This window comes from Aotus nancymaae, unplaced genomic scaffold, assembly GCF_030222135.1.
Source record: "Aotus nancymaae isolate 86718 unplaced genomic scaffold, 86718_ANA_hifiasm-v0.15.2.pri h1tg000020l, whole genome shotgun sequence".
In the NCBI taxonomy this organism is placed as follows: domain Eukaryota; kingdom Metazoa; phylum Chordata; class Mammalia; order Primates; family Aotidae; genus Aotus; species Aotus nancymaae.
In genome coordinates this window covers 26,207,794-26,268,741 of record NW_026988432.1, presented here as the reverse complement: position 1 = coordinate 26,268,741, position 60,948 = coordinate 26,207,794, and the positions used below count along the sequence as shown (strand labels likewise).

General features: G+C 41.9%; 1 protein-coding gene and 1 pseudogene across 1 annotated transcript; both read right to left on the bottom strand.

Moving 5' to 3' along the window:
- Positions 1 to 2,889: 2,889 nt before the first annotated feature.
- Positions 2,890 to 3,547, bottom strand: LOC105725275 (serine/arginine-rich splicing factor 10-like; annotated as a pseudogene).
- A 10,676-nt stretch (positions 3,548 to 14,223) lies between these two features.
- MEX3C (mex-3 RNA binding family member C) lies at positions 14,224 to 35,755 on the bottom strand. Its single transcript, XM_012464275.3, has 2 exons — positions 34,639 to 35,755; positions 14,224 to 17,255 (listed from the first exon to the last, which is right to left on the bottom strand). The coding sequence occupies exons 1-2, from the start codon at positions 35,384 to 35,386 to the stop codon at positions 16,030 to 16,032; spliced, it is 1,974 nt and encodes a 657-aa protein (XP_012319698.3). The 5' UTR covers positions 35,387 to 35,755; the 3' UTR covers positions 14,224 to 16,029.
- Between the last annotated feature and the right edge of the window lie 25,193 nt (positions 35,756 to 60,948).

Here is a 60,948-nt window from a genome sequence, read left to right as displayed (position 1 = left end):
GAAAGCTGATTCTGTCATTTCATCACACTCATTCTCCGTCCAGTCTTGTTCCCTTGCTGGTGGGGAGTTGTGATCCCTTGTAGGAGGAGAAGTGTTCTGGTTTTGGGTGTTTTCATCCTTTTTGCGCTGGTTTCTTCCCATCTTTGTGGATTTTTCCACCTGCTGACTTTGTAGTTGTTGTCTTTCTGATTTTGGTAATTTTAAGTCTGCTGTGGCAGAACTCATAAACCCCCTGCTCTTCCCCCGAGGTGTTCTGTCCCAGGGAGTTACTGTTTTCTGATGTTCCCCTGTGCGGTTGCTGTTTTCCCTGCCCACAAGGTGGCAGCCTAGTCACACTCAGGTTGCAGAGGCTTCGCTAAGCTGCTGTGGGCTCCACCCAGCTTCCGTGTGAACTTCTGGGTGTAGTTAGAACTGCTTCCGCTATGTTGGCCCGCCCCTGTAGTGACGGAGTCTCTGTAGTGGCGGATTGCCTTGGTACAGAACAGCAGGGTGCCTATGGAGAACGCCCCTCCTCCACAGAGCTGGACCGTCCCGGTTTCAGTTGTGTTTCAGGTCTTCTTGCTGGGTAAGAGGGGACACCGTCTCATCCGATCTGCCTCCGGAGCCGCTGCGTTGGCTAAAGCCGCGGCTCTGAGATTCGTGGCGCTGGCCTGGCTCCCCGTTTCAGCTCCCCTTGCTGGCTTATAGGGGACTCAGACTCTCTCACTTTATACAGTGAGCCGTTGCCTCAGGGTGCCGGCCCAGCGGCTGCGCCGTTCAAGCCAGCGGCGCCAGTGGCGCTGGCGACCCGTGTGGCTTCTCTGCGTGTGAATCTCCTGTTCTGTGGGCAGTAAAAATCAGTCTGGAAATACGGCGTCCACTCACCCTCTGTGCTTTCTCTCGGAGCTGCATTCCCGAGTTCCTCCTAAGTGGCCATCTTGGATCTCCCAATCAAGATGCTAGCTTTCTATTCTGAAACAAGATTGGACATGTCAAGTTGCTCTTGCCCCCGAAACAATCTTTCAGAGAAATACTAGAAATTATAAATGATACATTTGAATGAAGGGTATAATCAATGGGGGTTTTACTCCATTTTTAGTAGGTACTACATTAATTATCAAAAACTCAGAGATGTGACTATTGCTGAAAGTTGACTAATTTTTCCAAAATTACTTTGAATTTCATGGCACCGAAAGTGCTTTCATCCTGCCTCACATTAAATAAACTGAGGTGTGAAGAGCAAGCCTCCCTCATAAAAAAGTAGGCCAATTTTTATACAAATGCACACGCCACATACTGCAAGTATCAAAATTTAGTACATTTTATTTTTTACTTTTTTTTAAGAGGAATTCTCACTCTGTCACCTAGGCTGGAGTGCAGTGGTGTGATCAAGCAGTCCTTCTGCCTCAGCCTCCTAACTAGCTGAGACTACAGGTGAGTGCCACCATGCTTGCTAATTTTTGTATTTTTAGTAGAGACAGGGTTTCACCATGTTGGCCAGGCTGGTCTTGAACTCCTGACCTCAGGTGATCCACCCACCTTGGCCTCCCAAAGTGCTGGAATTACAGCTGTGAGCCACTGTGCCCGGCCTAAAATTCAATACTTTTACATATGCATGCAAAACCTACTTTGAAACAATATACTTGCTTCTAACAGCAGTATGAAAACAAAGCAATATTATGGTCAGTAGTGCTCCTTAAATTTTAGAATAACTGCATAGGAACATTCTTTTCCTCTTAAAATTATTTCTGCCATCACTGACCTGCTCAAATTTTAAGGTAACATTTTCTCATGTTTTCTATGTCTGAATCTTCATAGAAACCAAAAGAAGCAGTGAAGACTCCACGTTTCAGTCAAAACTCAATCTTCCTGAAAATATTGCATAATTCAGTTGGCTTCATTCCCTAAAACAGTGGGGTTACCAAAAGAACTATTCCCCATTGCATGATAAACAATTATCACACACCTAGGCACCTTGTCAAGACATACAGGCCCACCCTGAACCTAAATGTGTCTGAGCAGTAGTGTTTTGCTGTGGCTACAACTTCAATTTTGTATCATTCTATCTTATTAGCAAGCTATATTTCTAAGTTCACAGTTCTACCAAATAAGAATATGAAAGTTTATTTTTAATAAGACAATGTTAGGCTGGGCATGGCGGCTCCCACCTGTAATCCCAACACTTTGGAAAGCCAAAGCAGGAGATTTGCCTGAGCCCAGGATTTTGAGACCAGCGTGGGCAACATGGTGAGACCCTATCTCTACAAAAAATTTTAAAATGAGCCAAGAATGGTGGTGTGCACCTGCAGTCAAGCTACTTGAGAGGTTGTGGTGGGAGGATCACTTGAGCCCAAGAATTAGAGGTTGCAATGCCCTGTGATTGCATCACTGTACTCCAGCCTGGGTGACAGAGCAAGACCCTGTCTTAAAAAAAAAGAGAATGTTGCAAATTATGGTCAACCAACATCTTTTAACCACAAACTTCAAACACGAAAGAAAGAATCTTTACAAAAATATACAGAGATACCACAAATTGGTGGCTACCAATAATGTTAAACAAACCGGACTCTTAAAAGCGGCTTCTCCACAGCATATCATTAGAATTATAACCATTGCCTGGTACTGTGTTTTTAAAGCGTCGTTACAACATTGTATTCCTGATTTTTTTTTTCCTTTGTGAGACAGTGTCTAACTTTGTCACCCAGGCTGGAGTGCAATGGTGTGATCTCGGCTCACTGTAGCCTTGATCTCCTGGGTTCAAGCAATACTCCCACCTCAGCCCCCCAATTAGCTGGGACTACAGGTGTGCACCACCATGCCTGGCTAATTTTTATATTTTTTGTAGAGATGGTGTTTTGCCACGTTGCCTAGGCTGGTCTCAAACTCCGGAGCTCAAGTGATCCTCCAGCCTCAGCCTCCCAAACTGCTGGGATTAAAGGTGTGAGTCACTGCACCCAGCCTGGAATCTGTTTTAGAAGTGCCTCTAGTTTTGGTGTGAGATGCAGACCTAGCCTTCATTTCTTCCTTGGGCCACCTTGAATTAGATGTAGATCTTGAAAAAGATGGATTTTGGTGTTTGAATCCACCACTGTTGGAATGGCTTCTGCTATTCCGTGGTTTTCCAGTTGGTCGATTTCTAGGACTGTAAGATCTTCTATAATTGTAATCAAAATACTGACTACTTGATCTCCTTTCATAACTTTGGCTTCTAGACCTGTATCTGTTATAACCATCATGGCGTGAAGAACTGTACGCATTCCTCTGTTCCTTGGCTTTCATCTGATTTGGTGTCTTCTGATCCCCCTGTGCAAACTGTATTTCAACTTGATGTCCACAAATCTATTTCCTGTCCAGATTATGTAAAGCAGCTTCAGCATCACCAACTTCCTCAAACTGAATATAAGCAAATCCTCTTGGACGGCGAGTGTGGAAATCAAGTAGAACATAAACATCTCCTGTAGGACCATCATGACCAAATCCATCCTGTCCATTTGCAGACCTGGTGTCATTGGCCAGACTCCTGATGGACGGAGACATGTTTTGGAGGGGTGTGCAGGTAGTGGGACATGATGGTGGCGTGAGTCCAGGCCTGAGGCCCTAACAGACCAGGCAAACTGTCTAACGGCTCTGCTGTTAGAAATTTGTATTTCTAACAAGTTCTAACAAGTTCTTAGGTAACACTGATGCTGATGGTCTGGGTACCACTGGTCTACAGAAATGACCACAGCCTGAATGAAGGCAAGCTGAAGGCAGTGAGGCCACCGCTGCCCTTGTCAACCTTCCTCACAGGTGGAGACAAGGCTCTCACCTGAAGACCGATGATATCTCCCCACAGCCTGCCACATGCCTGAAATTCACCCTCAGTGCTGGACTCCTTAAACATGGCTTTGCAACTGCCTCTAGAAACCAGAAGCAGTGTTAGCGAATGGCGAGCAGGGATGCGGAAGAGCAAGGGTTTGTGATCCCACCTACCAGCCTCACTGCCAAGGGCACAGGCTTGGAAGCCTCAGGCTCTGATGTCAGGGAGAGCTGAGCTGGATTCCCTGTGCAACCACTTGCTAGCTTTTGATCTCAAATCTCAAGAAAAAAGACTGTTATTTCTAATTCTCTTGGTGCCTTCTAAGAAGGGTGGGTCTTGGTAGCAGAAGGCTCTTGTCTGCTGGGCTCAGCGCTGGTCGTGGGTGTGTAAGTGTGGAGGAGCCGGTAGCAGGATCTGGGGAGGGGGAGGCTGCTGCGGAAAGGAAGGAGGAGGAAGCTGTGGCCAGTGAGAAAGCACTGGGGAGACCTACGAGAAGGAAGCTGTGAGCTGTGCGGGGTGCAGCCCATGCTGTTCCTCTGGCCCCGCATGCTGCCATCATCCTTTATAGGGCAGGTCTCGGGAGGCTGAGTCCACATCCTGGTGGGTGTGAGGAAGGCCTGGTACAGAGGCCATGTGCCTGGTAGGGCAAAGTTGCCAAGTAGATATCAGGACCTTCTCCATCCCCTGCTGTCCCAGGACTCCTTCCCCCTACATGCATCCATTTTCCTTTATTTTTTTGAGATGGAGTCTCATTCTGTTGCTTGACTCACTGCAACCTCTGCCTCCTGGGTTCAAACGATTCTCCTGCCTCAGCCTCCTGAGTAGCTGGGATTACTGTGCCACCATGCCTGCCTGACTAATTTTTATATTTTCAGTAGAGATGGGGTTTTACCGTGTTGGCCAGGCTGGTCTTGAACTCCTGACCTCAAGTGATCCACCTGCCTTAGCCTCCCAAAATGCTGGGATTACAGGCATAAGCCACCACATCTGGCCTCTTTATTTTTTAAATATGCATTTTTATAAGGGATTCCTGAAAACCAGAAGCAGTGACACACCAAGGGATGTGACGTTAATGACAGGATTTCCCGCACAGCACAGGCCACGAGAGTCAGTGTCCTTCAGATTGGGCCAAGTCATATCCATGCACATCTAGGCCACTCACTTCTGCAGAAAGGCCTGTCGTGATACCAGGTTTCAGGACCTGCCCATGTTGGCCTTTGAATTCCAGCCTCTAGCTTGCAGGCTGCAGGGAGAAGGGAGCAAGCTCTGTGCAGCTCTGCAAAGTTCCAGCATAGCCTGCCTGTGCCTGGTGCTACTGGCTGGGGCTGGCACGGGGGAGCCTCTGAGCTCCCTCCTTTTTAGCACGTCTCATGGACCATTTGCCTTTAGGGATAATTCTGGAGCCTCCTTTACCTGCGTGAGTTAGTGCCTATAAAGGGCTGTTAAGAACTGTAAGAACTGTGTGGAGACCACAGACCTCAGAGGGTCCAACCCTCACCCCATCACTGGCCACTTGGGTGACCTTGAGCTAGTTCCTCAATGTCACTGAGCCCCAGTCCCTTGCTCTGTAAAATAGGGTGATGAGGGTGCTGACTGCAGATGACCATGAGGATGGAGTGAGTGTGTGTGAAGAGCAAGGCCCAGTGGATGCTCCCTTGCGTCCTTACTATAGGTTCATCCAATTGGACTCAGTTCTAAATTCTAAAAAACCCTGTGGGTTATGCCATTGAGCTAAGCTCAGGGAATCTTACCGTGGGATTTCTGAGGCACCTGAAGATTAATTCATTCATTCATCCAAGCAGCGAATGTATACTGAGTGCTGACAGCATGTCAGACAATAAACTAGTAAATACCTAAGAACAGAAGCTTCTCTGGGAGAGCTATTCATGCAGTAGGATCTTGAGGCTCTGGCAGACCTCCCTAGAGACTGAGCTGCTGGGTGAGGTGAGAATGAGGCAAGCAGTGGGCACTGCCAGTGGGTGGAAGCCCTTTTCCACCCCAGGCAAAGTGGCAGAAGACCATGGAGAAACTGCCAGGTTGAAGGGCCCATAGTGAGAACAGGGGGAGTCTGAGGCTGCAGGGAGTGGTCAGCCTCTTGGGGACATGAGTGCTCAGCCACTCTTCATCCAGGTGGGAGGGTGGGAGTATGCTGGGCTCTACAGGAGCTGTTCTCTGCACACCTGACCTGCTGGAGTCATCCCAGTGCACTGCAAGCTTTGGAAATCAGGGCTTTGGAGTCAGGCCTGGATGCAAACCCTGTTACCCTGCTCGCCTCAGGAAAGTCACTTTAGCTTCTGAATCTTAGTTTCTCCATATGTAAAATGGTGGTAATTGCATCTTTTTATTTACTCTGCCCAGGAGAACCAAATGAGATAGTAAGAGAAAGTGCTTTCAAGATGATAGCACCTTATGCCCAGTGTCTACCACGTGGCAGTCTCTAGCAACAGCCTCCTCCTCGAATGGTTTTTATACTTTAAAACAGAAACAAAATCCTCACATGTAACAGCAACATGGAACAATGACCTTTCAGCCTCTTTATGATGAGGCAAAGATCCTAACAGACAGATGGGGGAGTTGGGGGAAAGGAGCTGAAGATTGGAGCAGCTGGGCTGCAATGTGTAGGAACATCTGGCTTATATCCTCAGCTGGACATTGGGTCCGAATGGTTCCAATGAGTGCCCCAAATGCAGTGGCTGCACAGATGGTCCAGTGGGCAGCTGCTGCCTTATAGATGGGCTCAAGGTACAGCTTCAAGACAGCATTGAGACACTGCAGACGGTGGTGACCTGTCTGCTCTTTCCACCTCCTGCTTAGGGTGCTTGGTGCCTTCCTGTTCACTCAGTTTCCTCACCCTATCTTTTCAATAGAACTTTTACCCACAAAGCACAGCCAATGATCAAGAACACCTTAGAGCAAGGGTTAGTAAGCCACAGCCTTTGTACCAACACGCCCCACAGCCCATGAACAAGGAATGGTTTTTGCGTTTTTAAATGGTTGAAAAAACTCAGTAGAAGAATATTTTGTGACATATGGAAATCATATGAAACTCAAACGTCAGTGTCCATCAGTAATGTTTCATTCACTTGTATGGTCTATGGCAGCTTTCGTGCTACAGAGGCAGGTCGCATACTTGCGACAGACTGTATGGCCTGCAAAACCTAAAATATTATCTGGTCCTTCGCAGAAAAGGTTGGCTGATCCCTGAGTTGATACTTTCCTTCTAGGAGTTGCAATTTAATTCACATTCATGCCGTAAGCAAAACAGATGAAGCTCTAATGGTGGAATTTCAGGCGTTTATCTATGACAGGCTGACCTTCTAGGGGAGAGTATGAGGAAAATTAGAGCCAAGTAACAGAGAGGCAGCAGGATGTAAAACAAATTTAACTAGGCAGTAGGAATCCTGCTTTCCAATTCCACTTTCAACTAATGAATGTGATTTTGAGCAAAAAGGCTTTGCATGTCCCAGCCACTTTCCTTACCCAAAATCTCCCCTTAAAAAGGAAGACAATTACCAGTAGTTAAGGCACTAAAAAGAAAAGAAAAAAAAGAAGACAATAGCTGTGAAATGCTTTGAGACCTAAAAAAAGTCATTCAAATCAAAGATTAGGAGGGAAAAAAAAAAGATTAGGCAATTCTAGAGCATTCTGGTAAGGTGGTATCTGATATTTCTTTCCTTTTTTGATATCTGAAATATCTGACATTTATTCCCTTTTTAAAAAAATTTTTTTTGAGATAGGGTCTTCCTTTGTCACCCAGGCTGGAGTGCAGTGGCACGAACCTCTACCTCTACCTCCCAAGCTCAAGCGATCCTCTTGCCTCAGCCCCACAAGTAGCTGAGACTACAGGCATGCGCCACCATGTCCGGCTAATTTTTGTATGTTTTGTAGAGATGGGGTTTGCCATGTTGCCCAGGCTGGTCTCAAACACCTGGGCTCAAGACATCCACCCGCCTCAGCCTCCCAAACTGTTGGGATCACAGGTGTGGGCCACCACGCCCGGCCTTTCTTCCTTCCTTTCAAAGAAGGGAAACAAAATGTCTATAGGTGTCATGACCCTACGCTCCTCAAAACCTTTGGCTTGACCCCAAGTCTATTGTAGACCCTTGGCATTTGTGCAACTGACACACAGTCGTTCCCAGAATGTCCCTGACCTGTATATTTGTTATTTTGCCTAGGCACAAATCTGAGTTACTCAGCCGCTACTGAGTGAACCCAGTGGATGTAGTGGATGGCCCAGTACCGACGTCCCAGGACGGCTGGCTGTTCTTTCCTGTTTATGACAGACATAGTAACTAATAAGTGATGTAAAACATTCTTTGTAAATAAATGCTCTGTATTCATGACGCTGACCCTCTCAAATGTCTAAGGAGGGACTCTCCATGAGTGACATGTTTTATGTTAAAAGTATTTATTTGCAATCAGGGACTTTGGTCTGTGGTGGCCATTTCTAAAAGCTGTCTAACATGTCTTTAAATACCATGCCCGGAAGTGGCTTCCTTTTATGTAAGTCTCAGTTTCTGGTTCCTGGAAGTTGCTGATTCCAACAGCACCTGATGCCTACAAGTCATCTGAGGGATGTGTGGCCAAGAATGGATGACAACCACATTTTACTGGGACACCAAAGCAAGTTGCAGTCTGAACTGCAGCCACACCCTGCAATGGCCCCAAAGCATGCAACAGAAACAGAATTTGCACTTGGTATGTTTATTTCTGTTGTTCTTAAAAATGCAAACCCACACTACAGCCCATGCCAAAGACAGTTGGAACAAATTGCATCAACTGGATTTTTGGGTTTGTAATAGCTAGCCTATGTTGGTGTGCAAATTGGCCAGTTGTGTGTTATTTTAAACCCTTCCTGCTCCCTTTCCCATTTCTTGCCCCGGGCCACGCAAAGCTGCCCAGAAGGAAGGAATTCAATCAGCATCAGAAGAATGCATTGAAGTCCTGTTTCCTAAACCCCAGGGGAGAGCTGAGTGGGAGGGAAGGACCCAGCTAGCTGAGGACAGAGTCCTTTTTATGTGTCTGTTTCCCCAGGCCGAATGCTGCGCCCAGCTGATGAATGTTAGTGGGAGGGAACAATGGAGGAGGGTGGCTGGATGGCAACTGAGAGGCCTGGGAAGGGCCTGGGGATGAGGAGGGGGTGGAAGCACTTCCTGAGGATCCATCCGGGCCCAGAGTTTTCAGCTGCCACCTCCAGAGCTCCGCCTGCCTGCTTGGCCAGGTCCAGTTGGCCCTGGCAGAAGGTCATCACCCTGTCCTTGCCAGCACTCCATCCCTGTCCCTAAGTCTTATCTGGCCAAGCTGCTGTCTGTATTGAACCCTCCAGTCAAGTATCTAGACTGCTGAGCTGATAGTCACCTTTTTTCTCTGATGTTTCCCCCTAGTCAGTCTCAGAATTAATACATTTTTTCTCTGCTAGTTTCCTCTCTTCTGAAATAGCACGGAGGTTCTGTCTAGTCTAAACTCACCCAGGGAATGGGCTGGGCTGGGCCGGATGCCCTGCATGCTGACACCTCCATGTGGCCAGCCCACGCCCTGGGCTATTTGCCAGCCTGCCTCCCATTTTTGCACAGTGCCATACCTCAGGTCCCCTCTCATGTCAGCTAGTCAGAATGGAGTGTCCTCCTCTAGGACCCAGCGATAGTTTAGAGGTTGAAGTCCATCTTAAGGCCTCTAGGGTGTCAAAGCACAGGACATCGCATGGAAGCATTGGTGTAGGATCCAGTCCACCCTAAAAAAAGTCCTGTGCTGTATTACATCTGCTAAGGGGCAAGGCTGGCCCCCAAGTAACAGGATATCATATGTAAGCTCCTAGCACAGTGTCACCTGCATGTTCTAGCTGCTCAGTAATGTAGAATAACAAATACTTGAGTGGCCAGGGCAGTCCAATTACTATGAACAACACAGAAGGGGCAGGTAATTTTTTATGAATGAAATATTTCCCACCCAGGGGACTTCGTTTTATCATTGTTAATATAAACTGTGAATTTAGAGAGCTTCTTTTTTTTTTAGATGGAGTGACAAATCCATCGTGGAGCTTTGCTGGATCAAACCAGGTGACACCAAAGCCCTACAGGGGTCCACTGGGGTTAGCTCCAAACAGTCTTAGCACTGCCCTTAGCACACCCTTAGAGACTGAATCCAGATCTGGCAAAGAGGACCCAGGACTCATACTTTAGGTGTCTTTCTACCTTATTAATGGAGTAAACTAAGGATGTCCCTCTAAGCCCTTTCAGGACTAAGCCAAGAGGAGTCTCTCAAAGCCCTGCAAGACAGCATCCCCACAACCCTTTCTAAGGCCTGAAGGTGATGGTTCTGAAGTCCTCTGGTTCCTTCCTGGAACAAGAGTCAAATGGGAAAACCACAGAAAAATGGGACTTCCTAGAAAGGTGTAGGCATCCTAAGTTTTCAAATAAAATCTTACTCGAAGCCTAAGAAAATAATGGATTCAGGCAGCTTAATTCTTGTGTGTTCCACGCACAACCTATCTTTCACCAAATAGAGTCTGAGGCAACCTGATGGGGCATCCAGAAATGGGCAGACTGTGAGGTGGGAAGTGCAGCAGACCCGGGCCTGGGTGACTGTAAAGCAGGCCCTCAGGGCACACTGGTCTGGCTGCCCGGCAGCAAGATCTCTAGGGAGAATCTGGGAAGTGCAAGAGACAGCTTTGTAAAGCAGTCCTCAGGCTTAGGAACCCTGACTGTGGCATTTCAACTGCAATGTAAGCTGGTGGGGGTAAGGAAGCAGCACATCGCAGGGGTGAAGAACATGCACATCAGAATGCCACTCCCTGGCCGAATGTCATTGTGTGACCCTGGGCAAGTTCATTCATCTCTGAGATGGGGCTCTCATCTGTAGGAGGGGGTACTACTTAAACTACTCTATTTACTCCTTAGAGTTTAAGGATTAAATGTCATTGTAGATAAAACATTTAGGAGCATGCTTAACTCAAGTACTCAACCTAGAACTTGCTTAAGTGGACTGGCTAGTGAGGGTGTGGCTTTCAATATCAGAAGGCATTTCTGATGGTCACAACTGTATGCCTGTGTGTGTGTGTGTGTGTGTACTATTGACAGCTAGTGGGGAGGCCAGGGATGCTGGTAAACACCCCACAATGCACAGGACAGCCCCATACCCCCAACAAATTATCCAGCCCAAAATGTCAATAGTACTAAGGTTGAGAACCCCTGATCTAAAGGTCGAAGCTGAGGTTAGGCCACCCAGACAAGGGGAGGTGGGTAGGAAATAGGCTTACAAGTGTGGGATCTGGCAGCAACTTTAAACGCCTGCAACCATCCCTGGAAGTGGTACCAACCCTCTTCTCAATTGGTACACTTTTAGAAGCTGTAAGTTAGGGGTAAGAGATCCTGGGTTCAGAATGAAGACTCATAGGTCAGTGGACTGATTTAAATAGCTTTTTAGTAAGATGTGAAAAAGCAATAGAAAATGGAGGCCAGAATGGAAAAGAAGCTACAGGCTGAAATGTGGTTCAGGTCACTTGAGGTCAGGAGTTCCAAACCAGCCTGGCCAGCACGATGAAACCCTGTCTTTCTCTACTAAAAATACAAAATTAGCACCAATGCTGGGCATGGTGGTCCAGGAAGAAAAAAAAAAGCATCACATAGTAGTAAAATATGAGGTCCACCCCACATTGTTGATTGTTCTTTCTAGGACAAAGCGAACTACATAGTCAGAGACTACAAACACTTAAGTAAGTAAATGGCTTTGCATTAGTCTAGAAAAAGACCAGTCCTTCAAAAAGTCTAACAAAGTTATCTGGCTGGGCCACTATCTGCTCAGGCTATGGCGTCAAAGATGAAACAAACTAAGTAAAAATGAGTCCACCACAGCTTTGGCTGATTTTGACATTTCATTTGCTTGGCAGGGCAAGTGCCCATTGAGTCCACAAATCAATTCTGTAACAATTATCTGTGCCTTAACTAGCTCAAGCCCTTCATGGTCATGATAGTCTGAGGATATGAATTAATCCTATCATATTAAAAAGGGCTACTGAAATCTTTTGATTGGCATGCCCAGGAATTAGAGAACCAGAGTTAAATGAAAAATGCTCACATTTGCAAGCAACTGAGGCATTTTCCATGGAATCTTCTGAAAATGCCTTTAGACTTGGGAATTTTTACCTTAAGCCTGTTCATTCTTTTTCTTTTACTCTTTACTAATTTTTACTCTTAAGCCTCAGCTTTATTCTCTGCAAGATGGAGATAATACTTTCACCCCTAGGGCTATGGTAAAGATTAAGTAAAATTACGCACCCGAGTTCACTTTGCACTATCTGGGTAATACAAGTAAAGGTAGTGTTCTAAACCCCAAAGGCTTTTCACTTTCACTTTACACACTGCTCTTCAAGAGCACTTCAACAGTATTTTTCAGGGTCATGCTGGATTTTTAAAAGAATCCTAACAGGAGGATGCTACCTATGAAAGTAAATTAGGTACTGCACAGCAAGCGTTTCTATGCCTTAGTTTCAGACTTAGGTTTCATGCAGTTCTTAGAGGCAATGATTCCCATTTTACAAATAAGAAAAATGAGATTTAAAATACTAATCTGCAAAAAATGGGATTAAATGCCCTCTAACAAAGCCAAAAAATAAGGGAACGTGAAATGGAAGCCCAAGTTGGAGTCTTAAATGAAATTCTGCAACTCCCATGCCTTGACACCTTTGTAGGGCTAGCCCGTAAGTTTCTAGGTGAAATGACCTGGATTTATAAAGTGTAGGAAATGACTGAAAAATCAGATGTACTCTAAAAGGTGACACACTAAATTTCCTTCATTAGTCTACTTGGATTTTAAGATCCCAGGGAGAGAGCGCTGTGGAGTGAATTATAGAACACTACAATAACTGAGCAGCCTAGCTAACCCTAATGTTTTCAGCTTAGCATTTGTCTGTCCAGGTTGTGAAAATGGAAAAATGTAAAGGTCTTCCAATAGGTTTGCCTAATTCTTGGTTATTCACATTGCAGATTATCCAGTGTGGTGTGGCTATTTCCTGTAACACAGGTCCAGAGTTCCCAAATCCTCTCTTCCCCAATACTTCGGTAAGCAAGAAAATTAACACAGGGACACAGGGAAAGGCAGATCCAGACTTAGAACCAGAGTAAGTACTTATCAGTTTTGCTCACACTAGTTCCAGACAAGTTTTGGCTTACTCCGAGACAAGGAAAGCTTCTAAAAGAGAGATTATTTTCAAGGCCCCCTGAAAGATCTTGACCTTGCATTAGGTAAAAGTTAATTCATTTCACAAGTCATCCAATCTAAGCAGTAATTGTACAAATACTGTAACATACTTGAATAATTAGACTATTAATACTTCTGGAGGCTAATCCTAAAGTTGACAAAGTAATTCTGCCCAATTCTAGAATGATGATCTTGCCCATCATTGAATCTGTTTGCAAGTCTACCACAGTCTAAGAATTTGTCCAAAATCTGTAATGAAGCCTTGGTATAGATATATGATATCTCTTAAGTATTAAGAATAGAGGTGAGGCGAGGTGGCTCATGCCTGTAATCCCAGCACTTTGGAATGCCAAGGTGGGCAGATCACTTCAGGTCAGGAGTTCTGAGACCAGCTTGGCCAATATGGTGAAACCCCGTCTCTACTAAAAATACAGATTATTAGCTGGGCGTGGTGGCACGCTCCGGTAATCCCAGCTACTCGGGAGGCTAAGGGAGGAGAACTGCTTGAACCTCAAGGGTAGAGGTTGTAGTGAGCCGGGATAGTGCCACTGCACTCCAGCCTGAGTGACAGAGCAAGACTCTGTCTCAAAAAAAGAAAAAAAAAAAGAATAGAATTTTAGTTTCTTTAAAATGATCTTTCTTAGAAATGTCTTTATTCTTGCTTTAAAAAACATGGCAATTGTTTATTCCAATCTGTATCAAATGAATACCATAAATGGAGAAATATTTTTGTCAACCTTTCAGAGGTACTTTTACCTGAAAGGCAAAGTGGTGCTTTTGTATTAGAAAAGAATTTTATAGATTTGGTGATAAAAAGAAAAAAATCCATAAACAAAGGATGCAAACCAAGTAGAATTTAAGTTGAATTCAGGATTTCAAGTAACAATGTATAAAAAAAGTCATTTACTATTTACAATTAGATCAGTAGTAGTTTGTGGTCAACTACACAAACATGCAACTAAATCTATACAACCAGCCAAATCTCCAATTTACTATAATGTAACACTCATTTAAAGAAAAAAGTAAAAAAAAAAAAAAAAAAAAAAAAGGAAAGAGAAAAGTAAACTTGGACAGGAACATAAGCGACACATTCAAAACTAAGAGCACACACACACACAAAATAACTACAAGAGTCAGCACAGATAGCTGGCTGGGGAACGGAGAGTCTATAAAAGGAAATTTTAAATTCAGTTAAATAACTAATCTTCTAAACTGCTGAGGATTACATGAAAAACACCAAGGAGAAAACATTCAAGTTAATGGAAACAAGTCTTTATTAAGTAACTTTTAATATCAGAAAAATAAAACTCTTATAATTCTCTTTACAGCAAATATATAATATCAGTGCTTTGGCCATCTTAAGTTAAAGGCCCTTTATCATAAAATATATGGTTTTAAATTTTACTCAAATTGAATTTATAATCCCTATGACTTCCCTACATATACATAACAAAAGAGTGTAGTAAAATTAGCAAATACTAAACTATATTGATAATTTATCATTCTTAGTTTGTGGTTTTTAGAAACAGTACACGCACCTAATATATGTCGCTTCCTTGGCTTATTAGTTGCAGTGTACAATGCAACAAAATACAAAATACATGCTTGGTGAACATTCGTTCATATCTACAAGACGGCAGCTAGAGATTAAGTTTCAATACTGACATTTACTATTCTACAAGCAATTAGCATTACATCATAATATGCCATCAAGGCAACTTTTTTTATACTGAAAAAATCAAAATAAAAACCGTTATTTGTAAACTTTTATACGAAATGTAACTCTTCAAGTGGAAATAAAAAATAAAATTTGTCTATTTACTATTGAATACACATAGGATTTCAATTTTCATTATACTGAGAAAAAAAGCTCTTTTGTGTTGGGAAAATAATGCTTCAAAAAATAATTAGTAGAAAAATCCACCAGTATAATGTTTTGTCCTTTCAATGCCAGCACAGATTTGGGAACATACTGAGGATGAAGTTATAGACATCCACAGGTGAAATGTACAAGTTTATTTTAAAGAAATCTTTCCTTGTGATTGGAAATAGTTTTGAAATGAAGTAAATTGATTGGAGGTTGTCACAGCTGCTTTTGTGAATTATGCCAAGGGCATCATTATCCCTTTCTCCCTCCTCCCTCCCCTAAATTACTAAAAAATAAAAATATATTTATAATGTGCAAGACAAATATGGATTGAACATAAAATGTTTCACATTTTGATCTATAGTCTAAAAATTAACAGCTCGATCAGACTAATGAATGGAATGTTCGCATTCTCAATTATGAGCCAATATAGGTGCCATCCCAAAGCCCTTCCTGATATGGGAAAACCCAGGTGGCCATTTCCACATTCATCAAGAGAGGCAATGGGCAGGAATTCACAATTGCATTCCTGATCCACTGATCACACCAGCCTTGAGCACTCTGGGCGAGATGAAAGTCGATGTAGCAGTTTTCGTCCCAAATTATAACCAGTGATCTAGTAAACTGCCATCAGCCCTATTATTACCAATAAGTAATCACAATGCATTAAAAAGTTACTTGCAATCCTGCAGAATTAGGCATAAGTTGTTGTAAAATAAAAAACAAACAAACCTGTTTTGTCAAAACTGGCAGTGTAAAGAAGGCAGCACTGGAAGTGTATGAGTCATCTGTAATGCCAAGTACCCTCCATAAACTCTTAAAGTGGTTAGGCTTTGGGACCCATTATTTTGAAATCTTAAATGTATACACTTTTCTCATAGGCTCACACAACCTATGATTATCTTCACTCAGCCAAGTTGAACTTCAGTTTTAGCAATCTTATATAAGCTATGTCTCTGGGTCTACAGGATAGTATTAATAATTCAAACCAAACTAACAGACAAGAGACCACTTAGGTTTAGTGTTACCATAGCAGCCATTTATAAGTTTACTAACAACTTTAGCCTAATCCCAATAAAGCCTGATAACAGTCATAAGAATTCATTAGGAAGTTTACTGGGGGGTACCATTATACCCATGTCTTTACAAGTCCATATAGAGATATAGTATTTATGTAATATATCTATAGTTAAGAGTGAATTTGGATTGCCTGAGTAACAGCTGTCTGGCAAACTGGACATGATGGCGTTCTCTTTTCACAGATCTTGTTGGCACATTCCATGCAGAAGAGGTTGTGGCCACATGGAACTAGGGCAGCAATAACCTCATTCTCAAAGCATATCACACAGTCGTGCTTTCGTCTTGATTCTGGAGGTGAGCTAGAGGTGGAACCACCATTGGAAGAGGAGTAACTATTGGTACCATTAGAAAAAGCAGGGATGTATATTGGAAGGCCAACATGGTTGCCTGTACTAGGTGGGTCGCTCCTAACCCTCCGAGCAAGTGGGTGTTCTATGCTCTCAGGAAATGTAGGAGACAGACGAGGAGTTGATGGCTGACTTCCTCTGCGCTGAGTCTTCATGTTACCAGAAGGATCACTCCCAAAGCCAGAGAGTGGGTTAACTGGTTCAAACGGAGTCCAGATAGTTTGAGCAGATGTTGGTAAAGAGTCAAAGGCAGGAGAGTCAACTGCAAGATCTTCTGAGCCTACAGATGGTAGTGTATCTCCAAACCAGAAGTTTCCTGTGCTAAATGGGCTTGTTGGACTAAAGTCAGCCAGCCTATTGCTTCCAAAGTAGGAATCTGTGGAGCCACTTCCTAGAGAACTGGAACTATCATTTCTGTAATTGGATATCATTCTTGCACGGCTAGGGGGAACAGGATTGGAGGAGAGCCACGCAGAGCCAAGAGTGCCACCTTCAAAGCTTACATCGGTACCATTGTAATGGAAATCATTCTCTTCATTGAGCTCTATATAGTTTCCTGTACGCATGGCAATATGCATTTCTATTTCTTCCCGTGCTCGGTCAACATTTTCAGGCATCCCTGTCACTTCAAAGACAGGTTCCTTATCTCTGCTTGGAGTTACTATGTAGGTGTGGGTCTGCTGCTGAATTCTTTTAATAGTTGCTCCTTTGGGTCCAACCACTAATCCTACCACACGATAAGGGACCCTTACTTGGACGGTGGTTTGACCGGGCAGATTAGGACTACATGACAATCCTCCCAGGGCAGGCCCGTTTTTGTTTCGAGAAGCACGAATCATGGAGAAGTGTTCTGCAGCTGAGAGGATCTCTCTTTTGGCCATGGCAACATCTTCTTTTCTTCCAGTGACAACAAAAATGGGCTCTTCACCACGAACAGGAGTCTTGATATATGTGTTTGTCTTGGCTCTCAGTGCTTTAATTTTACAACCTGTTAGAAAGAAAACATTTCATAAGAATCAACATCTACTTCAATAATATTTATAAAGACAAATCACAGAATGCACCTTTTAAGCTAAGTATCTGATTATGGGTAAGTTTTAGAGTTTTTCACACAGCTAGGAAGTAGCAGAGCCAGAGGTAAATCTAGTTTGACTTAAAATCTATGGTCTTTCTGCTAGTCCAAGAACCTCAATTTTCACAATTATCTGAGAGAAGTTCTTAAAATGAATTCCACCTAATTATCTAATCACTTTAACTTAACATTACTCTTTCCTCCGTAAAACTCAGTTGATGACAAAAACACAGTACTTGTGGTTAGCAGGTCATCTCACTTCTGCTCCCACCAGTTAAATTCTAGGCCTGCTATGATTCAGTTTTGTTTATTCCCATGTTGTTTACACTAGGTGTACTCACACTAGTAACTAAATTATCTAAATTATTGCATAAACTATTGAAACATGAATGCAAAAAAGATGAGTATCTTAAAGAAAAAAGCTGCTATTGAATTATGAATAGGTGAGACAGCTGTAAAGGGCTGGGATAAAAAAGTAATATAGAATGATTTTGTAATCATTGTATAGCTCTGCTGCATTTAAAAGAAACAGATACTGGAGATTGTATGGAATGTGGATGCTTGGTGTGGTTTTATTTAAGGACTGCTCTGATTGACAGACACAAACTCAAATAAAAGGCCATGACCCCAAATCCTAAGTATATTTAAGTTAAAACAAAACATCTAAGAGACATATGCGTAACTTTTCATAATTCTCCATTTTAACCAACTTTTTTTTTTGATTAATTACAGATTACTATATGCCAACTATGTTAAAATTAGAGGGCTTCAAACTGTAACTTAAAATGTCAAATACACAACCAAGGCATAAAACTCTGGGGTTACACTTTTCAAAGACCCTAACTTGAGCTTGCCAGGATAGATCTGTTCTCATGAATATATCATGCTATTTTTGGCTCATCAAAATAAAGCAGCTGGGTGCTACTGAAGGTGTCACAATCTGAGCATGTCTTTTTCTTAAACTTTCCCTTGCTTCTTTGTCCCCAATAAATTAGTATTCTCTATTATGACTTTAGTCAGATGATGCTTTCTAAATAAAGCATGTGACCTGATCGCTTTTTTACACAACGTGGGACTGGTTTGTTTGCCCTTCCTAAACATTCCCAAAGCACTAGGTGTTGACTACACAGGTTGAGTTATCCCCTATCCAAAAACAATGGGACCAGCAGTGTTTGAGATTTCGGAGTATTTGCATTATACCTGCCAGCTGGGCATCCCTAATCTGAAAATCCGAAATGCTCCAGTGAGTATTGTCTTTGAGCATTATGCTGGTGCTCAAAAAGCTCCAAAACAAAATCTGAGGCTTTTTGAGCATTTAGGATTTCAAATTTTCAGATTAGGAGTGTTCAACCTATATCTGCTTTTGTTCCATGATAGAAAATCAGTTAGAAGACCAGAGAGTGCAACAAAACTTCCACATCTACTTATCATTTATACAGGCTAAATGTCCAGGAGATTCTCTCATTCAGCACAGCAGGTGTGGTTTAGTGTGGAGAATTGAGATCACTTTCTATTGGCCAATATGTGACTGAGGGAGAGATGCTTAAGAAATTCTGAAAGGGGTGTATAAACACAGAACTGGTCATACTCTGTACTCAGGGGAGTTGTAAGTTTACAGTGGGCTACAACTTGACAAGGTGGCAAGGTGGCAATCAGCCAGAATTACGTTCCTAAAAAGAGATAAGACAATATCCTGCAGAAAAACACGGCAAATTGTATTAAGGACAAAGGGAGAATTAGTCTAAGGGTCTAGTGTTGGTCCCTTTCATCCTTTACTAATATTGACCCATTAGAAAACAAAAAATGAATAAATAAAAGAAAAATAAAATAAAAACAACTATGTAAAAATCCCACTCAATAAATACTTTGGATACTATAAGCAACTGTCAGTCACACCCTTAGTAGAATATTTTCTGTTAAATACCTAATAGGTATATTATTAACTGAGGAAATATTCGTGAAGGTCCACAGAACACTATCTAGCCTATGGTTGGTATTAATAAATAGGCGTTTAATGCATGGTTCACTGGGTAGAGAGAAGACAAATGGTTTGAGCATAGGCCACCCTTGAGACAGGGGAGAAAGGCCTGGTCTACACCCCAAAGGGTCATGTGCTTATTAGATTTTGCAGATCAGGGAAAAAAGTAACAGGAAGACAGCAAAGCCAACACTGTTTTTGTTTTTGAGACAGAGTCTCACTCTGTTGCCCAGGCTGGAGTGCAGTGGCACCATGTTGACTCACTGCAACCTCCATCTCCTGGGTTCAAGCAATTCTCCTGGCTAAGCCTCCCGAGTAGCTGGGATTACAGGTGTCCACCACCAAGCATGACTAATTTTTAAAAATATTTTTAGTAGAGACAAGGGTTTCACCATGTTGGCCAGTCTGGTCTTGAACTCCTGACCTCAGGTGATCTGCCTGCCTTGTCTTCCCGAAGTGATGGGATTACAGGCATGAGCCACCGTGCCCGGCCACCAACCCTGTTTAAGCCACTGCCAATAAAGATAGAAAAAATTATTTCTTCACTTCCCTAAATCTTTTGATTATAGTATCCTAAACTCAGATTAGGGATTATAGGAAACCTCACCAATCATAACATTATTTCTATAGGAACACATATTCTGAGTTCTAAACAACTAACATCATTTCTAGACTACAAATACATTCTAATGGGGACTACTCAAATAGGTAGTTTTTAAAAGGTGAAACTAACTAAAGGAGAAAAAACAATCTTGTTTTGTAATTTTGCAGGTGACGAGGTATAAGCATTTTTGAGTATTTTAAAACTCAAAATATGTTTTTAAAAATCACAGAAGAATTTATAATCTCAGAGTGACATACAATTCAGAAGCCATATTACGATATATTAGACTGTATTTTTTAAGTTGCTACATGGTACAAGTCACCAAAAACAAAGTAAAAAAATCTGAAGTATTTATAATACCATTAGAAATGGCTAATTTCTCTCACTTTCTTACATACTCAAGCTCTGCTACAAATAAAAACAACAGAAACCCAATATAAGGGTGAAAGAAACAGCTAATATCCAAGTAAAATATACAAATGGCTCTGAAGATGGAAATTCTCATTTTCATGGAAACTGACCTATTATTTTCCACCTATAAGATTGTCAAATAACAAAAACCTTGTAACAATGCTAGTAAGTGTGGGGAAAAGGACTCTCATATTTAGCTGTCAGAGTATAAACTGCCCTCTTTAGAGGTTTTGTACTCTCTGCGGTTCAGGCATCCACTTAAGGTCTTGGGAAGGCATCCCTGTTCGATAAGGGGGGACTACTGTACACAAACAGTAGGGTAAATGATTTCGTAGCCTCAAAGCTGAACAGAGTTTTGAAATTTTAAAATATGAGGACTATGCTTCTTACAGCTACAGATAAAAACCCATACATGGCAACCTGTATTCAAGGTAATCAATGGGCAGAAACCTAGACTTGACTGTTAAGAGGTCGAGAACTTATTTTATCTTGATCTGGAAGTAAATTCCCTAAGAAAAAGTCTCCAACTTACCTCACTGGTGTAGGAACCCATTTTCCCTTCCTACATCACTGTTGCTGGGGCTACGTTTCACCTTAAAACCCTTTGGCTGCAGCCAGAATTCTGGTTTTCTCATTCCCTGATATAGCAAAGGATTCTGCCTTGCTTACCCAGGGTAAAGACAGCTTTTCCTAGCCTTAGCATTTAAGAGGGGGAGGTCCTCTGTTGCCCGGAGAGGGGTTAAAGAAAAGAAATTGAAATGAAGGTAATCTTCAGTATTTTTCAAACCATGGGTTGCAATATCAATTCAGGGGGTTGCAATTAGCATTTAAAAAAAGAACTCACTATGTTCTGAATGTTTCAGTGAAATATATAATGGGCTGCAATGTCAAATGTTCTTTTTGCTGTCAGGAAAGTTTAAAGCCACTAGACAACATCATCTTTAAGGCCACTTTCTAGTTCTACAACACATGTGAAATGATGTACTTGCAACTAAGAACCAGTATAGTGATAGTGAAGAGGAGGGAGTGTGGTGTTATTGAGAAAACTTGGGTTTAAGATCTGACTTTACAGATGAAATTTCCATACAGTTGAAAATGGTAATACTGTATAGTTCTGCTCTATGGTCACCTAAAGTAGCTTGTGGAGGCCAGAGAGCCCAGATATATTTATAACATTGAATTTTTTAAAACACATTATTATTTTTCTAGCCACCAGCAACATATGTTGAACACTTAGAACACAATTTTTCAAGTTTTGTTTTTGTTTTTAAACCATGGTACATTTAGATGGTAGCAAAAAGACCACATGGCCTATCTATACCATTTGTTTCCACTTCCCAAGAGAAAAAGCACCACGTGATAAAGGATTGAGTTAACATTTAGGTCACCAGTGGTGTACAATTAAGCAGAAAAGAAAAGTCCATAGAGCTGTTCATCACTCACCACTAAATCCTTTAAAAAGCTTCGGTTGACAGTATCATAGGCAGAATCCTAAGATGGCGCCCCAAGTTCTGGCCTTAGTGTACACATACTTTCAGTTAAACACTAACCTAGGTGGCCTCTGTGAAGAGACTTTGCAAACATAATTACAATCCAAATCAGTTCACCTTGAAATAGTGAAATTATACAGATTATCTGGGTTAGCCTGACTTAATCATAAGTCTTAAATGCAGAGGTTTTGACTGACTGTGGTGGCTCATGCCTGTAATCCTAGCACTTTGGGAGGCTAAGGCCAGAGGACTGCTTGAGGCCAGGAGTTCATGACCAGGCTGAGTAACATAGCTGGATCCTGTTTCTACAAAAATGGAAAAAAAAAAAAAAAAAAAAAAAGCCATGTATGGTGGTATGTCCCTGGAGTCCTAGCTACATGGGAGGCTAAGAATGAGGTGAAGGCTGCAGTGGGTTATGATCACACCAATGCACTCCAGTCCGGGCAACAGAGTGAGACCCTGTCTCTTAAAACAAAAAAATTTTTTTCTAGCTTGACTCAGAAATTAGAGAGATGTGCTCTGGTTAACCTGGAAGAAAAAAGCAAACAATGTATGTTGTAAATTGCCTGTGTGATCTCAAGACAAGGAACTTCAGGTGTCTTCTAGGAGCTGTGAGCCAGAAGGAAAATGGAGGTCATCATCCTGCAACCCTCCCTCAAAATGAATTTTACCAACAACCATCAAGTTTGGGTGAGGACATGAGCCCCAGGTAAGCATGGCAGTCCTGGCCAATAACTTGATTTGAACCCAGTGAGACCATGAAGAGACACACCATGCCTAGACTTCTGACCTACAGAAATGGAGATAATAAATTTGTGTTGTTTTAAGCTGCTAAATTAGCAGTAACTGTTATAAAGCAATAAAAACTACTAGAGAGTTCTCAGAGCCCTTAAAAACACCACAATCACTGCCCCAAGAGAACAGAGACTAAAATGTTAGATATATTACATTCTTATTCAATACCCTAAACGATACTCTAGAAGGCTCTCAAGAATTATTATAAGAAGTAGCTTGTGGCCCTCTGTGATGCCTCAAGCCTGTAATCTCAATGCTTTGGGAGGCTGAGGTGAGAGGATTGCTTGAATTCAGGAGTTTGAAACCAGCCTGGGCAACATGGTGAAACCATGTCTACAAAAAACATAAAAAACTAGCTTGGTGTGGTGCTGTGCACCTGTGGTCCTGGCTACTTGGGAGGCTGAGATGCGAGGATCACCTAAGCCCAGATGTTGAGGCTGCAGAGAGCTGAGATCACGCCACTGCACTGAAGTCTGGGAAACACAGTGAGACCCTGCCTCAAAAGTAAAAGAATTAAGAAGCAGCTTTCAACATAAAATACTGTATTAAGGTGTTATAGTAAATATGGAATTGCCATTAGTTCAATTAAAGTCCAAAAATATGTCTCTGTCCTTTAATTCCCCATTACCTGCTTTAGTTTCCTAACGCTGTCATAACAAGTTACCACAGTGGCTTTAATGACATAAATTTATTATTTTTACATGTATGTGTTATTTTTTACAGTTCTATGGGTCAGAAGTCTGATATGGGTCTCAACAGGGCTAAAATCAAGGTGTTTGCAAGGGCTGTGTTTCTTGCAAGAAGCTTGAGGGATCTAGTTTCTTGCACATTGAGTTTGTTGGCAGAATTTGATTGCTTGCAGTGACAGGACTGAGTTTGCTTGCAGTGACAGGACTGAGTTTCCTTGCAGTGACAGGACTGAGTTTCCTTGCTGGGTGTCAGCTGAGGGCCATTCCCAGCTTCTAGAGGGCACCTACATTCCCTGACTTGTGACTCCTTTCATCTTCAGAGCCAGCAATGGAGGCCAAATCCTTCTCATGCTTCAATCTCTCTTTCTCAGATCTCAGACCCAACTGGGAAAAATTTTCTGCTTTTAGGGACTCATGTGATTGATTATACCCAGATGACCATCCAGATGATCTCAACTTCCACATAGCAAGGTCCATACCCTCAATCACATCTGCATAAACACCTGCAACATCCCTTTTGCCAAATGAGGTGACATATTCACAGTTCTTGGGGTATTAGGATATGGACTTCTTTGGGTGGGCGGGATTACTCTGCCAATGACATTACCTTTCTCCTTTCCTTCAATTATTTTCCTTTTTCTTCCAAGTACCTAGCTTTTAAATCCCAATCAGGATTAGTAATCCAAAGGCCAGGGCAGTGAACAGATATAACATAGGGTCAGGAAAGCTTTAGGGAATCACAGGCATTGGAAGAGGTGAAGGGATAAAGCTAAAAATCAAATAAGGGCCAGGTGTGGTGGCTCATGTCTGTAATCCCGACACTTTGGGAGGCAGAGGTGGGAGGACTGCTTGAGGCCAGAAGTTCAAGCCAGCCTGGGCAACACAGTGAGACCCCCCATCTCTATAATAAACAAATAATTAAACATTAAAATAAGAATATCAAATAGGGAAAAAATATATAAGCCAAGTGTTGACAACGACTCTTACTAGGTGATTATGCTTATGTTGGGAGGTGAGTGGTTTCGTACATTATACACAAGTAAAAGTGGCTTCTACTTACCCCAGGCGTTCCCAACAAAATCACTGCTGGGGTGAACTCTAAGAGCATTTTATCAATTGTGAGATAAAGTTCAGCCTAATGTCTGAACTTACCCATTCACATGTTAAATTCCCTATAAAAATGCTAGTGCTACTTCCAGGTGGTATAAAGGAACTAGCATCATTTCTGCTATCAAGCTCAGTCTAGAGGGAAAAGAATAAAGCAATACTGAATAAGACAACTGGTTTAAAGGTACCTACAAAGCAGAGGTACATACAAAAGGAGATGACTTTACTACTTACAGTAAATAAAAGAAAGCTTTAAAGGCATTTGAACTGAGGCTTAAAGAAGGTGGTTTTGCCAGACGGGAAGGAGAGCGGAGGGAATTGCAAGTGCAAAAGCAGAGAATCAAGAGTCAGACAACTGGGTTCAGTAATGTGAGAGCTTCAAGTGACTGGAGGGTGGAATGGCGGGGATAAAGCTGCATGCAGAGACAGACAGATGTCTTCAATGGCAGGCAAGGAAATTTCAACTTTATCTTATTGTAGAAAAATTTAGGGGTAGAGGTAACATGATCAGATATGCATGTTAAGACTGGTGGGAACATAAAAGATTCAAGAGACAAGACAGGGAGACTCACCTCAAAGCCTATCACAATGATAAACAGAAAATGCTGAGAACGAAGGACAGACTGCAAGGCTGGGACTATGTGTGATTACTATTATGAACATCAAGTACTTGTGTTGCAGATTTTTGCAAAAAGGAATTTGTTTTCTAGAAATTAAATTCATTATGTTTTCCATTCATTTCATACATTAGCTACAAATATAAAGCGACTGAAGAAAGCTCAAACCCTTATAAGCAAACATCAAAACTGCATTATGTGCATATTTTCACTTTTGGCAGTCCTTGGGGTTTAATTTCCTTCAAAAATTTCCCAAGAGGTTTTGTTTTAAAGGGTAAAGAGAGAGGGGAGTTAAACATCTTGAGTAGCTCTTTTTACCTTCAAGAAAAAGAAAACTCTGGCCTGAAATTAAATCCCCACCCCTTCTGCACATTAAGTGGCCATAACCTACCTTCTGACAGACTTCATCCCCCAAACATGCCTTGTTCCTCTTCTATCTCTGCTCTGGTATTTCGTTACATAACCCGGAAAACCCTCCTAGTATTTCTTTTCTTCCCTGAGTTACTGAATAACAAACATGGCGATTTGGAAAAGATAAAACTGTATGTGTGAAAAGCTCCACGAACTCAAGAATAATACAAACATAGGCACAACTCATTATTATAGCTATCATATATGAATCTATTAAGGTCCAGTTCAAGGGAAACAATACAAGGAGCAATAAAATGGAGTAGCTGCAGGACTGGGAAACTGCTGTTTCAACGTTAGGTCAAATTATGATTAAAGATACTTCCCTCATTTGCTTTTTGCAAAGATTATATGAAATAATGTATGCTTACTACAATGCCTGTTATTCAGTTAAGTGCTCAGCCCAAGTTGTCTTAATACCACAATCCTTTCATCACACTATTTTCCCCTAAAAACACGTCATTTCCACATGTTCCATGATATATAATGAATGAGGGGGTTTTATTAATGATTTTATACAAAATAAGGTCCCTTTCCCCTTGGAATAGTCTAGACAAAATATTCAAAAGCTCCTTTCATTTTACAGAACATAAAATACTGTATTAAGCTGTTACAGTAAATATGGAATTGCCATTAGTTCAATTAATCAATTCCAGTATTCTATCTTCAAAGACTGATGAGTATCAGCTAAATCCCAAAAAGAATGTTTCTTGTGTATACAACATTAATTCAACATTTTAAGTAATAAATAATTTAAGAATGTAATGTATGCCTAAATGCACAATATAAAACTAATAGCTTTCCTTTTAGGGTTCAAGTGTCTTCCCTGTAGCTCTTCTAAAGTCAAGAATATTGTTTGTCTCCCTTTAGGGATCACTATGACAGTATTTCAAACAGCTTCATTTACGTGATTTTGGTTTCATTATTAGTATTCATATAAACATTTAATGCCTTCCATCAAGTAGCATCTATTGTACTTCAAACAAAAGTGCCAAACAACTTGAGGTTGACTATGTCCTTAAATAAAAAGCTGTTAGGCTGGGTGTGACTTACACCAGTAATCCTAGCACTTTGGGAGGTTAAGGTGGGTGGACTGCTTGACCTCAGCTTCAGCTCAGAAGTTTGAGACCAGCCTGAGCAACATAGTAAAACCGAGTCTCTAGCAAAAATACAAAAAATTAGCCAGGCGTGGTGGTGTGCATTTGTGGTCCCAGCTACTGGGGAGGCTGAAGGTTAGGAGGGCCACTTGAGCCTGCGAGGCGGAGGGTGCAGTGAGCTGAGATTGCACCACTGTACTCCAGCCTGGGCTGCACCACTGCACTCTAGCCTGGGGACAGAGTGAGAAGCTGTCTCAAAATAAAGGAAAAAAAAAAAAGGTGGGAATAAAGGCAAGAGGTAAGAAAACCCCAATTAACACAATATGGAAAGTACAATGATACACAATAAAATGGCAAGTTTATAATAAAACAAATTCAGTTCAATTAAATAAACAGGAAGTATTCTACTTTGTTTTAGGTACTTTAACCAATATTAAGAATGCAAAGATGACTAAGATTCTGTTCTACCTTCACTGACTTCTATTAACTTCAAGCACTAAAAGTATTTAGTGATAAATGTTCATGTACAGATATTGACCTATTTTCTTTTCTTACACTGTTGGTTGTTGACAGTAGTCAGATCTTCCACAATATCCTCGCTGATTTTTGTCTACTTGTTCTTTTGCCAATTACTGAGATAGGCATGTTGAAGTCTCAAACAGTAACAGCTTGAGACCTTGGGTAACTTGTTCATACCTCCATAGACCTGTTTATCTGTTTGGTGGAATTAAGAATGGATTAAATGAGATGAAACATGTAGTTTTTGCACAGTGCCTGACATGTTTGTTGTTACTAAAAGGGAGTTAAAAACATTTAAAGAAACTCCTGAAGATAAAACATATTTATAAACTTTGCAAAACTGAGAAGTTTAGCTTCTCAATCTAACTGGCAATATGAAATATGGTTTACTTTTACATAATTTTAGGGACTCTCTTTGGACAAAAATCAGAATATAAGAACTGTGACAGATCACCTAGTTAAATCCCATTTTAGACGTGAAGAAAACTGAAGCCTAAAACTGTCGAGTTATAAACTAGTGACCCGTAAACCAATGTTCTCCCCAAGCTGCCTTATTTTCCTAAATCCCAATAAGAATATTTTTCGTGTATTTTTAGGAGTGGAGAAGAATCTAAAATCCCTTTTTCACTTATTTTAGACGAGACAATCGAAAATATTTAATGAAAAGGTTTATTACTTGGCCTTTCAGTAAACCTGAAAGACAAAACCAGAAGAGGGTGTAAATTAAGATATGAAAGGCAGAACAGTTTTCCTAACTGGGGAGCTTGAAATTACATTCATGCTCTTTAGAGAATGTTAACAGAAATCTTATAATTATCTGTTTGGGTATCATATAATGGAATCAGATTCATTTGTAAATGAGTCTCTTCCAGACTAGCTTAATTCTTTGCCAGGAAATACATTTCCAAAGCTCTGATTTTAAATACATTTTAAGATATATTGTAAACTTAAAAAATATAATTTACCTAAGTTATTGGTACAGCCTAGGAAAACTTACTAAAATGACATTTTTTTTGGCTTTAGCATTTGTTCAGAGTATAAAAGAAATTTAGCAGTAAAAATTTACCTTATCTGATATATAAATACATCACCTCTGTACTTTCAATTGTACCATGGATTTCTACTAATGCTATCTTCTTAAACTTGATCCTTACAACAAATGAGGGAAAAAGGAAAGAGGGACCTGGAAGAACAAGTAGATGAAGTAGGTTTTTTCCAGAAGAGGAAACTGAGGCTCAGAGAGGTTAAGTGATTTGTCCAAGGTCACAGTCAGCAAGTGGCAAAACACAAGGTTTCTAACTCCAAGTTCAATGTCCTTTCCTGCATTATACTAAATGGCACTGGTAGAAAGGCAGAAGAGAAAGCAAAGGGAAAGGGAGGCACAGAGAAAGGAAATAATAAAAAGGTCAGCCCCAAATGCAAATATATACTTTTACACTGGTAACCATTTTAGGAGATTTTTTTCTAGCTGTTTGAAGCCATTCCCTCCCCACTTCCCCTTCAATCATGTTCAAGACCAATTCTTTATGCTTACCTTCAACTACATCTGCAGTTTTCATTAAAAGATTTTCTTTATTATTTTAAGACTTAGTCTTATTATTCCATGATACAACTTTACTTGTGACCAAACCAGGCTTCTCTGCATGCAATGATGAATCGTAGTCTGTGCTTACTGGACAAGGGCAACAAACACTCGAATTGTCCTTAAATCTCAAACACTGGCACTGGAAAGGTCCTATAGTTAGTGTAACTTAAAATTCTCAAAATCAGTTTAGAATAAAGACTTGAACTACTCAAACAGTATTAGGCTATGCATACATTCAATTTAGTATATCTGGGTTTGTTAATAGAAAGTTATTTTCAAGGCTTAAACATCAGATGTAATCTTTGTAATTCTCTATATAGTAACTAATGGTAGCATGGAAAAATGTTAAAAATAAACCCACAAATTATGGTATATAAGCCACCTGGGAAGCATTAAGAATGAAGTTTAATAAAAAACATATCACTTAAGGATCACCTGAATATTAATGGAGTTTTAAACATAATTACCCACAATCTATTTGGAGCTTCTTAAAAAGCTTTTTTTTTTTTAAGTGCAAATATACATTTAGTATCTTATGAACATTATCTATTTTTTCATTTTGAGTTTGGTCACAAATTCTACATGGCAGAAATGACACTGTTTAGAACTCCATAACAATCCCATAAATTATAAAATAGTACTATAGTAGTCATCATGGCTCTCCTTGTGGGCACACAGTTGTAATGTACTTTCTCACCATTTGAAGTTAGGTGTGGCCAGATGATTTGCTTTAATTAAATATGAGCAGATGTGGTAAGTATTACTTCCGGATCTGTCTAACATTTTAATACCAGTGTGTGCTATGTCATAGTCTTTCATGTTTTGGCACAATGGAAGATCAGTAACACTGGAGATAGTGGCTGCTGTTGACCTGTGTCCCTGAATGCCTAAAATGAGCAGGGCGAGCAGAACCCCTCTGAACAAGAAATAAACTGTGGTTAACAATGAGGTCTTGGGGTTCTTTGTTAATCACAGCATAACAAGTCTATCTTGACAAAAGTGCCAAGTATCTAAAAGGCATTCAGACATCCTTTGGTTCTAGTTCTATTACATTAGAGAATATAATGAGTGAAACTACCTGCTAAAGCCAAAGAAGACCAACATGATTAAACACTGGTTCCAAATTAATTTCAGATTTACCTTAACAAAAGTAAAGTTGTTTACCACTCATAGTTTCATATATGTCGATTTATTATTTGTGTATCTTCCAGAGTCTCTATAGGAACTGTAGATATGATTACGCCCACGTCCAAAAGAGGACTCTGAAGCCTAAGGAGTTTAAGTGACTTGTTCAAGATTACAACGAGTTACTGGCATAGGAATATCTATTTCTGATTGTTGGCTCTTTCCAATATATCACAGTTGAACAGAGACTGTTATAGGCAGTTTGGTGTAGTTTACAACATGTAGTTTTATATTAAAATACACATACTACAACATTTTTATAATCAATTTAAGGCAAAAGTACCCAAAACCAAATTAGTAATCTATTAAGTGCTATCTTGTAACTAAATACTACCTTTCCTTAAAAACTTAAGCTGTGAAGAACCACCTAGAATTCCAACCCATAAACATTTTTTGAAAATGTTCTAGGTAGAAATCTCTAACAGAGTAACAGAACTACTTGGTTCCCTGGATCATTTTTAGGTTGTTGGTAACCAAGGGGTACAAAATATACCCTTGAATTACCACTTCGTTTCCCATTTCCTCCCCAGTGAATCAGAATAGTTCATTAGCTGAATAAGGCAGGAAGAAAAGGCAGTAGATTCCCCACCCATTTGCAAAAACAATTACAATAATTGAACTCTTCTCAAGGGTCCCAGAGCTAATACAAACCATTATCAACAAAATTTAAATTTTAAAGCCTAGAAAAATTATAATACTTAATTTTTAAAGCTAGTGTCTATATATACACACATTTTCACATATTTCAGAACTACAAATGACAGTGAATTTTTAGCTAGACACATTAGAACTATGTTACAATTATAACTGTGCCTTGTGGGTAGTAGACATCAAAATTTTATCAAGAAAACTGATTTGGATAGTGACATTTTAAATTATGCATACTAGAAATTCAGTATCCTACGATTAGGGCACAAATTAATCCAAAATATTAACTTTCCTGAGCAGAATGCTTCAATACTGAGGTGGCAATGTAGAGTGCAAAGAATTTTACTTCTGATGTCAAACTATGCTAAATCCAAAGTCCACTATTTGAGCAAGTTAGCTCTCAGAACCTCAGTTTCTACCTCTTTAAATGGCAGTATTCACCTAGCAGGGTTAAATAGCACTGGTGAAACACCTAAAATAGTACTAAGAAAAGAGAAGGCCAACAATGAACCCTCATCCCCATAAAAGAAAAAGACACTGTGCTATAGTATCATTCTGAAACTATTTATCCTCAAAATATGTATTTCTCCTTGAAGAGAAAATTTATGTACAGCAAGACCAAGCTTTCTTTTTTTCTCCTGCTCACAGACGAATACACTTTATTTCAGTTGTGTTAGAGCTTGTAGGGTGGTTCCACCCTAAGAAACTGAGAAGACAACTTGAAACAATGCAAAGTGTTAATTGTTAATAAAGAATTTTATGTTTTATAATGTGTAATATATTAAGCACACTTACTATTCATATATAAATATCCAGATATTGAGGGTATGCACATTTTTTTTTGGACAGGGTATACAATAAAAAGAAGCTAGAGATGACTCTTCAGACTATGTGGCTAGAGAACACACATACCATCAATTAAAGTCTAATGAAAATAATGAAAGATACACATTTATCCTAAATAATAATATAAAATCTTGGGTTACAAGTCTTTAAAGAACTGAATTTATGACATTTAGTATTAATTTGTAATGCAGTGAAGAATGAGTATGGAGTTCTATTTTAATTCACTTTTTAGTCTAAACAGATATAAATGACTATACAAATTGGAAGAAAACCTGCTGACTTAAATTAGACCTGTTAATCACTGTTAATGTGTCTTGCAGGTACTATACTTAAAAACGGAGACGTTCTAAGTTTATAAAATTAGGCCTTAAAATCTGTTGTCAGGTTTATTTTTGATGTCCATATTCTAAAACTTCTTTGATTATATCAACAAGCTTCTTCAGTTCCTGGCTTCATTTTACAATATTGTTGTTTCACAATAGATGCAATGCTTTAAAAAACAAGGCCAATTTAACATTTACAAATGACCATATACTACTGGGGAGTATAAATCTGAGGTCAAACACTCTGCCAACTTTCATCAGTATCAAAAGCAGTAATTTGTTTTTTAGAAATAATACTAGAACTCGGAGGCCATCCACACGAGTTGCTAGTCTATGTGACTCAGAATTCCATTTGTCCTGCTCTTTGCTTCAGAATTGAAGTCATAAATGTCTCCATCTGTGACATAATTATTTCCAAAACCAATTAAGAGATCTCAAACAGAAAATTATGGCTTCAGGTAATAAATAAAATGGCAGAAATGGATAATTTAATCTTAAGGATGAAAATTTAGCTCCTTCAAAGCAAACAAGAAAATGAAATGATTTGCCCTGTTGTTTATTCACTTAGGACAGGTTCTCTCCCATGGGGAAATGATCACACCGTAAAAGGATATGAACACTAGAAATCACTTCGTTCTCCATTTGAGTGAGCAAATACTTTACAGGTTTTATGACTATGCTGCTGGGACATGGGGGTGGCAAAGGAGTCAATGATCCAAAAGTTGAATGGTTCAAAATAGCAAACTGACCAGATTTTCTGCTTTTAAGATAGAGGATGATGACGACACACTTCTTACAGTATTGTCAACTCTGGGAAAATATTAGGTTAAGACATAATTAAATTCAACATTTCCTTACTAATCAAATAAGTACAGCCCTCAAAAGAAAAACTAAGGCTTTACCTCATTTCCTATCATGTAATATAGATGGTATGAAATAAAAACTTGGAATTCACTTCACTTTTAAAAAATTGATTTGTATAAAGACAACAATGTACACAAGTAAAGACCATTTTGCAGTGCTTTAAGGGGTGTTTAATATAGTGAAGCACAAAACTTTGCATTAAACTAAATCTATAAAATATGTTATCTTGTCCCTCAGTAAAACTGGCATGTAAATATTCTTTTCCTTTGTTACCCTACAGTGTTATCATAAGCACACTGAAGCAACTTGTCCTGAGAAGTGGCATCTTCATATGGCATTCAGGCTTCTTCACGTTCTGGCGTGATCGCCTGCCTTCCCCCTTTTCCATCACTCCCCTCTACAGACCTCAAGTAACAAAACAACACTACTTGCCACTTATACCTAGAGGTTAGTCCTCCACACCATTCCTCACATTGTTCCTCCACTGTTTTTCAATCTCCATTTGTTAAACTTTGCTACCCATTTTCCAAGGCCCTCAGGGTAGATGTTCATTTACCTGAGACTGTCACACTAAATACACTACAGTTAGTGTCATTCTACTGTTTATTAGACTGTTATCTTCTTAAGGGCAGAAAGTCTGAATTAACTTCACATTCTCAACTCAATACCACAAACTCGGTACGTGGCGAAATACAAGCCTGCTACACAGTGATTCCTCAATGTTCTTACATGAATGGTCAACTCATTCTGATCCAAATTGAGATGTTGCCATTTTATCCCATGTAAATAAGTTTTCTCCTGGATTATTACCCTAAGTATCGCCAAAACCAAACAAACCAGGTATCTGAAACTCATTAACCACAAGAGCGACAGGCATAAACCTTTCAATGGGAAGGTCCTGCTTTGAACAGTGTCTTTTAAGTGCCAATCATCAGGCAGTCTGAAATAAGCTATCTCCTTTTTCCAGATTTCAGATGAGTTTTTATTAAAATCCTACAGATAAAGAAATGAGCCAACTCTGATATGTGAAACCACCATTTCGACAGACCTCTCTTATTTATGTATACTTTAGACCACTTGGGAAAGATGAGATCATTTAAGCAGCAGCGCCATCATCTCTATTTGACCCCAACAATGCTCTCAACCTAACAGTAAAGAGGCATGCATCAACCAGGCTAAACCATATTGTCATGGGGTGGCAGCAGGTAACATCTGCCCCTTTTATAAAAGGGAAAAAGCTACCATAAAGAGCTTAGGACCTTCCCTAAAAATGTCGGATACAGAGGTACCCCAGGCATCCCCTTCCCCCACCTTCACAAATCTACTCCTGGAATCTGAGACATAGGTCCTTTGTCTGAACAATGTGGGAGGAGTCTGTCTGCAGTACTGGTGTGCTGGCAAGAAGAGAATTAACTGAAAACTGTATAAACGCATAAAGTTTCTTAATTACCCTACTGTCTAATTTTTTCTTCATCCTGCACACTGAACGGTTCTAAAAGATGGCCAGTGTGTCTTTCCGAGGGTTAACGTTATGCGAGGAATACAGTAAGACCGGCGGCAGAGAGTTGGGCTGCTTTTCCAAAGCTAAGTTTCTGAACAGCGGAGGAGCGCGGGGGATGGCAGTGATACCAACCATTTAAACATCCCTCCCCTCCTCGGTGAGCTCTGTCTACAGGCCTCCATTTCTGTCCTTTTCTCCATCTGAACAAGCTCTCGTAAGGGAGGCTGAGCGCTTTTAGAAGACACTCGGCGGCGCAAACTTGCAATCTCGAAGCTTTCAGTACCCAACAGCGAGCCCACAAGTCCTAGGGCCCATCCTTTTACCACCTCACTGAGGTTTCTGGTGCCACGCCAGCCTGGTGTTCCACGAATACAGCCCAAGTAATGTGAACACTACCGGACTGGGTCGCCGAGAAACTTCACACTTTTTACCCGACGAAACGAGGAAAATCGTGGGTTTTCGCAAGGTGACCCATCTTCCCATCTGGTCGACCCTCGGCTCCTCCCAGACCCCTTCGCCGTGGACTTGGGGGCCTCGCCGGGTTCGCCTTTTCCGCCCCATGCTCGTTTCCCTCGCCTCTCCACCCACGCCCGGGGCCATGCCCAGCTGGACCTCCCCACCCCTGCACTCACCCTGACGGCCGACGATCTCCGCGACGTGCTCGGAGCTGGGCACCGGGACACACTCGGTGGTGTTAACGCTCTTCCTCCGGAGCAGGGCCGCCTGTTCCCCGTTCAGGGCGGCCGCCGCCGCCCCGCAGCCGCCGGGGCCGTAGGCGTGGGATAGCATCGCCGCCATCATGCCCTGGGCATCGTCCCCTCCGTACAGCACCCCCGCCGCCGCAGCCGCGGCCGCCGCTTCCCGGGCATCGAAGCCGGCGGCTGGCAGCAGCACAGACCCCAGGGACCCGCCTGGGATCGGCTGGGTCTGAGAGGCGGTGGCCGCGGGGGGCGACAGCAGCAGCAGCGACGACCGGTCCTCCTCCTCGGCTTCCTCCAGCTCCTCCTCCTCCAGCAGGTCTCCGTCCAGCTCCGCTTCCTCCCCCTCCTCCTCGTCCTCCTCCAGCTCCAGCTCGGCCGCCTCCGGAGCCCCGGGCCGGCCGGGCGGAGCCCGCTCCTCTGGAGACAGCCCTGCCGCTCGCCGGGCCTGGCCCTGCGCCGCCGCCGCCGCAGTCCGAAGCGCCGGGGCGCCGGGCTCCGCCGGGCTGGGGTCGTCGAGGCCTAGCGCGGCCAGGCGCTCCCTCAGCAGGAGTCCGTCCCCTTCGAGCTCCGGGCCGCCCGAAGGCGGCGGCAGCGGCGGCGGCGGCGGCGGCGGGGGCGGCTGCGGCAGGGGGGCCGGGGCCGCCGCCAGGGCCAGGGCCGCGGAGCTGCCGCTCGGCATCGCGGCGGCGCGCTGTCAATGGTGGCGGCGGCGGCGGCGGCGGCCAGGTCAGGCACGGCGGGCGGCGAGCCCCATGGCGGACAGGGCCTGGGCCCTGCTCAGCGCGCAAACACCTTTCCTCTGGGGAGGCGGCGGGGCTGGGCACCCGGGCCGAGGAGCGCCAGGGCCGCCCGGAGACCGGAGAGGGCGGGGTGGAGGGGCAGGGGAAGGAGGCAGAGGTAGGTAACTAGGTGGGTGGGTGGGGACGGCGGCGGGGCGGGCTGGTGGAGGTGGCAGCGGCTCCCCTCTCAGGGTTTCTTTTGTTTCATGGCCTTAACCAGCCCCCTGCGCGCGCGGCGGCTGCGGCGACGCCCCACGCCGCTCTCCGAAGGAAGCCGGCGCGCTTTGATTGGCTGCTTTTAATCACTGGGAGCCCGCCTTCTCCTCCTTCAGCCTTCCAACTCCGTTCCCCAGTCCCACCCCCAACCCTCCTTCGAGCCCCGCCCTTCCCCTCCCCAGAACTCTCTGATTGGGTGACCGGGACCAGCCAGTTCCCGAAGCCTACTCCTTTAGTCCTCTCCCCGCCCACCTCCCTCTCCAGTCCCTCCTGGCACACGCGGAGAGGGACTGTGATTGTTCGACTTACATGTCACTCTTTGTGACGTCCCTGGCGGGGGCGGGAAAAAGGAGGGGGACGGAGGCGCTGCTGCAGAGGCTAAAACTAGGGGCTGAGCTGGGTTTTGGCTAAGGCACGTGCGGTTGAAGCGCACACCTGGATTTATTTCCTCCCAACACTGTAGCCCACCTGGCTGCGTTCTTTTAGGGAAGGTACTGTGTGAGCGGCCTGGAGCAGAGCCGCAGGCTTAGGCTTTAGGGTGTTGTTTCCTCGGGTTGAGGAAGAGATCGCACCCTTCTGAGGAAGGGCCTAGGGAGAGTCATGGAAGGAGGGGCCGCGCAGTATCTTCCTATCCCCTCGCGGGGGCGGTTTCCTGAGCCGCGTGGCTCCCGGGCCTTCCCTCTCGGACCCAGGAATGCTCCTCCCACGGGGCCCGGCCCTCCTACGCCCCGCTGGTCCGGCTTCCCTGCCAGCAGGGTGGTTACATCAGCAGCCTGGAGGTGCTGAACTTCAGTCCTTTGGGGCTTTTTTTTTTTTTTTTTTTTTGAAAAGGAGTCTCGCTCTGAAGCCCAGGCTGAAGTGCAGTGGCGCGATCTTGGCTCACTGCAACCTCCCCCTCCCGGGTTTCAGTAATTCTCTTGCTTCAGCCTCCCGAGTAGCTGGGACTACAGGCACACGCCACCACGCCCACCCAGTTTTTGTATTTTTAGTAGAGATGGGATTTCATTATGTTGGCCAGGCTGGTCTCGATCTTCTGACCTCAAGTGATCCACCCGCCTCTGCCTCCCAGTGTTGGCATTACAGGCGTGAGCCACCGCTCCCGGACCTTTGGGGCTTTTAAAGGAAGTGAATCCCGTTTCCTCCTCCCTAGACACTCTTCCCACAGTATTGTTCGGGTAATCTCACGCAATGGCTATCATTTCTAGAGGTTATTATTTTTGTTGTTGTTGAGACAAGAGTCTCACTCTGTCGTCCAGGCTGGAGTGCAGTGACACGATCATAGCTCACTACAGCCTCGACGTAACTAGGCTCAGGAGATCCTACCACCTTCTTAATAGCTGGGACCACAGGCGCGCATCACCACGCCTTGCTAATTTCGTTTATTTTTTGTAGAGACTGGGTTCTCACCCTGTTGCCCAGGCTGCTCTCAGACTCCTGGGCTCAAGCAATCCTCCTGTCTGGGCCTCCCAAAGTGCTGGGATCACAGGTGTGAGCCACCGTGCCTGGCCTTTAGGAGATGTTTTTAAATGGCTTGTTAAAAATTATGCCTATTACTTTCCTATATCTTAGGCTGTGACCAGCCCAATATCCGTTTAGTACCAGGTCTTGCCAGATTAATCTTAGCCAGCAGCATGATCCTGTATCTACAGATACAATGTAAGACCGTAATTTTAAAATTTCTAAACGACCCCTTTAAAGCAGGAAGAAACATAATTTTAATAAATACACTTAGTTCATTATGTGCAAAATCGTATTTCAACATGTAAGCAATATAAAATTACTGATAACGTTTTACAGTTCTTTTGCACTAAGCCTTTGAAACCAGGGTGTGTTTTACACTTCTAGCAGATTTTTTTCACACTGAGATTTCAAGTACAACTCAGTAAGTACTCTAAATTTCTTGATTTTGAAATTATAACAGGACACTTTATATATTGCATTAATTTACTATACCTAATTGTCTTAAACTTGTTTCTTAGGAGTCAGGTTTAATTGAACACATACTTTCCTAAATTGTCTAGGCTGTTACAAAGACGGAGAAGGCTAAACTGTGACTTGCATTTCTTATTTTGTGCCCATAGGCCATTTGCACAGTCCTACCCCACCCCTCTGATCAAAGGCCTAAGAGACTTACCTAACACTAAACCTTTCCTGTTACTCCTGGGTTTCCCCAGCCCTCCTAGAACCCTATGTCTTGCTTCTCTAACAACACATTTGTAGCAGTAAGCTTTGGAGGAGGTGGGTTTATTTATTTTTATTTATTTATTTTTGAGATAAAGTCTTAACTCTGTCACCCAGGCTAGAGTGCAGTGACGCAATCTTGACTCATTGCAACCTCTGCCTCCTGGGTTCAAGTGATTCCCCTGCCTCAGCCTCCTGAGTAGCTGGGACCACAGGCACCTGCCACCACGCCTGGCTAATTTTTTGCGTTTTTTTTAGTTTCACCATCTTGGCTAGGCTGGTCTTAAACTCCTGACCTTGTGATACAGAGGTGGGTTTATAGAAGAAATCTTGCTATTATCCATACTGAAAAGTGATCTTTTCCTTCCCTACCTTCCCAATTAGGCACAATTTTCACTGATTTACTACATCAACACCCTTTTTGAGATATGCCTTAAGGACTCATTTCATGATATTTTGTTAAAAGGTACTAAATCTTGTTTAATGTACCAGTGAACAGCTTGTACAACTAAACATTTACTTACAGAATATACAAAAATATTTGCTGTCTGATATTTAAGTTTAAACAGTAACTATTATTTGAAGGGAAGAACTTCTAAAAAAAAAAAATCCAATCAAGGGAGAAAGCCAAAATATGCAGCAGCCAATCCCAGGATATGTTTGTCATTGGAATGAAATACAAATGAAACTCTTGAAAGTCCTTCTCGCCACCTCTTTTAATGAGTTATCATGTAATGCTCACTCCTTAGTCTGAAATTATCTTCCCAAGAACCCAAAGCAAAAGCTGTAGCAGGAGTGAAGTTCACCACACGTTTTTCTTTTGAGAGGGGAGATGTAAGAAATAGATTCATGTAGATAAATTGCACAAAGATCCACTTGACTAAGATTTTTAAAAATGCTAAATGCTTTAATTTAGGTGTTTATAATATAAAATTGCTTTCTACTGCATTCTCACATAATAAATGAGGTTTCATGAGTTCCTATACACAAATATACATATTCATGCATTAATTTATATTTAATCAATGTTGTGATTTATGAATAAGGCAGGAGATATTGAAGCTCACAGACCTTCCCATTTGGGTCTAAATTTATTGTCTTGTATTGAATCTTGTTTATGAAGCAACTTTGAGATTTGCTTTTGCTCTAAATATAATGACTGGGATTCTTTCATTTAAATATATCAAACCTCCCAATGCCTTCTATCTCCCTCAGTCACCCCATGCGCTAATTTGCACTTGAAGTGAGTTTCCCTTTTATTCCTATGATGCTGTTTATGACACAGTTTGACACATGGAGAGTGGTGGGGAAGAAGAGTTTTAAGGATCTTAGGACAAAAAACCTACAGCATTGGCACTGCCCTTTATCAAATCGCGGGTTGACTGCTGAACTAGCTTTTTAAATGCATCCAATTGTGATATTAAGGTTGGAATAATTGCAAAGTAAACAAAGCTTAACAAGATGTTTGTCCTAGTAAGAAAGTTGAGATAATTAGACAATAATTTTAATGCGATGCTGTAAAGACTGACAGAAAAACGTGGTGAAAGATTCTGCTGAGACCCTCAACCAGAAGCCAGAACTAAGCACATGCTTCGTTTTTAAAGCAGGACGAGTTTCTTTAGGGTGGGATGTCCCTCAGAAGTAGTAATACCCAGCTCCACCATATTTCTTCCTCTCCGGGACCATGAACATGCCATTCTCTTGCCTCGAATGGCTCATTGCCTTGGAACAAAGTCTTCTACATAGAATTCCAGGCCTTCCACACTTTGGTATCATTCTTTCAGGTGCTCAAAACGGTCACATAAACATACTCAAATCTCACCCATATTAACAGAAACTCTTCCTTGATAGCACGTCCCCCTCTTGTTACCACCCTCTTTACTTTCAATCAACTTCTCCATTCTGCTGTCTGCAGCCACTGCCCATTTCTTTACCAAGCACTGCAGTGCAGCCGTGGCTCTTGCTGCTTCACTGAAATTATTCTCACCTTGTCAGTAAATCCATTGAGCACTTTTTATCCTTATCCAGCTTAACCTTTCCATGGCAGGATTTGACACTATTGACTGCTCCTTAAAGCAATCTCTTCCTTTCCCTTCCTTGAGCTCTGCTTTTCTTCTTACTTCCATGGTCATGCCCCCGTCTCCTTAGCAGGCTCTCTGTTCCTATCACTCACATTTCGTATCCATCAGTCTGTCTCAGGCCTGCTTTTGCTTATTCTATACTCTCCAACTAAAACTCTTATCCATTTCCAAGGCTTCTATTACCTTGTTAACAATTTCCAAATATATATTGCTATTTCTTATCTCTGCATTGAGTTCCAGACTCACAAATCCTACTGTTTTATGGATACCTGCATTTGGCAATTCAAATTCAACCTCAGTTTAAACTCGTCTTCCCAAACAAATCTTCTCTGGTAAAATTGATTTTCAGCTTAACAGTGTGCTAGATAGTACCATTAGCTACTCCATTCTTTTGACAGAAGCCTGGTAGACATTCTTGACTTCTTCTTTAACTCCCATAGCCAGCCAACGATTAGGTTATAAGGGTCATACCAATTCTCAAATCCATCTCTTTCTGTATCTCTCCACTGTGCTAGAATAAAAAATGTATATTTGATCTTCATCCCTAATTTGTGGCTCAGAGCTCCTAAAACTTCTGTAATATCCTGAGTAATAGGAGCATCTTTTGCTATACTATTTGGTCTTCATCCCCGGTTCCTGACACAGAGCTTGTAAATCCCTTGGAATTTTATGAGTGATAGACGCATCCTTTGTTCTAATGAGGCAACTCTTGGTGGGTGGTGGACCTCTAGATAGCTTCAGGATGGGAGCTGGTCATCAGAAAGACCAAAACTTGATTAGATACTTGGAACTTCCAGCCTCATCCTCCAACTTCGGGGAGGAGGATGGGGATAGAGATTAAGTTAATAAACATGCATGTGTGATAAAACTTCCATTTAAAAAAACCCTACATGATGGGATTTGGAGAGCTTCTGGATTAATGAAGGCACACATATACCGGGAGGGTAGTGCGCTCCAACTCTGCTAGGACAGGAGCTCCTGAGCACAGGATCCTTCCAGATCTCACCCTGGGTACCTCTTCATCTGGCTGTTCATTTGGATCCTTTATACTCAACCAATAATAGTAAGATGATTTTCTGAGTTCTGTGAACCATTCTAGCAAATATTTGCATCTGTGGGAACTCCTGACTTTGTAGCCAAATTGGATAGAAGGTACCCTGGATATTCAGTACTTGCATTGGCATCTGAAGTGGGGCAGTCTTGTGGGGCTGAGCCCTTAACCTATGGGATCTATGTTAACTCCAGGTAGTTAGTGCCAGAATTGAATTGAATTTTAAGACACCCACTTGATGTCTGGAAAGTTGGAGCATTGTTTGATTTGGAGACAAAACCCCACACATTTGGTGTTAGAAGCGCTGAGAGTAAAAACTGTTCAGAACCATCATGACCGCAGTCTAGAAGGGAAGGACTAGCTCAGATTCTATTGGCTAGAAATGTAGGTTGGAAGAAATCAAATTAAAGCTGAGGCTAAAAAATATGTTGAGATGGGGAGGGTGGGATAGAAGGTAAGGGCAATCTAAGCAGAAAAGCACCACCAGCAAAGGCACAAAGATGGGATAGTACAATGCGTATTTCAAAAACAGCCAAAGGCTCAAATTAGCTGTAGTACTGAGTTTATTTGAAAGAATATCCATCTAGTTGGTCAGTCAGCAAGGACATACTGGCCCCTCCTAGGTACCAAGCACTATGGTAAAGCTGGCTTGATCAAAATGAGAGAAAGAGAGAAAATTCAATAACAATGGTAAGTGTTGCTAGGGTAGTAGAGGTTGGCATGAGAGCTGATTGCAGGGCATCTACCTTACCTAAAAGGTTAGGGAAGACATCATAGAGGAAGTGATGTTGAAACTGAGCCCTGAAGGACAACTTGTATTAATGTTAGCTGAACTAAGAGTGAAGGGAGAGGCTGGGTGTGGTGGCCTGTAATCCCAGCACTTTGGGAGGCCAACCTGGGAGGATCACCTGACATCAGGAGTTCGAGACCAGCCTGCCCAACATGGTGAAACCCTGTCTCTACTAAAAAATACAAAAGTTAGCCTGGTGTGGTGCTGGTGCCTGTAATCCCAGATACTCGGGAGGCTGAGGCAGAACTGCTTAAACTTGGGAGGCGGAGGTTGCAGTGAGCTGAGACTGTGCCACTGCACTCCAGCCCAGGCGACAGAGCAACAAGACTCCATCTAAAAAAAAAAAATAGTGAAGGGAAAAGAGCCATATTGCAGGCCTGGAGGCATAAGAAGAGCATGTAGAATATATGAACAATTGCCAGAAGCCTTTACGGTAAGGGCAATGCTAAAGGAAGACTGGCATGAACGAGGCTAAGAGGTAGACATAGTTTAGATGCAGAAGACCTTATATGTTAGGAAATTTGGATGTTATCCTAAGGACAACAAAAAGGGTTTTAAGGGAAGGAGAAGAAGTAATCCTGGATTAAAATCATTCCAGCTGCAGCAGCGCAAGGAGTAGATGTAAGACTATTTGTCTTGGGGACACCTGTACATCATCTAGCCAAGTGTACACAATTTCTAAACCTGGCCCTCAAGAGTCCCTCATATTATCATCCTTGATCCTTCTCTATCTGTGAATGTAAATGATTACGATGAACTTGGAAGCCACATGTTAAAGAAGACAGAGCTGCAAGATAAAAGGAGCTTGAGTCACCACATGGAGCAGAGGTGCCCTCCAATCAGATGTACCTGTTTCAGACTTTATGTGAGTGAAAAAAAAAAGATTTTTAAGGAGTTTGAAATATATTTTTATGTACATTGGTTACAGCTGTTACTATCTTTTTCTTTTTTAATTTTATTAATTTTTTTCTGAGGGAGGTACAGGTCCACACTGAGGCCCAGCCATCCTAGTTAGCCTATCTTAACTAATATAAAACACCAAGTTAAAAACCCCTGGTTTGTAAGGAGAGAGTAAAAAGATTAGTGGTTGCCAGGTGTTAGAGGAAGGGAGGAATGGATAGGTGGGGCTTAGAGAATTTTTAGGGCAGTGAAACTACTATTTATAGTACTATTATGGTAGATACACGTCTTTACACATTTGTCAAAATCCATAAAGTGTACAACACCAAGACTGAATCCTAATGTAGACTATGGACTTTGGGTGGTTATGATGTGTCATTGTAGGTTCATGAATTGTAACAAATGTTCCACTGTAGTGCTGGATGTTGATAATAGGGGTGGCTGTGTATCTGTGTGGAGAAGGGGTACATGGGAACTCGCTATACTTTCTGCTTAATTTTACTGTGAACCTAAAACTGCTTTAGAAAATAAAGTCTACTGAAAAAACAAAACTCTGGTTTACACATTTATAATTAATTTTTTTTTTGTAAACACGGGGTCTCACTATGTTGCCCAGACTAGTCTCAAACTCATGGCCTCCCCAAGTGCTGGGATTATAGACACAAGCCACCATACCCGGCCAGTGCATTTAAAATACATAGTTTAAACTACTTATATGCTCTGATCACAAACTGCCCAAGACTATTTCACTTCATAGCACAGAGCCTGATAATAAATATTTATTTAGATGAGGATCCAGATAACACAGCAGCTCTAAGTGTGTATGCATTCAACAGTAGAGCTTCAAAATACATGGAAAAAAGGCCAGGCATGGTGGCTCATGCCTGTAATCCCAGCACTTTGGGAGGCTGAGTTGGGTGGATCACCTGAGGTCAGGAGTTCAAAACCAGCCTGGCCAACATAGAGAAATCCCATCTCTAATAAAAATACAAAAATTAGCTGGACATCATGGCATGAGCCTGTAGTCCCAGCTACTCATGAGGTTGAGACAGGAGAATTGCTTGAACCCAGGAGCTGAGATCATGCCACTGAACTCCAGCCTGGGCCAGAGAGCAAGACTCCGTCTCAAAAAGAAGAAAAAAGAAAAAAAAATTAATCATTGTGAAATTCTCGTTTTCTTAACTTCTGAGATTCATCAATGTAGAACTGAACTTCTCTGCCACTGTATTCTAACACTGACACAAATATCAATTTGCCATTATAACCTAACCTACAGAAGATATCTTCCAGAGACCATGGGGGACATGCACCAAAGGAGAGTTGGATGCTTTTTAGCTTAACAGATCACTTATCCTGTTAGTGCCTCATTTTCTTCACAGATAAAACATGGATTCATTCATTTATTTATCTAACAGATAATTACCTAGCCTCCACTATGTCCCAGGTGCTGTTCTAAGTATCTGGAATACATTCGTGAACAGTAACAAAAAACATCCCTTCTTCTGTGGAACCTACACATTCTGTAAGGTGGGTGGGACACAAAAGTTAAACCAGAAATACAACAAAATAAGTAAATTGTACAGTATGTTAGAGGTGATAATGCTGTATAAAAAAAACAAACAAAAAACAAAGGCTGGGAGCAGTAGCTCACACCTGTAATCCTAGTCATATAGACCGAGGAAGGTACATCACTTGAGGTCAGGAGTTTGAGACCAGCCTGGCCAACAAAGTGAAACCCAATCTCTACAAAAATTAGGCCAGGCATAGTGGCTCATGCCTATAATCCTAGCACTTTGGGAGGTCAATGTGGGAGAATCATGAGATCATGAGTTTGAGACCAGCCTGACCAACATGGTGAAACACCAGCTCTACTAAAAATACAAAGATTAGCTAGGTATGGTGGTGCACACCTGTAATCCTAGCTACTCAGGAGGCTGAGGCAGGAGAATACCTTGAACCCTGGAGGTGGAGTTTGCAGTGAGCCGAGATTATGCCACTGCACTCCAGCCTGGGTGACAGAGTGAGACTCTGTCTCAGAAAAAACCCCAAAAACCAAAAAACAAAAATTAACTGGGTGTGGTTGTGTGTGCCTGTAATCCAGCTACTCGGGAGGCTGAAGCAGGAGAATCACTTGAACCTAGCAGGCGGAGCTTGCAGTAAGCTGAGATTGTGCCACTGCACTCCAGCCTGCCTGAGCAACAGAGCGAGATTCCATCTAAAAAAGTATATATATGTAAGGATAAGGAGGATATCAACTACAGGAACTACAGGGGCCTGGGGTAGGATCTTGACCCACAAAGGTGGGTCAGGGTAGACCTGATTGAGAGGGTGATGTCTGAGCAAAGATTTGGAGGTTAAGGAGTTAGCCAAGTGAGTATTTGGGGGAAAAGTGTTCCAGGAAGGGCCACATATCTAGAGTGAAGGCTAAGTTAGGAGTGGAGCATGCAGAACTTTGTAGGCCATTTAAAGGACTTCATTAGCTAGGCCTGGTGGTGCACACCTATAGTCAGAGCTACTGGGGAGGCTGAGGTGGGAGGATTGCTTGAGCCCAGCACTGCAGTGAGCTGAGGTGGTGCTACTGCACTCCAGCCTGGGAGACAGAGTGAGACCCTGTCTCTGTTTAAAAAAAGTAAAAAATTGGATTTTAGCTTTACTCTGTGGGAAATAAGAAGCTGTTGCTGAGTTTTAAGCAAAGAAGTGGTACTATAAAGGAAAAAGAGTGATACTTATACATAAAGGTGTTGAGAATTGAGTGTAGGTGACACAAAGGGAAGCAGGGTGACAAGAAGTACTGGGATTTGGGACACACTTTTGAAGACAGTGCCAGCAAACTCCAGGGTTTTTGGCCTGTGCAAGCAGAAGGATGCCCTTGCTCTTAGTGGGGAAGGCTGCAGGCAGAGTGAGTCTGGGGTAAATATTTCTAGGGTTTCAAGGGTTTCATGAGCATCGGTGGCCTCTGTTGTAGCTTGAATCCAAAGGTCATTCTCTGATTTGGTATTTCTTACCATCTCTCCTGCCAATCCTCCTCTTTTTCTTTGCAACCCTCTAAGTCTTAGCTTTAGAGGTGGAAAGTCAGCCTAACTCACTAGACAGGCATCGGCTGGTTCCCTTTACCTGGAGCTTCTAAATATAAATCTCTCTGCTAAAAGCTCTCCCTTGGCACTGGCTCTTAGGGAAAGTGATGACTTATTTATTTTGGGTCAGGTGTAGGACTTGTTGAGTTTACGGTGGATAGAATGAGTTTTAAAATATGTCAAACATGGCTTTAGCCCAGAAGTTTGAGACCAGCCTGGGCAATATGGTGAAACCTCATCTCTTCCAAAAATAAAAAAAATTAGGACCCGAGTTGAAGCTATTAACTTATTATATTCAGGTCCTTTCGTAATTGTGATAGAGGCATCGGTCCCTCTGGTCAAGTTTGCACTAAAGTCATTGCACAGCAAAACTTCCCAAAGGCTACATTTTTACGTTTCATTTTCAGACTGTTGGTGCCACAGGAGCAATTAAAATTTGTGAATAATGTTTTTCCCCCTAGATAAATAATGTGGATGGCCTGCGGTCTGCTCATATTCGTGCCAAGGGGTTTAACAGGCTTATTGTGTTGGTAACAATGTGGATGCAAATTGTAAACATTTATCATCTCCCAAGTTTCATGCAATTTTCAAAGTGATGCTAGTTAAAACAGGCGCTCTAACCCTCCAATATATCTTTAGAGGATTTTCCACATTCTCCAAAAATATTTTGTTTTTCAGTAACTTCTATATATTACATACAGTAACATTGTAAAATCTGGTGGAAAGTAAATGGTAATGTTTAATAAGTTTAAGGTCCTCTAAAATTGATTTCGTGTCTCTGTAGATGCTATGAACTACTATTAAGGTATATCAATAAAACATCCCACATAGTGGCATTTAGTAGTAAATTCTCCATGTATGTTTATTAGCATGTTTATTAGGAAGTAAGCTACTGTAAATTTCCCTATAATTTATCTATACTCTCAGCATTTTACAATTGTTATGATCTTGACTCTTGAAAATTACTAATGTAATAGGAAAGTCCAAATATTTGAGCCTTAAGATCAAATATTTTACCAAGGGGGAAAAGCCTTTTTTTTTTTTTTTTTTTTTTGAGATGGAGTCTCGCTCTGTCAACAGGCTAGAGTGCAGTGGCACGATCTCGGCTCCCTGCAACCTCCACTTCCCGGGTTCAAGCGATTCTCCTGCCTCAGCCTCCCGAGTAGCTGGGACTACAGACGTGCACCACTACGCCCAGCTAATTTTTGTATTTTTAGCAGAGATGGGGTTTCACCATGTTGGTCAGGATGGTCTCCATCTCTTGACCTCGTGATCTGCCCGCCTTGGCCTCCCAAAGTGCTGGGATTACAGGCATGAGCCACTGCACCTGGCCAGGGGGAAAAGCTTTTTAAGAATTATTATGATTTAGCATGGTATGGTGGCGCACACCTGTAATCCCAGCTCTTTGGGAAGCCAAGGCGGGCAGATTGCTTGAGCCCAGAAGTTTGAGACCAGCCTGGGCAATATGGTGAAACCCCATCTCCTCCAAAAATTAAAAAAAATTTGCTGTGGATGGTGGCGCGTGCCTGTATTCCCAGCTACTTGGGGGCTGAGGCAGGAGGATTGCTTGAGCCCAGGAGGTTGAGGCTGCTGTGAGCTGTGTTCACATTATCACACTTCAGCCTGGGTGACAGAGTGAGACACTGTCGCCAATGCAGCACGTTGGAGGGCAAAGACATGGATCAACAAATATTGACTAACTTCTTACAAGTTACTGTACCGAGCATATGAAGAATAAAAGGAAATAGAAGTCATGGGCTAGACCACAAGAGACTCATAATCTAGTTGGCAGAATGGTCAAACACTAGAATGCATGAGGCATTGGAAGACAATGATTTAATAATTCAGCGGATGCCAGGGAAGCGTATTGTAGGCATTTCAAGAAGACGTATATATGTTTGTGTGTGTGTGTGTGTGTGTGTATATATATATATATATATTTTAATCAGGAAAGACTTGATAGAAGTAGTGAAATTAAGTAGACATTTAGGAGAGGTGAACTCTAAATGGGTAAAAAAGAGGGGGAAAGGCAGCTTCTTGGTGAGAACTACCACAAGTAAAGACACAAAGGCAAAAGAGAAACCCACAGACTTGGGAGCCCCAGGAGTGGGATTGGGAGGTGAGTAGACACATTCGATTACAATGAGGGATTGATAGATGGCAGTAAGAGGAAGCAAAACCTGGACATTTGAAAAGGCTAAGGGGATTTAGACTCTGCTTGGAGGCCCATCTACTGTGGATGGGTTGGTTTCTTGTGTAAAGATTCAGGCAGAGTAGTGGTTAAGTCCCAATCTTACTACATATGAACGAGGTGTTACTTAATGATTTAACTTCTTTGAACTTCAGTTTCTCTTCTGTACAAGGGAGATTATATCAGCGAGCAGAGTTGTGAAAGCTGTGTGAAATAACAGTTCATTGTGATCTAGCCAAGTGAGTGGTCATGACATTAGTGGTCATTTCCTTTCTGTGGTAAATGGGTGGGGCAGGGAGGCCACACTAAGGGCTTGTGAAGAGGAAAATGACATCACTGAAGGGATAGATGTGGGTTTGGGGAATATTAATTTTGGGATGGTGTGCATAATGAACTGAAGAAAGACAGCGTGTGTGTGTTGGAGGTGAGGGGAACATTAGACCACACAGGAAAACCTGGGGCCAGAACTGGCTGTACCACCTATAACCAAGCCAGTAGAAATGATGAAGCCCACTGGGCATGGTGGCTCACACCTGTAATTCCAGGTACTCAAGAGGCCAAGGCTGGAGGACTGACTGCTTGAGCCTAGGAGTTCAAGCCTGCAGTCAACTATGATGGCGCCGTTGCACTCCAGCCTGGGTGACAGAGACCTTCCTCAAAAAACAAAACAAACAAACAAACCCAAAAACAAAAACAAAAAAACAAAGTGAACCTCAGAGGATAGGAATGAAGGGATTTGGAGAAGATAAAGCTATATATAAAACATGGAATCCAGAAGAAAAATGTATTAATTTTGGGATGAAGAAAGAAGTATCAAGCTAGTAGAAGGAAATACTAAGGAAAGACCTATATTAGTATTTGTGTTTGTTTTTGTTTTGTTTTGCTTTGTCTGCACAGTTTATCCAGCTCTCTCCTTTGATTAAGGGCTCTTGTCTCACTTTGACAACATGCCTTAATCTGGCAAATTAGAGCACTTTTCTTGGCACCAGTGATTGTTGTGGCGGTGAGCATGTCATAAGGCCGAGCCAGTCAGTCTTTCCCGAGTTTTTCCACCTGAAGTTAAATCTTCTTGCCCTCCCTGGATATAGAAACTAGACGGTTGTCAATCCGGAGAAAGCTGCTGGCAGAAGCACATGAAACCAAATGGAGACCACAAGAGATTAAAGGAGAAGCAGAAAGACAGATTTAGAAGCTTGGTAATGTTGATGATAATTTTATTTCCTAAGACCCACAGCATTGCCCTGATTACTGCAAAATCAAGTCAAACAAATTGGGAAACATCTGCAACAAAGACAATATGATAAAAAAGATAACTATTCTTATTACATGAAGAGAGTTTATACATCAATAAGAAAATATTAACATTCCAAGAGAAAAGTAAGCAGAGGCCATGAACAGACCATTTACGGAAGAAAACACACAGAGTAAATAACAGTCTGCTTCAATAACAAAGAAAGATAAACCATGACAGGAAAATATGATACTTCACTAATCAAATTGTAAATGTAAAAAATATGGTAATGAAGTTTGGGTACAGTGTGCATGTTATTCCACACATTGAGTGGTTATTCCACTTTTCTTGAGGGTTTTTCTTGTGGTATCAAGAGCCTTAAAAATGTCCATAACCTTTGATTGAAACATTTTACTTCTAGGAATTATCCTAAGAATATAAACAAAGATGTGCACAAAGACTTGCAAACAAGGATATTTATTGAATGACATTTATATTAGCAAAATTATAAATGTGTAATTGGGTGATGGTTGAATAGATAATGAGAAATGAACAGTCATAGGATGAAAAATTGTGAGCCAATAAAAATCATGTTTTTGTACTGTATTTTCACAATGGTTGTCACGTGACTTTTTCACCCCCTTTTTGTGCTCCATAGCTGTCTTCCAGAAACATCCTCTGCCTTTTCTCCTGTGGTCTCTTAATCCAATAATTGTATTACTGCCATTACAGAATGCAGCTATTTTTTTTTAAAAAAAAGAAAAACAATCATGTTTTTGGAAAATAGTTTTGTGACACAGGAAATGCTCACTCTATAATGCTAGTGATATATACTTATATAATACATATATATAAGTATGATGCAAATGATGTGGTCTCAATTATTGTTACTATTATTTCTTTTTATTCCTAAAAAGGAGATGGGGTCTCACTATGCTGGCCAGGCTGGCCTCAAACTCCTGGCTTCATGCGGTCCTCTCATTTTGACCTCCCAAAGTGTTGGGATTACAGGCATGAGGCATTGTGCATGGCCTAATTATTATTATTTTATGTGTGTATGTGTGCTTGTCTCTCTCTCTCTCTCTCTCTATATATATATATGTGTATTAGGATGTGAATTGGGACTTTTTCGATTGTCTTGAAATTTTGACCAAAGCCCAAAGCTAAGAATAATTGATAACAAATATTGGCATACTCTCAAAAAAGGGTTTAGACAGAGCTTCACAATATTTACTGTAAATTAAAGAAAGAAAAGCCTAGTTAGTGCTCACCATTATCACCAGCAGCAGCCTATATAAGAGATTTCTCAGAAAGGACAATTGAAGTGAACTTACAGGGGTAGAGAGTGCTTTGTGACATAGACCCCGGTGCCTGAGACAGCACTGGCAATATCTGAAGGTGGGAATTTGGCCAGAGTAGTCCACAAAGTCAGGGCAAAGAGAGAGTGGGCAGCAGGGGGCACAGGCCTCACTTCCACCCTTGGGGTAAGAGTATGTGGATTTTCTCACAGTGTGAGTAGGGTGGGGTGACAAGAATGAAAGAGCAGACCATGACCTGTATCACTCCAAGCCCCTAAACTGCAGATTCTGAGCTGAGGGAAGGCAGAAGTATTGGCTTGACTTGAGAAATAAGGACTTTTAATGCCTGCACATGACCCAGTGCTGATACCTGAAAACAATGGGAAAGCTATGGGATCCTGCTGAACTGTGGCTCAGGGCAGAGAATGGGGAACTGATGAAGTATGCTCCAAGGCCATGGTGGGAAGGAAGCCATCAAGCTGCTTCGTCTGTGCACTCCACCAAGCCCATCTTGTTTAATAATCACTCCTAAATGCATCTATCAAGGTTGGAAAAAAATGTTACCTGAAATCAGAGTGGTGAGAGTACAGGTGCTTTTTAATGTCTTTTTACTCTTTCTGTATATTTTTCAAAATTTCCAAAACTAACATGTATGCTTGTATAATTTTAAATACAAATTTTAAAAAATTAAAAAAAAATTAAACCTAACCACCACTACCACCAACAAAAGAAGACATAAAAACAAAAGACGTAGAGGAAATAGGTCCAGAGAAAAGGAAAGAACCAAGATAAAAATTTAGAAAGGAACAAGAATTGTCTCCTACTCTGATGATCCACACGTTGTATCTATATTTCTGCTGAAATTTCTTTTGTCTTTCTCTGTTTTCATTTTCTTTTTTTTTTAAAGAAAGAAAAAAGAGAAAGAGAAAGGGGGAGAGAGAACAGGAGTCTTGCTCTATTGCCCGGGCTAGAATGCAGTCTAAAAATAGATATTAAAAACCTCTTTTATGCTGATAATTGTGCTTAACAGCGGAGACAGGAAGGAATAATGGAAGAAAATAACAAACAAACAGCCAACCAATATTTCATTTAAGTCTGTGAAATGCTATGCAAATGCTGAAGAGTGATTTACTTCCAATTATGTGGTCACTTTCAAAATAGGTGTAATGTGATACTGAGAAAAATGTATGTTCTGTGGACCCGGGGTGAAGAATTCTATAAATATTCACTGAGTTTACTTGTTCCAGGTCTGAGTTCTAATCATAGATGTCCCTGTTAATTTTCTATGTCGTTGATCCGTTGAATATTAACAATGTGGTGTCAAAGTCTCCTGCTATTATTGTGCGGGAGTCCAAGTCTCTTTATAAGTCATTTAGAACTTGTCTTATGTATCTGGGTGTTCCTATATTGGGTGCATATATATTTATGATCATTGACTCCTGTTGTTGCATTGATCCTTTTACCATTATGTAATGTCCTTCTTTGTTTCTTTTAGTCTTTGTTACTATTAAAGTCTATTTTGTCAGAGACGAAAGTTACAACTCCTGTTTTTTTTTTTTTTGCTCTCCATTTGATTGGTGAGTCTTCCTCCAATCCCTTGTTTTGAGTCTTTGTGTGTCCTTGCTTACGAGATGGATCTGGATATAGCGTACCGATGAGTTTCGACTTTATATTCAATTTGCCTGTCTGTGTCTTTGATTGGGGCATTTAATCCATTTAAATTTAGGATTAATATTGATATATGTGAGTTTAATATTGTCATTTAATGCTATCTGGCTATTTTGCCCATTAGTTGATATAGATTCTTCATTATGGAGATACTCTTTAACTTTTGGTAAATTTTTTGGATGACTGATACTGGTTGTTCCTTTCTGTGTGTAATGCTTCTTTCAGAAGCTCTTGTAAAGCACGCCTGGTGGTGATGAAATCTCAGTGCTTGCTTGTTCCCGAAAAATTTTATTTTTCCTTCATTTATGAAGCTTAGTTTGGCTAGATATGAGATTCTGGGTTGAAAATTCTTTTATTTGAGGATATTGAATTTGACCCCCACTCTCTTCTAGTTTGTAGGGTTTCTGCTGAGAGGTCTGCTGTGATTCTGATAGGCTTCCCTTTATGGGTAACCTGACCTTTCTCTCTAGCTGCCCTTAGAATTTTCTCCTTTATTTCAACCCTGGTGAATCTAATGATTATGTGTCTTGGGGTTGCTCTACTTGAGAAATATCTTTGTGGTGTTCTCTGTATTACCTGGAGTTGAGTATTGTCCTGTCTTACTAGGTTAGGAAAGTTTTCCTGAATAGTATCCTGAAGAATATTTTCCAGCTTGGATTCATTCTCTTCATGACATTCGGGTACACCTATCAATCGTAAATTAGTCTTTTCACACAGTCCCATATTTCTTGGAGACTTTGCTCATTCCTTTTTACTCTTTCTTCTCTAATCTTGTCTTCTCATTTCATTTCATTAAGCTGGTCTTTGACCTCTGATATCCTTTCTTCTGCTTGATCAATTCGACTGTTAAAACCTGTGCATACTTCGCGGAGTTCTCATATTGTATTCTTCAGTTCCATTAATTCACTTATATTCCTCCCTAAATTGTCTATTCTCGTTAGGATTTCATCAAACCTTTTTTCAAGGTTCTTAGTTTCTTTATGTTGGGCTAGAATATGTTCTTTTAACTCAGAGAAGTTTCTTATTATCCACCTTCTGAAGCCTAATTCTGTTAATGGAATGCACTCGTTCTCCATCAGGCCTTGTTCCCCTGATGTTGAGGAACTGTAATCCCCTGTGGAGGGAGAGGCATTCTGATTTTGGGTATTCTCAGCCTTTTTATGCTGGTTTCTTCCCATCATTGTAAATTTATCCACCTATTGTCTTTGTAATTACCGACTTTCAAATTAAGTCTCTGAGTGGACGTCAAACTTGTTGATTCCCAGTGCCGGAATCTGAGCAACCCACTGCACCAGCTAAAACAGCGGCATTAAGATTCATGGTGCTTTTCTGCCTGGGAATCTCCGGTCTGGCTTCCCTCTTGAGTCCCTTTTTCAATCAGCTGAATGGGCAACTCTGCCTTCCCAGAACTCCAAACATTGACCGAAAGGGGACCCAGTCCCGTTTACTCTGCACTGAGAACCGCTGTGCTGGGGCACTGGCAAAACCGCCACGCTGGCCACAAGAGTCGCGCTGGCGACCCGTGGGGCTCCTCTGCTGGGAATCTCCTGGTCCGTGAGCAACAAAAATTCATCTGAAAGTGTGGTGTCCTCTCATTCTCTGCGCTTTCACTGGGAGCTACAATCCTGAGCTGCTAGTAATCGGCCATCTTGGATCTCTCTCCCTCTGTTTTCATTTTCATACATCCATACTAGTGCTAACTCTGGCCACATTCCCTTAGAAGACTGCAGTGACCTCATAATTGATGTATTTTCTTCTTACGCACCTTCAATTCACTGACAAGCCCATCTTCTCAAAACACGTTCTCCTCTCTCTTATTTCTCCCCAGTTGTTCCAAAATAACTTTCCCACTTCAGGCCAGTTTTTCTTCTCTTTTCTTTTTCTTTCTTTTTTTTTTTTTTGAGACAGGATCTCACTCTGTCATCCAGGCTGCTGTGCAGTGGGTGTGATCATGGCTCACTGTAGCCTTGACCTCCCTGGGCTCAGGTGATCCTCCCACCTCAGCCTCCCTGGTAGCTGAGACCACAGGCAAGCACCACCACACCCAGCTAATTTTTTTTATTTTTCTTAGAGACAGGGTTTTGTCATGTTGCCCAAGCTGGTCTCAAACTCCTCAGCTCAAGCAATCTGTCCACCTCAGCCTCCCAAAGTGCTGGGATTACAGGCATGAGCCATTGTGCCTAGCACAGTTTTTTCATACTCTCTGTCTCTCTCTTTTTTTTTTCTGAGATGGAGTTTTGCTCTGTCACCCAGGCTGGAGCACCGTGGTGCAATCTCGGCTCACTGCAGCCTCTGCCTCCCAGGTTCAAACGATTCTCCTATCTCAGTCTCCTGAATAGCTGGGGTTACAGGTGCGTGCCATCACACCCAGCTAATTTTTGTATTTCTAGTGGAGACGGGGTTTCACTATGTTGGCCAGGCTGGTCTCGAACTCTTGACCTCAGGTGATCTGCCTGCCTCAGCCTCCCCAAAATGCTGAGTTTACAGGTGTGAGCCATCACGTGCAGCCCATACTGTCTTATAAAAGGCCAAGCTTAACCCTACTTGGGCTTTTGTTAATTTCCAACATCCAAAGGGCTTGCCAGTCTATTTAAATTGTAACTTGTTCCCTGGAGCTACCTGGGGTCCCACAACTTCTCTTACTTAAGAAAGCAATAGGCACTGGGTTTAGTAGTTGGTTACATGTTAAACACAGCTCTCTGCTTTTTCACATATGTAAATAATTGTAAGTTCCACCAGTGAAGGTACTATGCTGTGTGCTTTTGTGTGTAGATCCTGATGTGACACACTACAATGCATTGTTTAGCACATAATAGTTTCAGAAGATACTGTTGAATTGACTGTATCTAAATAATTCTCATGGAACTATTTAATCCGTTATTTCGTCACCAAAGCTACCAGAACTGTGAAATTTAAAATAGCTCTTCAGTTCCTTTCCTGATTCTGGTAAACTTTCTAAATCATCATTTCCCTGTTTTCACTTCAAGTATGTGGTCAGGTGAAAGTAATTTGACGCTATATTATCTTAAAATGAAAGAATAGACTTAGATGAGAGCAGAATAAGACAGTAGACTTAGATAAAAGAAAACTCATTTAAATCCATTTATACATGCAATGAAGAGGAACATTTTCATATCACTATTGTCATTTTAAAAATTACTTTTTGAGTCTCTGAGCAAAGGTTATTAAAAATATAGAAAAATTTTTCACACCTCTTCCTACTCCACCATCTAGAAAACATATATATGTATATGTATAGTCTTCCTGAACAGATCCAGGGAAATAAAATAGAGGCTCATACTTGTTTTCTCTACATTTAGCTTTTCAAACTTACAAGTAAGTTTATCTTGACTCTACATAAGCCAAGTATTAAAGTGCAAATAAGAGAGAGAGATTAGATATAGACAAAGGCCGAGGGTTCTCTCAAAGCTACAAAAGGGCCGTATGTAATAAGACTGACAAACATTCAATATTTGTAAGCTGCATATTTCAGAATTCCATAATATAGTGTATTAAATTGGATTTGACCTCATTAAGTATAATACCGATCAAATACTGATCTAGCTTTAGTTGTTAATCATTTTTAAAAAATTCCTTATTTGACCTCACCCAGAAACCTGACAGACTTTCTTAGTTCCCACCTTCTCTTCCTTTAGAATCCCCAAATCCATTGCTCTCCTCAGCATCAGTGCGATAGCGTAGACTGTGTCTGTGATGGGAGTCCTATTTGGGCTGAACATGCCCACCAAGGCCTGTCTTCTGGGTTGACACACAGGGGAGCAGCCTGAGTCTCTGGAGGAGCCCCAAACCCCGAGGCAGCCCCTCTGAACTCCCTTGTCTGTACAGCCTGCTTCATTTCTCAGAGTCACACCTTTCTGTTCCCCTCATCCCTTTTTACTTCATTTTTGTTTTTTGGTGTTTTTCTTTTTTTTTTTTTTTTCTGAGACAGAGTCTTGCTCTGTCACCAAGTTGGAGTGCAGTGGCCCAATCTTGGCTCACTACAGCCTCTGCCTCCCAAGTTCAAGCAGTTCTCCTGTCTCAGCCTCCCCAGTAGCTGGGATTACAGGTGCCTGCCACCACACCTCGCTAATTTTTGTATTTTTAGTAGAGACAGAGTTTCACCATATTAGCCAGGCTGGTCTCAAACTCTTGACCTCAGATTACACACCCTCCTCGGCCTCCCGAAGTGCTAGGATTGCAGGTGTGGACTATTGTGTCTGGCCTTATTTCATTTTTGAAACAGTGTTTCGCTCTGTAGCTCAGACTAGAGTGTAGTGGCATGATGACGGCTCACTGCAGCCTCTACCTCTTGGGCTCAAGTGATCCTCTCACCTCAGCCCTCAAAGTAGCTGCTTCTGTCCCTTAAAAAAAAATAAAACTAGGTTTCAGGCGATTCCCTACCTTTGGGTTGGCAAGCAGTGGAAGGTGAAAGCTGGGCTGTTCTTGCTGATGGCAGTGGCAGAGTTGTGATCCTGGCTGGACCTTAGAACTCACTTCCCCAGGGCAACCATAGAACTGTAGGCTATTGTTAGGTAGGTTCTATCATATGTGTAGAGCTCCAGAAGAGGTCTGTGGGTCAAATGGAGTTTTGTGAGTTCTCCTGAGCACCTACCTACCACTTTTTAGGTTGGTTAGGGAGGAAAATGACTCTGAGTTCCAAATAACTGACCATAAATCATTTTTGTGTAGAGGGAGCCCCAGGGGCATAGGTCTAGATTGTTTCTCTGCTATGGACTCTGACAGGTGTGGGCCTTCTTGAGAGGCTTCACTCACATGACCCCCACTCCAGGTCCGATACCAGAGCTGTTAGGGAAACAAATAGCCCCCTCTGAGTGAGTACCCAGAAGGGAGCTACAGACATGAGAGAGGAAAGGATGTACATGAACTTGATGCAAGACCTTGGCTGGGGGCAGGAAGAACAGGAGGCTCAGGGCTGGTGGGGGTGGAAGTTTCCAGAAGGCCTTTTGGCTTAACCGCTAGAGATGTTAACAGTGTTACATTGTAGACTTGTGCCAGGGTTGTTGGCAGGAGGGTTGTAATAGAAACAAAGCAGAGCGAAGAACTGTATCTTTAGAGTTCTCTAAGTAATGGAGGCTAGGGTAGGGTTATCTTGTGATGAGTAATGGAATACATCACCGGGTTTTGTGTGTGTCCATGTGCACGTGTGTGGACACATGCACACCCTATCTCCAAGTACCACCACATTGGGGGTTAAAGCTTCAACATATGAAATTGGGTGTGGAGTGGGGCATGGAATTCAGTTTATGGCATCCCCAAGGTCAGAAACCTGTGGGCCAGTTTAGAAATCCTTCCTTCTCATCACCCAACTCAAGAGATACATAGATTGTTTAGCTGGAACAAATAAATGTTCCTTGGTGATGACAGGGCCATGACAGTGGCAGTGGGGAAAATGATGAAAGAACTGGGGGTCACCAATAAGATAGGATAAAGAATGGTCATGACCACTTTTGGGTCTGCATGGAGTCCCATAGGATCAGAAGAAAGAGGTTTCTGGGGTCTGGGACCCAGAGATTGAGAAGGAGGGGTCTAATCTAGATTTATCAAGTAGATAATGTTCTTGCTACTCTTTAGATTGTGTCCTGGGGAAACTTGGCTGCTTATCTTTCCCTTGGTACACAGTACAGAGTCATGCATGAGGTAGCCCTCAATAAATGTTACCGGCAGCCTAAATAAATAAAACAAAACAAAAGAAAATATAATTAGTATATAATAAAACTAAATATATTGAGGTTCAGACAACAGGCAAAAAATACCATGTGCTGCAATACTGAAGATGCACTGTGCAGCTTTGAAATCTGATTTTAGTCTGTCATTTATGAATATCGCTGTTGAATGTGCCCAACCAATCTTTGTCTTCAGTGGAGCTCAGTAGAATTATGAAGAGAAACCAGTGTTCACTGTGATAGTGTAAAGCTGGTTTTATAGTCTTTAGAAGTGGTCTGCTAGGGATCTGAGCCTCCTCTCCTAGCAGACAGTGCAGTGGGTAATACAGTGTTGGTGAGTTGGTGGCAAAATTTAAATGGTGGGTTGGTGGCAAAATTTAAATGGTGGGTTGGTGGCAAAATTAAAAAGACGGTGGTGGGTGGGGGTAGGGAGGTGTTTTTTATGCGAGGTATAACATGTTTTCCAGCTCTTGCCTCCCATCCCCAGGAGGTGCTTGCTGTCCCAGGAGTTTTGAGTGAAGTGTGACTGCAGAATTCGGCTCTTCTGTCAAAAAACTTCAACCTACTTGTTACAGTTTGACATATAAGTTGGGGCCAGGGGTGAAGGATAGACTCTAAATAGATGAAAATATATGCCATGAAGGTACCTGATGATCTTATGGAAAGTGTCCATTCATTGTCCTTTGATTTAATATTTATTGAGCTTACCTATTACATGCCAGGATTGTGGTCTTCTGATTTGGAAATATCAGAGGTATCTTCAAGTTTTTGTGCTTTTATGACTGTAATTCCTCAAAAGAAAGGAATTAGACTATCTCATTCATTTTTTTGATTCCTGTGGGATGTCTTTCCAGGAAGTTTTCAAAGTTGCAGGGAAGGAGTAGCTCTCTTTCTTCTTGGATTCCAGAACTGCTGGTGGAATATCCCTTGCTACTTGGAGTGCCTTGAGAGAATGAGCCCAAATACAGTGAAACCAAAGGGAGAGGGAAAGAGAGAGATAGAGGTCAGGACAGAGACCTAATCCTGGTGCTTTTAGAGTTCATTCTTGAAGAAGTTTTCTCTGCCTCTACTTCCCACCATTTGGTGAACGTGTGAAGTTCCCTAAAGTAGTTCGATATGGGTTTCCATGACTTGGCAGCCAAAGAGTCCTGATTTACACAGTATTTAACACTGAACTCATCATCTTCCTCTCCTGAAAGAACCTCCTTCTGTATCCTGGTTAATAGTACTCTCCACCTAGTCACCTGTATTAGTCAGCTCCAGCTGCCAAACAAAATACTGGAGACTGGGTGGGTTAAACAGGAGGAACTTATTTATTACAGTTCTGCAGGCTGAGAAGTTCAAGATCAAGGCGTCAGCCAATTCTGTTCTCTAGTAAGGGCCTTCTTCCTGGTTTGGAGATGGCCACTTTCTTCCTGTGCCCTCACAAGGTAAAGAGAGAGAGAGGTAGCAAACTCTCGTGTCTCTTCTTATAAGGGCACTAACTGCATCATGAGGGCCTCACTCTTATGACCTCTTCTAAATCTGATTAACTTCCTTCAGGGATGGAAAACCAAACACTGTATATTCTCACTCATAAGTGGGAGCTAAGCTAAGAGGATGCAAAGGCATAATGACACAATGAACTTTGGGGACTCAGGGGAGAAGGGTGGGAAGTGGGTGAGAAATAAAAGACTACAAATTGGGTGCAGTGTCTACTGCTCAGGTGATGGGTGCACCAAAATCTCACAAGTCACCACTAAAGAACTTATGCATGAAACCAAACTCCACCTGTTCCCCAATAACCTATTGAAATAAAAAAAATTAAATAAATCTAATTTCCAAACACCCCATCTCCAAATACCATTACATTGGTGATTAAAGCTTCAGCATATGAAATTGGGTAGGGAGCGGGGAAAGAGAGAGGCAAGTAGCATGTCTCAGTCTAAGTTCAAAACCCTCAAAACCAGGAAGGCTGATAGTGCAGACTTCAGTCTGTGGTCCAAGGCCTGAGAGCCCCTAGGAGGCAGCTGATGCAGGTCCCAGAGTCCAAAGGCTGAAGAATCTGGAGTTTGATGTCCAAGGACAGGAGGAGAGGAAGCAAGCATCTGGCATGAGAAGAGAGAGCTAAAAGACTCAGTCAGCAAACTTATCCCACCTTCTTCCACCTGCTTTGTTCTGGCCATGCTGGCAGTCAGTTGGATGGTACCCACCCATGTTGAGGGTGGGTCTGTCTCTCCCAGTCCTCTGACTCAAATGTCAGTCTCCTCTGGCAACACCCCTACAGACACATCCAGTAACAATGCTTCCCCAGCCATCTACGAATCCTTCAATCCAGTCAAGTTGACACCTGTATTAACCATCACAAGTCTACCCCTTGTCAACATGGCACCCATATATATCTCCTTACATCATACTTATCTCCAATAAAGACCAAAATAAGGTCATAATTATACCTAACATGATACAACTATTCTTAGTACAATCAAACATGCACCAATCCTTAACTTAAATACTATTACATAAAATTGACACTTAAATGCTTTTATGAAGTCAATAAATCTTATATGATAAAGGAGTAAGAAAGGAAATAAAGATAGCTGCTTAGTACAGCTGTATATATGCACAAATGTATTTTTAACAGAGTAAGAAGGAAATACTCATGACAATTACAGTCCTCATTTCTGTAACTGGTCACATGGTGGTAGCTGATACTGAAAACCACTTTCTTCTACTATCCATTCTACATTTCCTTTGTCGTCAGCAAGCACCTCAGTTGGTCGAGGCTTTTTAACCTGGTGGAATGACCCAAGCCTTCACTTCAGAAGAGTCTGGGTCATTTGTAGTCCTGCCTGGATTGGGTTGTTGTAGTTTCCCATTGACCTTTATTATACGGCAGAGTGATATTAAGGGATGCCCTTGGGGATCTCCTAAATTCCAGACATTCTTCCTTGCCTGCATTGTGGAGTAGTAGTCTGATTTCATCTTGACAGTCCGGGTCAATCACCCCAGCCAACACTGTAACTCTCTTTTTAACCTGTTGACTCAGAGGCATGAGGAGCCAAAGTAGCCAGTGGCAGTCTTAACTTCCAGTTCAACAGAATTGTATTGTGTCTCC

What these genes read in the sequence shown, in the direction of transcription:
- MEX3C (XM_012464275.3), bottom strand. Translation starts at nt 35,386, where the DNA reads ATGCCGAGCGGCAGCTCCGCGGCCCTGGCCCTGGCGGCGGCCCCGGCC. An exon ending in GGAGATCGTCGGCCGTCAGG is followed by an intron (nt 17,256 to 34,638) that starts GTGAGTGCAGGG and finishes TCTTTCTAACAG; the next exon opens with GTTGTAAAATTAAAGCACTG.